We start from the raw sequence: 64510 nt of genomic DNA on the forward strand, positions 1-64510 counted from the left end.
GACCTCTCACACAGGTGAGAAGGGAGAACTGGTGGCATACGGTTGGTGTGTGGTCAGAAGATGAGAGAAGATAGTTGGGTGACTAAATGGGAACTGGGAACCTATCTACCTGTCTGCCACACACCTGCCTACCCATCACCCATCCGTTCACCATCTGCCCGTACAGACACCTCTCCATTTTTCCATCTATCCACCCACTCATCCATTTATCCCCCCACCTTCCCATCTCTCACTCATCCACTCATTTATGCTCTCACCTGTCTATGTAACCGCACGCCTACCAAGCATCCACCCACCCTCTCCCTCGCTGGTTCAAACATCATCTACTCACCCACCCATCTATCCAGCTGGGCCACCTGGCTTTTGTGTCAACTTGACACAACTTAGGGTCATTTGAGAAGAGGGAACCTCATTTGAGAAAATGTTGCATCAGGCCAGTGGGCAAGCCTGTAGGTAAGACTATGGTGTATTTTGTTTTTGTTGATGATAATGATGATGACTGGTATAGGAGGACCCAGATCATGGCAGGCTGAGCAAGCTATGAAGAGCAAGCCAGTAAGCAGCACCCCTCCATGGCCTCTGCATCAGCTCCTGCCTCCAGGTTTCTGCCCTAATTTCCTTTGATGACAGACTGTGATGTGGAACTGTAAACTGAAACAAATCCTTTCCCCCCCAAGTTGATTTTTGTCATGAAGTTTTATCATAGCAATGGAAACCCTAAGACACCATCCATCCATCCACCCATCCACCCACCCATCCATCCACCCACCCATTCACCCATCCATCCATCCATCCATCCATCCATCCATCCATCCATCCACTCATCCATCCACTCACCCGTCCATCCATCCACCCATCTACTCACCCATTTACCCACCCACCCATCTACCCACCCATCCATCCATCTACCCATCCACCCATCTACCCACCCATCCATCCATCCACCCATCTACCCATCTACCCACCCACCCACCCATACACCCACCCATCTACCCATCTACCCACCCACCCACCCATACACCCATACACATACACACCACACATACACACACACAGCACACACACACACACACACACACACACACACACACACACACACACACACCCATGAACTCACATATCTACCCTCCCAGACCTCCACCACTCTTCTATGCCTCTACTCTCCCAGTCTCTCTCTGGCTGTCTTTTACATGTCACTGTGTGCTATACCTGTGCTAGATACTGAGGCCTGAGGCCTGAGTTACGCATCTTATTTGATGTTCACTTGTGTTATGACAGACATTTCTGGAAGGAGGGAACTAAGTCTCCCCATGCAGACCAAGTGGATGCCATGAGAATACTCAGTCCCTTGAAGCTTCTGAGTCCTGTAGCGTGCGTATGTATTCACAAGCTAAACATTTTTAATTAAAAATATATGTACGTCTTGTTTGGGTTCTCAGCGTTCGCTTTGCTCCTGAAAGGGTTTCGGGCTTATAAGAGCATAGAGAGATGAATAGACGTGGTCCTGCTGCCAGGGAGATGACAGCCTCGTGGGGAAGACAGAAGAGCGAGCAAGTCCAACAGGGGGCTGTGGGAGGGGCAGAGGAACGTGGATGCCAGCCTGCTTGACGGTTCCTTAAATGATCTCAGTGACTGCCCTGGGCTACTGTCCGCAAGTAACGGCCACAGATGGTCACCCTCATCTATCCCCTGGGTTGAGAATCAAGATGCCTGCCTCTCAAATGCAGTGCGGATCTCCCCTTTGAGTTCAGGCCTTTGCGTGTTGCTATTTCCCCAAGTCGCTGTCATTGTGATCAAATGCCCAGGTCACAGAGTGACTGGAAAAGAAGCCAGTGGCTGGGGCATCCCAGCATGCAATGTGTGTCTTTACAGGTGAGCCCTGCTGGCCTCCTACGAATGCCCAGGAGACAGCAGGGAAGTCGCCTTCCACAGCCTCGGGCTGGAGTGGGGATGGGGTGGAGGGCAGCGGGGGCTGCCTGCATGCCGGTGCTGAAGAGGAGAACCTGGGCTGTTTGGAGAATACAGTCTTTTCAGAGCAGACCTTTGAAATCGAGCAAGAATAACTTTAAACAATAAGATGCTTCTCTCTCCCCCTCGGCTGTTGCCCAGGCAACGCCAGAGTGCTCAACAACTGTTTAGTTTTTTAAGAAACCAAATCTCCCTCCCTTTGGTCAGCTACCGCCAGGAAGATGAAGAGGCGGCGGAGGCACCCCTCACGGGCCATTGTGTGGGAACCCGGGTCAGCTGCCTGCAGCAGTGACATTTAAATCTGACGTTACATATTACAGATGAACCCCAAGCCGCACTCCTCTGAGGCTTTGTGCTCCCAAACTGGGGAGGCTCTAAGCCTGTGAGGGAGGCGCCCTGGCAGTTTGGGGGTCATTTCCAGAGGCTGACCTCCACTTGCTAAAGTGGTTGGGAACTGGTGTGGGTATGGGGCAGTCATCAGCCCCCAGTGCCTCTGCATGGCCTGGCCTAGGAGAGTCCTCATTAGGTCAGGGGCCACCTTGGGAGTGTTACACCCCCAGAAGCTCAGACTTTCCAGGACCGCTGCCAAATAGTGGGGGCAAGCCCTACTGATCTCCACGTCATACAAAGAAACCAGGGACAGCGAATTCTAAAAGAAAGCTAGATACCAGCCCTCCAGAAACTCCACGGCTGCCCTTCCATGGAGGTGTCACTGTGTGCCCATTTTCTAGCTGCAAACACTGACACAATTGACAGTGGCTGAGGCAGGACTCAGAGCTTGGGCTAGCCTAACTAGATGGTGGGACTCACAAGTGTCTCACCCACAGTGTCCTCAGGGAGGTTTTGTGACCAGTGGTAGATCTTTGTCCTACTAGGGGGACCAGCTCCCTACTTTGCCCCCATCAAAGGAAAACAGTAAGGTTGGTTTCGTCCCCGGTTCCGGGTTCCCAGGCAGGTCGAAGGACACGCACACATTTTGCACATCCGTGATGTGGAGACATACTGGGCAGATCATTGTGAGGAAGACAATAATTAGGGTGGCCACTGAAAGGCAAATGTGCTGGCTCAGGCCTGTAGTTCTAGTACTAAGGCTGAGACAGGAGGATTGCTATGAGTTCAGGACTAGCCTGGGTTATAGAATAAAACCTGGGCTCCGACAAACAAACAAACCGCCAAGACTAAAACAGGACTGGGAGATACTTTAGCTGCTAAAGAACTTTTAGTTTCAGCATCAGGACCTGAGTTCAATGACCTCATCTACATTGCTTTTATTCTTATTTTAAAAGAATTTTATTGTTTCACATCATATACCCAATACCACTTATGTCCTGTCCCCGCATATCTGCCCTTTGCTCTTGCAACCGACCCCCCAAATAAAACGCACGCACTCTGCAGGCACGCAGGCACGCACACACAAAAAAGCAAAGCATAGAAAAACATCTCATCATGGAATCTGTAGAGTGTCTATCACAGTGTGTCCCTCAGTGTATCCTCCGTCCACACATCTTCACTTGCAAATGTTCATTGCACTGAGTTATTGGTCTAGTTTAAGACCTCTGGCTTCGGTGACAGCATCAATAGTGGATCCTCTCCGGGAATCCTCTAGGTTATCCTGTTGTTGCCCTGTGTCATGGAGGTCCTGCAGCTTTGGCTCAGTAGGACTTACCCTCTCACAGGTCCCAGTCATTCGCAGATGACATACATTTTGGAGTGGGCCAACTCAGAGTCCTGGATCTGGGGCTGGGTAGTAGCCGAGCTGGCCAGTGTGCAGGCTCACCCTTACCCACACCACCAGAGCGAGCTCTCCAGTCCTGCTCCAGCTCGGATCCACCCAATGCTGCTGTTGGCAGGAGGCAGGCTCAGCTCTCCTGCTCTGGTGCCCTCAGGGCCAGCTCACCCACCCACACCTTCAGAGCCAACTGCACCATGCTGCCTAGTGAAGGCCTGGAGCCCACTCTCCCAGGTGCTGCAGCTATGAGGGGCTGGGCCGGCTCTCTTGCTCTCAGAGCCTCTGGGTTGGCTCACCCCTCTCAAGGTCAGGTCCACTGTGTTGCATAGGTGAGGTACAGGGCCTGCTCTAGAGTGTTGCAGCTCACCTGCTCTCACACACCCCTGGGTCAGCTCTTTCGACTGCTGCAGGTGGCAAGGGATGAGGAAGGGAGGGCATCACCCCTGAACCCACACCACCTCATGGCAGACAAGCAAAGAGTGGCAGCTCTTTCAAATCTTGCCCTTGGGGCCAGCTCACCAGTCCCCTCTTGACTAGGGCCAGCCCTACTGAGCTGCCCGGGCAAGATGCAGTGCCTGCTCTCCCAAGTGCTGCAGCCAGTGGGGGCAGGGCTAGCTTGCCTTTGCTTATGACCCAGTGAGCAACGTTCCTATAAAGGAGACAGCTTTTCCGCACTCACACCCCCAACCCCCATCCCTTGCCCCCAGGGCCAGCTTGACTGTGTTGCCTGGGTGAGGTACAGGCCCTGCTCTTCCAACCACTGCCACTGTTGAAAGGTGGTGCCAGCTCTCCAGAGCGCCCCATCCGGTGAGGAGTAGAACCAGTTCTGCACGGCCCCTGGACATCCATGTGGTCCCTGGGAAGCTGCCCTAGCCAGGGACATTCCCGTGTTGTTTAATGGTAATCTGAGCCTTGGATATCACACTAACCCCTGGTGCTGTGTAGCCATGGACCCAGAGGTGACCCCCAGCAGCAGCTCGGGCTTGGACCTCAGTATGGCCCTGGGTGGCAAGGCTGGCCATCCACAACAGGCTCCTCCTCTCCACCCTTCGAGTCTCCAGTTCCATCTCTCTTCATAATGCTCAAGCGCTCACTCCCCCCCCCCCACCTGGCCACCACAGACTCGCACACTGCGATGGCTCCCGCTGCAGGCCGGCCATGTGGTTGGTGGGCCCCTGAGTGACAACCTCCATCCGCACTGCATGGTGTGGAGGTAAGCAGATGCCTACACCCGCCTGTGCCCTGCACAGGGGAGGGGACACGGGGCAGGGGTGGTGGTGGCATGGTGGTCTGCAGGTCTCTGTCTGCATGGTGGTAGGTGGGGCTCTGTGTGTCTATGGCCTGTCTGTGCCATGGGGTGGAAGGCTGATCTGTGGGCATCTTTCCCTGCCCACACCTTGCAGCATGGAGAAAAGCAGGTCTCTGGCTGTCCTCTTCCTGGGCGGCGCTGTCTGGATTTGATTTGATTTTTATGTGTCCAAGGCATAAAACAGTCTTGACTACCCAGCCAGACATCAAGCTAGGGTGAACACCGCTCTGCCCCTGACTGATATAAGAACACCATCATCAAGAAGTCTCTTTGCCCCTTGTGGGGTGGTGGGGAGAGGGCGTCCTTTCTTTTCCTTTAAGAAAAGAATCATCGCTTCTCGGCCTTTTGGCTAAGATCAAGTGTAGAAAAGAATCAAGTGTAACTAACACATACTTGTAATCCAAGCTGGGCCATGTGGGTAAAGGGGATAGAGGGTGAGAAGAGAAGCAGAAGAGGCAGAGAGAGGCGGACCCTGGATCCTGGATCACTGGCCAGTCAGTCAGTCAGTCAGTCAGTTTAGCCTACTGAATGAGTTCCAGGCCAGTGGGGAGACTCTTCAGAAAACAAAACAAAAATCACCTGAGAAAATCACCAAGTTGTCTGTTGGCCTCCACACACAGGTGCACATAGCACACCCATGGGCATGTACCCTGCCCCCAAACCACACACACACACACACACACACACACACACACATACACACACACACACACACACATACACACCCCTCCCAAGCAAACAATGCAGCCATGAGAAATTTGTATGTTTGAAACAGAGTTCATACTTGATGACCCCAGAAAAGAAGTCTTACTATTTCCCCTTTCAGAAGAGGAGGGTCAGAAAAGTAGGGTTTCCTGGGTGGAAATCGGTAAACATGGACCCCCAAGGACAGGTCTTGGCACTCAGTTGGTTCAGAGTACGAAGTGGCTATCTTTTCTTGGGAGATGGGCTTTTCCCAGGGCTTCTGTCTCCTGGGAAACAAAACACACGAGAGAGGGTTAAATTTAGAAAGGCTAAGCAGGTTAGACTAGACCCTTATCCGCCCAGGCAGCAGACTCGGGATGGGAAATTGGCTTCAGCCACAACGAAAACACAGAAGAGGAAGTCTTGACACCTGTGAAATGAGAAAGGCAGAAACAGAGTCTTGATGGGAGTCTACTCATACGTGCATATGTGCATGTGCATGTGTGTGTGCATGAGGGCATGAATGTGTGTATGTGTACGTGTGTACATGCAGGTGCGTGAATTTGTGTGTGTGTGAATGTGTGTATGTGCGTGTGCATGAGTGTGACTGTGTGTGGATGTGTGTGTGAATGTGTGTATGTGTGTGTGCATGAGTGTGAATGTATATGTGTGTGTGCATGAGTGTGAATGTGTGTGGATGTGTGTGTGAATGTGTGTATGTGTGCATGTGAACGTGTGTATATGTGTGTGTGAATGTGTGTATGTGTGCATGTGAATGTGTGTATATGTGTGTGAATGTGTATGTGTGTGTGAATGTGTGTATATGTGTGTGAATGTGTGTGAATGTGTACGTGTGCATTTGTGTGTGTGAATGTATGTGTCTGTGAATGTGTGTGTGAATGTGTATGTGTAGTTTGTGTGTGTGTGAATGTGTGCACATGAGTGTGTGTGTATGTGTGAAGGTGTGAATTGTGTGTTTGTGTGTGCATGCACAAGTGTGTGTGTGTGTGTGTGTGTGTGTGTGTGTGTGTGTTGGCAGCAGCCAGGTTCAGGTTTGGACTGAGTGGGAGAGCTCCTGACCCTGGGCGGGCAGCCTTGCCCTGTCAGGGAATCCTGGGAGGTGACAGGGTACACGGCCGTGAGCTGCTAAAGTGCTGAGTAACATTTCCTAGCCACACATCACCCTTGTCCCTGGGCCCTTCCTCTTGCCCAGATGCTGTCCTCCAGCACCATCTCCCTGCACAAAGTCCCTGTCCCTTCACCCTGCCACCCAGCACGTCTCGATTAGTACTGCTAAATGGCAAGCCCAGAGGTACAGTGAGGGAAGGGCTGGGTAATGAACTCCCATTGGTTTCCTTCGCAAGATCACTGCCTTAATTTACGAGGCCTGAGTGAGTCTCATTTCCCCAGTGCACGTTGAGTAATTAACTATTAATAAAAGCATTACTGAGTTAACCACGGGGGCATGTTTAATTCATGGGGCAGCTGGGAACAGGATGGGTAAGGCTCAGTGGGGGATTCCTCTTAGGGCCAAAAGACAACAGCAGGGGGCCCTGCCCTGCTAGACCTCAGCCTCCTGTGGTAGGCTATTCCTGTTGCCCCCTAGGCAGAGGGGCCTAATTGGCAGGAGGGCATCGAAACTCCCTGGCATCCCTCCTTGGAGGTGGCAGTGCTGGGGAGATGGAGCCTTGGGGCTCTGGGAGGAAGGACTCCATTCAGTGACCAGAGTAAGTGACCTTGGGCAAGTGATCTTGGGCAAGCAGACAAATCTCTCTCAGCCCATTCTGTAATCTGGAAACTGAGACTTTAAGTAACTGGGAAGTGGTTACTTCCCAGTGCGGGCTAAAGCATTCAGGGGTGGCACGGATGGGCAAAGGGTGGCAAAGCTTTGGTGTGAGTGTTCCTCAGGACCTGTGCGAGCACACTGCTGAGGGAACAGTGAGGGAGACGAGACACTTGGTCCTCGAAGTGGACATCCCTGTCAGAATACCTTCTGGCGGCCATGCCGTTTTCAGAAGCAAGCCTGTTACTCCCCAGCCCTCTCCTGTGCACTGCCACCCAGCCACAGTGAACTGGATCTGAAAGTCCGAGCACCACCCCGACACCTACTCGACCTCTGTGCCTTTATGTCCGTTCTGCCCTTTGTGGGCCATGCTTTTTCCCTTCTGTCCCTGTAAGCTCCTATATTGTCCTGAGGAAGTTCACAAGGTCAGGCCTGTCTCAAAGTGGCTCTCCTGACCTACATGGTCCCAGACAACTGGTTGTGCCCTTTTGTGTCTCCCATCCTACCACTGTCTACTTATCTCCTTACCAACCACCACCTATCCATCTGCCAACCTATGCATCCATATATACATACACCTACATACATGTATATACACCTACATACATGTATATACACCTACATACCCACCTGCTCTCCCACCTATCTATGCACTCATCCCTCCCTTCATCCATCAATCCATCCATCCATCCATGCATCCATCCCTCCCTTCATCCATCCATCCCTCCCTCCTTTCACCCACCCATCCCTCCGTCCATCCATGTACTTATTCATTTCCTTATCTACCCATCTGCCTATGTATTGATGTGTCTGTCTGTCTGTCTGCCTGTGTATCTATCCATCTATGCATCAATCTATCTATCCATCCACTCACCCACCAATCCCCTTACCCATTTCCTCATCTGTCCATCCACCTACTCAATCATTTACCCACCCACCCATCTATTTCATCCATCCACCCCCTCACACTCTCATCTCGTCCACACACACCCCTCCACCCATCTATGCACCCAACCACGCAGCCATCTACCCATCATATTTCCCGCATGCCTTCATATACTTCTGAGCTCACTGACATTCTGGACAAGTCTGGCTATCCTTAGACCAGCAGCTCCTAACTTTTTAGGGGGTAAAAACTGTTCCTCAAAAGAATACCCATGTGCACATACACGCCAGGTGGTGATCTTCTCTGCAGGGCCCACGGAGATCCCTGATGGCTTTGGATCTTGGTTGGTGTCCTGAGAATGAAGACATCATGACACAGTGGGGGGTCTGTCTTGAAGAAAATTGTCTACTGAGAGTCATGCCTCATTCCAGTGGCATGCCCACTGCCAGTGACAAGAGTAGCACCAGGTAACAGCGGTGCCTCTCGTCCCTCCTGGTAACTCTGATGGGGACTAAGCATTAGGACTGCCTTGCCTTCTCTCTCGCCCAGGGCTACTTTCTAGTAGACTTCCATATCTCTCCATGGACTCCCCAGAGGGGCCTCTGGGTTCAGAGCTCTGCACACGTTCCTAGAGGGTGAGGCAGGTGTTTGATGACTTCCATGATGTCTATGGTTTTAACCAGGCAGGCGCCTGCTGATGCTCCAGAAGCATTTCCTGAGTGTACTCTGATAGACGTCCTGGTCCCCAGCAGGAGTGTTCTTCTCAGACACTAAGAGTTCTTCTCAGACACTAAGAGAAAGGGATGGCCCTGCCACCAGACGCCAGGGCCTGGGGGTTGCTGGCCTGTTTTAGGGAAGTGTATTAGGTTGCCAATGAGACTGTAAATAACCATGGGAACAGCAGTCAAGCTCATTGGTTGCTCTGATGCTGGGGGGGGGGGGCTGGCTGATGTCAGGGCTGTGTGGCTGGGGGGCAGGCAGAGGTCAGACTGGCAACTCATGGCTGGTGGGGGGTGGAGGATGGGAACCAGCCCATTTTACTGAGCAAATCATTGCAAAGTTACAACTAGCACTGCCCATTCACACTTAAAACAAACAAAACAATAAGATATTTTAATAGCACTTAGGGAGGAGTAGGTATGGGTAAAATACCACACTATGGCGCTCAGAGGACAATCCGTGGGAGATGCTGTTTCGTCCCACCATGTGGGGCCAGGGATCAAACTCAAGTTTCGGGTTTGGTGGCAAGCGCTTTTTTGCTGACAGAGCCCTCTCTCCACTACTGGAAATTCCCCTGTGAAATGAACACCGTTAAGAGGCTCCCCTAAGAGTCAGGCTCCTCTCCCTTGTCACCTGGGTACGTTGTGACATCCCCGATCTGCATCCCGACAGCTAATAACTGTGTCCAGCACTGAGGGGATTTCCAGACATCTCTGTCTCCACGGTTGCTCAGGAGATAGCATTATTCCATTTGTGGGTAAAGAAACCGACTTTGGGGTGGGGGGGGGGAGGACCAGCAACATGCCCACTGGGGCAGAGAAAAATGGATGGCTTCTAGATCCTCGGCCTGTGTGAGATTAGCTTCCACAGCCAACATGAAATAGGTCCACGCGTCCTAGCTGTATCGGGCCACCTGGCATTAAATAACTTACATGGAGGGTCAGGGGGTGGCCTCTCTGCCCTGTCCTCCCCACACCTGCTCTCATTCCCTGGGCTAGGACAAAGGACTCCGTCTTCAAGTGCAGCAGCCCGCCATGTGCCCAACACTCCCTGGTCCCCACCCCCACCCCCCTGGAAGGAAGATCCCGGATCCGCCACCCTCAGGTCTTTTGCCTGTGCCAATTCATGATAAACAAGATGCTTGCAGGTACCACAGGGCAAATTCTCCTGGCGCCAGGCAAATTCAGCCCACTGGAATCTTTACAGCAGAGGGAGAAACAAGTGGAGATGATCCCCTGAGCCCCAAAGGTAGAGAGGGAAGCAGAATTAAAGATGCAGGTGTACCAGGCTCTCGGCAAACCTCTGGCTTGTTCTTGTCCACACACCAACCACAAGCGTCCTAGTATATTGGGGTCATTAACCTTCCTCTCACTGTGGGCTCCAGGGAGAGGCGGTGGGCATGTAAGCACTTAAAACTCAGACCTAGGTCAACCCCCGCCCCCTTTCCGCTGCTGCAGCAGCTCTGGAGATGGGGACAGACTGTACAGCCTCAGAGAGACCAGTCACATCCTCGGCTTCCCTCAACCTGGGCAAACGCTGAGTTGCCATGGTGATGCTGCAGCCCCCAAGATGCAGTGGCTGCAGACAGCATGGGTGGTTGGAGGGCTCAGGGCTGAGGGTGGACAGTCTAGACCAGGAGGCCAGGCAACTGGGTGGACCGGGTGGGGGAGGAGGGAAGGGAGGCCTCCTCTAGGCCTGGCTGGTAATTGCTGCTAAGTGAGGGGCTGTCATTGAACCCAACATGTGAGTGGTGAGGGCCCACTCCGCACCCTGTAATTACTGCACCAGACAGCAGTGCCAGATTGTGTCCTGGAGAGGGGGGCGGTGCAGAACAGACAGGAAGCTCTCATCCACCTGAGCCAGTGGGCTGTGTGGCTCTCCCCCTCACAGGCAGCCTTCTCAGTCCCTCTCGGCCCGACTCTTCCCACATCACTGGGTTGGAACAAGAGCATTTTTGTAATCCTGACCTCTGAGCTTGCAGAACCCAAGACAGGCCGGGGCCAAATAAGGTGGCTCCCTGGAGTGTGGAGGTTGGCAGGGAAATTGGGACTCAAGGCTGGTCAGAGTTCCTTTGAGGATGGTTGCTCCTGGGCCTCAGTCTCCCTGCCACTCTCAGCTCACAGGGGATCCCTCTACAGCAGGGGTGGGCAAGAACTCACTTTTGGAAACCAGATTTTACTGGGATGTAGCCACGCCCCTTGTATCTGTGCCATGCAAGGCTTCTTGCCTGCTTCAAGTTGCAGCAGACACCATATGGTTCTCAATGGAAATATTTACCCTCGTCCTTTCCACAAGTCTGGAGTCCGGCTCATGTTCTGGGCATAACCAATGGAGCTCCAGTCGCTCCAGCTCTACACAGAGCCCCTCCTGGGTCTTTGCCCAGGGGTAGCAGCAGGCAGGGCTGGAACCAGTGTGGGCAAATGGCGCCACCTGCTGTGGGTGCCTGAAGCACTTTTGTGAGCGAGCCTCCTGGGTCAGCCACTCCCCTGCCAAGGCAGAGAACAGCTCTGAGAAGGGGCGACCATCACATGTCAGGCCACAAGAGGGCTCAGCCCTGTGTCCTGGCCCTAGAGAAGTGCACAAACTGGCCCATATTACAGAACCAAGTCCCCCCTGCCCAGTGATGGTAAATTCTTCCTAAGTCTTAGTCTCTTGGTTCTTGACAGTATTTTAAGACTACATAGCACTTAATCTGTAACATTTTCCAGAAAGCGTGAGATAGACATTATCCCCCCTTTTAAACCCCATCTTTTAAAAACATACACAACCTACAGCACAGAGAAGCTAAGTTATCCACCTAAGGTCACACAGCCAGTAAGAAGACAGAACCAGATTGCAAGTCTGGGCTGTGGAACTGGTAGTCTCCAGAAGATGGCACTGGGCAAACACGCATTTATTTCCTGCTGTGGGTCCATGGTGTGGACCTGGGTCACAAACAGGAGCATGAGCTACAGAAGGCAGGAGGCCAGGCCCCAGGCAGGGAACGGAGGAGAGGCCAGGCCCCAGGGCTCTCCTTGCTCTCGTGCCTTAGGCAACATTGTGCTGTGGAGAAGGAAATCATTATTTCAACTATAAATAAATCTACTCTCTGAGGAAGCTGCTGTCCAGGTGATGAGGCCCAGCCTCTCCATGACTCCTTCCCAGATGTCCCACAGTCTGAACCTGAGAAACTACCTCACCTCTGAGAGCCAGAGCAACAGTGGACAGGCCACTGGCTCCCTTCACTGACAGCTCAGACTCCAGGTGAGCCTGGCTTCGCTTTGTGGGACCAAGCTGCACAGGAGAGAACAGGAGCCTCAGAGCTCTTGCCGGTGGCTCTGCGGCCACCACTTGCAGCTGCTCTGAGGAACCAGCCGGGCCCCTGGAGCAGTGGCGACTGGAGAGTGGCCGACTGGAGAGCGGTCTGCTTATGCTGCTTCCGAGCTGGTCACTGCTGCCCCTGGGTCATGAAATACTCCTCTTCACCGTTGTCCTCCTCCTGCTGGCTGCTCTGGAGCAACAGCTCCAGGTCGGCGCTGGAGCCCAGGCCCTTCCGGGGCTTAGGGCCACCATCACCTTGGGGTAGACACACCATAGTTACTGACCCTATATCCTCTCAGGGGGCCAGAACCATCTGGCACATGTCCCCATCTACAGCAACAGCTGGTGAGCGGGGGCTGGATGGCAGGACAGTCAGTAATGCTAAGCCGTGGGGAGGAGGCCACAGTACCTCTGGAATGTAGGGCCTTGAGGGCCACGTGAAGGGAGATGCCAGAGAGGCAGAGGGCGAAGCCCAGCCAGTTCAGAAGGCTGATCTGGTCACCCAGCAGGTGAGCTGCCAATAGCAGGGTGCAGACTTCCTGTGGGTAGAGGCAGGACATGGGTCAGAGGCTGACTCTGTGGCCTGGAGGGTGGGGCTCTGTGTACACTGAGGCCAAAGCCAGACCAGCTGATATGACAGGCAGCCTCTGTGCCCAGGCCACTGGCCTGCAGGCCTGGTGTTACTGAAGTGCAGATGTGTAACTCTCAGCAAAAGCAGAATGCCAACCAACCCCCAAACCACCGCACAGGTGCCCCCCGCGGTAAGGGAGTCTGCTGTTGCTTGGCGTCCACAGATGGACAGCCCTCAGCGTGGCTTTGTTGAGATGGGCCTCTCCTCGTCATAGCTAGATGCTTAACACCCAAACGTTGGCTTTGGGGGTCAATGCCCTACCTGGCTAGATGGAAACTCCTTCATAGACCTGACCAGTGTCCAGCTCTCAATGCTGGGACTTTTCAAGGGTCAACATTCAGTGTCCCAGGTCACTGCCATTAACTCGAGCTGCCAGTCAGGTACAATGTGGGCACACTGGAGGCCTAGTGGTGTGAGGCTTGGCCTGCAGCCTCAGAGCTGTGCACTGGCGAGAAGTGACACTTGCTCAGCTCCACAGGGGGAAATAACAGCACATCACACTCTGCTGTCTGTCCTCCAACCTTCTCAGGGCGCGGAGACAGGAGCAGAGCTGCTAGAAGCCCTCACGGGGTTCCAGCCCGGGTAGGTCTGGGGTCACTCCCAGTGTGTACCTTAAAAATGCCAGCAATGGAGAGTGTGAGGCTCGAGGTTCTGGAGACCAAGAGGAACTCAGAGAAGCCCAAGCCAAAGGCCAGAATCCCTCCGAGGAGGAGGCTCCCCAGAACCCACAGGAGCAGGCCCGGGTCCTGGAAGCGGAAGATCTTCTCAGAGGTGGACAAATGGAGACCTGAAAGCAAAAGGGAGAACGGGCGGGAGGCCAGAGCCTATACAGCACAGCTGGCCCTGCTCAACAGCTACAGGGTTTCTTCAACATGGCATTGGGGGTGGTGTGTGTGTGGCTGAGTATCTGAGGTAGGAGAGAAGGACAGGGGCTTTAAAATAGCCCTCCATAGATTGCCTGAGATTCAGGGACCAAGGCAGGCAGTACAGAGCCCAGGGCAATACATGTCCATTATCAGAACAGGAGGAATTGTACCTGTGGGCTCCGGTGGAGGCTGACTATATAGGAATGCAAAATGTACAGTAGTGGGATCCCTCACCTTTAGATTGTGTGCATGGGAGTGTGTGTGTGTGTGTGTGTGTGTGTGTGTGTGTGTGTGTGTGTGTGTGTGTGTGTGTGGACTGTGGTGGCCTCCTTTGGCTGTGGATTCCCCTCTTGACAGAATGACAAGACAGCGACTAGACTGTCACTTCTTCAGCAAGCAGTATAATCTAATGAACTTATCTCAAAAAATAAAAACACACTCCCAAACCCTGAGCTGAGTGCAGTGGAACACACACTGTGATCACAGCACCCGGGGCGGGGGGCGGGGGGCAGATGACTGGTTCAAACATCAGCTACATAGAAAACTACAGCCCGGGCTACACAAGACCCATCCTAAACAGAACCAAAACACACATATGTAAGCTCATGATGAGGCCTCAGCCCCTTGCTCCACAGCACACTGCACACTGCACTGATTTTTGCTTCAATTTTCATAAGTGGTGGCTTCCTTCTTAAAGGGTTCCCCGGGCTCTTCCCACAGCAAGGCCCCAGGATGTGTTAAGAGTGGGTGAGGTCAGTATCCACTGGGCACAGTGGACCCAGGAGGGCACTGAAGGCAGACAAGAACTTTGGGGGATTAGGAGGGGGTGCAAAATTCCACAGCGGCGTGCCCCAGGCCAGTAGCCTGGTGATGTGAGCCATCTTGTTTGGTGCTGGGCTCAGAGCGCTGCAAAGGCAAATTGAAGGGAATTCGGGGAAGAGCAACACAAGTAATGAAGGCGCTTGGGGGATTAATTTACCAGAGAAGATTAAAGGAGCTAAGTCCATGCAGCTTTGCTAAGTGGCGGCGACCAGGGGCTTGCGGATGAGGTTTGCAGAGCGGGAACAGTGAGAGGGCCTGGGAGGGGGTGAGTGTGGTGTTTGCTACAAGGGGCATAATGAAGGAATGGGGAGAGATTTTAAAAAGGAAAAGCATGAGGCTCCGCACACAAGTTTCCTGGACAACGGGGCTGAGGAATAATTTTCTCACGGAGGCTGGAGACGCTTCGCTGCTTGAAACTTAAATGGATGTGGGATGGAATTTTCTGTAATGACCCTGAGGACAGTTGGGACTCTGAGAAGGAGGGTAAACAAGGGACAAGGACTAATCCCAAAGCACTGGAGGAGGAAAGGTGACAACATTCTGTCCACCTTGTACAGCCCCTGGCCTTGCCTCTCCTCTGAAAGCCACAGGAGATGGAACAGTTGTCCATGTGCCCAGGCTGTCCCCCAACCCCAGCTGTGGAAGGAGCCACTCTGTCCACCCTGGCTAAACATCCATGGTTAAGCCTCCTGCCCTGCTTGCCAGGGATCTGGATGACATCAATTCTCCGGCCCACCACTCATCCTCTACCACCCCCCTCTCCAACCCAGGCACCCCACCTGTGACAGACACGGACTCTGCTCCCTGGGCGGCATGTGCACAGTGTAGCAGTGGGCCTAGCCTCCTGCTGCCAGGTTGTGGGCACCTAGTGTGGCTCGCTTAAGAGCTATGGGATTGTGGGCAAGCTTTCAACGTTGTTTTCTCGGTTTCTTTCTCCCACTGAATAGGGATGACAACAGGTTATAAGGGGAAGACAAACCTATGCATTTAAAAGGTCGCAAGCAAGGGGCTGGGGATTTAGCTCAGTGGTAGAGCGCTTGCCTAGCAAGCACAAGGCCCTGGGTTCGGTCCTCAGCTCTGAAAAAATAAAATAAAATAAACAAACCCAGCTATGGCTGATAGAGGCGGGGGTTCAGGAGTTCAAGGTCACTCTTCTCTAGGTGGCTAGTCTGAAGCCAGCCTGGGCTATGTGAAAGGTCGCAAGCAGTTCAGGTGCCTCTGGGGCTGTCCTCAGCCTCTGCTCTGACTCCTTGTATTTCACACCTAATTCTCTGCAGCCTTGGCTCATGGGGTTCTACTCATTCTGTGTGTCTGTCTATTCCCAAACCACGGCTGCTGGGGAGGGGCTGAGTTCTGGGTCTGCGCAACCTCTATGGCTAGCACCGTGCTGAGCTCAGAGGGGTCATGTTGGATCTGCTGTTCTATGGTACCCAGGGGGAGAAGACCAAGTGTACCTTCGAATACGGCAAAGAGAGGGAAGAGCCCCAGAAACATGAGTGGCTGCAGGTGGAACATGGTGTCAATGGGATTCTGGAGACCTGCAGGACAGGACACGACAACTATTGTCAGGCCGGGCCTGTTAGCCTGGGTTTACCTGGCCCCCAACCCTCCCCGGGGGGCTCACCGAGATCAGCTTTCTGAAGAAGCATTTGTGTAAGGGTCCAGCGGATGCCGCCAATGAACGAAGCCCCCAGCACCAAGGCAAAGCCCTCCACGTTGAACTGCGTGGACTTATAGGTAAACATGAAGAGGCCGCCAGCAATGAGCAGGACCACCAGGACCAGCGCTGCACGCTAGAGGGGGGACAGTGCGGCTCACTGGGAGCTCCAGGCTCAAGCATGTGCCGTGTCTCCTTCTATGCCTCGTCCCCTCCAAAGCCTACTGACGGACTCAAGGCTGACATGCAGCAAGCATGTTCCTAACATCATACTTGTTCTGAAATACTCAAGTACTGGTGTCCCTTCCAGGCTCCAAGTGCCCCTTAACAAACAGGACCCGCTGAGTTGCCCCAGGGGAATCCCAGGGCCCGGGGCCCACGCTGACCCTGCCACGCTTACTTCTAAACCTTCAGCTGTCACCCATATCTAGGTCCCCTCCCCAAGAAAGACATTCCAGAGACATGGGGCCGGCAGTGTCCTGCCACAGAGTGACAATGTGGGGCTCACCAGCTCCTCCAGCTTGAAGATCAGAGAGAAGATCAGGATAAAGAGCACAGCAGAGGATTTGGTCATTGTGTACCTGGAGCAGAGCAGATACCCACAATGCATGGCGGCAGACCCACCTGAGGGCAACCAGGCCCCAAAGGAGCCAGCCAGTGGGTCTGTGTGGGTATGCCACCTTTCGTGGGAGGAAGTCTCTAAGAGGCCTGGCTGTCACTGAGGGATGAGCCGTGGGCCTGACACCAAGCCTACTCAGTTTGTTCTTTACCTGGCTGGGGTAGAGACTAGGTAAGGAGGACAGAAACTTGGACAAAGAGAAGTGAGGGGTTGCACTCTCTCTGAAGCAAGACATCAGAGCTCTGACACACAGTGCTCCACTGCCTGGTTCTCCTGACACACACACACACACACACACACACACACACACACACACACACACACACACACACACACATTGGTTCCCATCCCTCCCCCACCCTGCCAAGAACTCATGGCTGCTCTGTCCTCTGTCCTGTCCCTTGGCTTCCCCTTGCTGCCTGGCCAGCAGGTGCAGCCTATCTCTCTGCCCTGGGCTTATGACAGAGCAGAGGACAGGAGGCTTCCTGGAGTGCCACCAGGTGCCAGGGAGGAGCTGAGAGGGAGAATGAGGGCTGGTCGGAGAGAGCAGCAGTGGAGGAGTGGCCCGTTGCTGGCTGTGGAAGTAAGTTTGGCCTGAAGAGGGCGGAGGGTGTGGTCGGTCCTCACAGAGACACAGTGATGTAGAGGAAGCTCCAGTTGGACAGGCCCACGTCAAGTGCTGTTGCCAGTGCTGTGGGGACAGGGAGTTCAGCCAGGGCGGCCAGTTGGCAAGCATAATGCTGAAACTCCTGAGTGCCTGCTTGCCTTCTCTTCCACCAAGCAACTCAGGGTAACCCCTAGCCAAAGAGTCTATCCTGCTTAGGGCTGGAGTCCCTTCTGACTGGCTAGGCCTGCTAAGCCCCTTTCCGCCTACTCCCTGCTCCAGCAGACTTCTCTCCTTTCTGACCTCGCATACCCAGGGTCAGAGGTTCCCATCCACTTCAAGTCTTGCCCACTCAAGACTAGTCCTAGGAAATCTTTTAGCCCCACCCGGCATGGCCACATGGTGAAGCTCCCCCGTTCTGCACTTGGTAGAGCCCACTGAGGCCCATGTGAACCAGCACAGACAAGGACACTGCCTGCTTTGCTGAAACTCGGCTGCGGGAGAGGGGTGGGGAGGAGAGGAGGTAGGTAGCGTGTGGCCACAAGCCCTCCTCCTCACACTGGACCCACCTGTGGGGGCCACTCTTCTGAGGTAGTCAGTCCAGCTGAGCACCACCCGGGCCCTGTGACTGGAGCACTGGACCAGTGCCCTGGACAGGGCGGAGAAGAGGAAGATCACGGCCAGGTGCAGCATGGTCATGAAGAGGGGAAAGTGGAAGCTCTGTGGGGCCCAAAGCAGACAGCAGGAGTGGAGAGATGCTACACAGCCCCTCCGTCTCCTCCCTCTAGTGGCAGGGGCCAATCCAGTGCTCTGCGTGACCCCCATGGAATGAGGGCTTAGTGCCCACTGTGGAGATCACACAGAGAAGTGGCAGCCCAGGGACTCAATCCCTGCCCAGTTTCATCACCACCACCCCTGCTAGCCACCTGCTTAGCCCGCCTGGGACCAGTATCCAGGAAAAGCCACCATGACCCAATGCGACTGTCCCAAGTACAGTCACCTTTGGGCCAGTCCCACACTTGCTTACCTTTGTGAGCCATTTGTTGTAGAACGTGATGCCTATGGAGAAGCAGTAATATAGAAGAACCAGGCCCAGGGTCAGCGCTGCCTTCCACACAAAGGCGACGTCCAGGGCCCACCTCCCCATCCGTGGGCCAGCAGGAATAGGGGCCTCTCTTGAAGGTGGCTGGTAGGGAGAACCAGCAGGACTGGACCACCGTTTTCAAAGGGCGGCTCCCCTGGCTGGAAGAGTCCTCTCGGCCTCCATGATGTGGAATGGGCAGTGGGCCCTTGACTGAGTCCTCACCTAAGGGGCTGGTGGCTGGAGCCAAACTGTTCCATGGTTAGCTGGATGCAACAGTCACGGGTCCCCAGCTATACAGCTGGAGAGAAGAGAGGCGGGGTCAGGTACAGACCAGCTCTGGCCACCAAGAGACCAGAGGCCACGGGTCCTGCCCCAGTCTAGGTACTTGAGGCTCTAGTACACATTCAAACTGTCTTCCACACAGATGGCTGCGGTCTCGTCAGGCCTTGCTCCGGCCCTTCAGCAGCCCCCAGCTGCCTTCATGAAGGCCAAGCCCTGCCTGGAGTTGCAGACTAGACCTGGTCTAGTCTGTCATTGCCAGTCTGTTCCCAGCCAGAAGGGATGGCGGGAACACACACCCAGCCCACCCTTCTATCCCTCCTCAGTGTGGCCAACTTCAGTATAAATCCTGTCCCTCGGGAGCCTGTCTGTGACCCATTGCTCTCCTGCTTCCTTTTTTGGTAGCAACCAAGAAGGGAGTGATTTGAGTGGACAGACTTTTTTTTTCCCCTTTTAGTGCTGCAGACAGAACCCAGGGCCTCATGCTTGGGGCCACGCTCCCAGTGAGCCACACTCCTGTCCCCTCATGTAATGCTTGTAAGGTTACACTCCACGAGGGCCGCACACCCACCCGGCCTTCTCTATATTCCCTTTTAGTCAGATGACTATGACAGAGAGTGGGTATGGGATTTCAGGTCTTTAGGACCTCGAGTGGATCAGCTGTACCTTGCCCTGGTCTTCAACAGCTAGTCTCAACACCGCTGAGTGCCCAGGGCAAACCTGGCTCAGGAGCCCTGGCTCTTCGTGGGTGAGCCTGGTTCACGGTTCTAATGGGCTTCTTCAGGTGTCCTGCAGGTGTTTCCTCCCCACTGTGCTGAAATGCCAGTTCCTCTGGGAGCCCTCCTGAATCACGAGATCAGACTCCTCCCCAACCAGGCTGGACAGACAGACCGCTCTGCACTCTGGAACCTGTTATCTTATCTCCTCCTCGAGGGCAAACCGGGCTGGCTGTGGGCTTTGCCCAAAGGACTCCTGGACTCTGGCTATCTTTAGAGGAGCTTGGAACCCAGGGTGGTGACCTGGAGGAGGTGCCCAGCATTTAGTGAGCAGGGACTAGAAAGGCTAAAAAGGCTTCTGCATCTGGAGCACCTCTGATAGTCACAAGGCAGAGGGCTGGCCACTACTTTTGGCAAACCAGTTTTTCCGGGGCTCTGCCATACATTGAAACTGTTAAGAATACCATGTGGGGGCTGGAGAGATGGCTCAGCCGTTAAAGGCTAGGCTCACAACCAAAAATATAAGAATACCATGTGGGCTGCCCAAATGGAATGCTGCTTCACTGACGGCAACAGTGCTCACAGCTCTGGAGCTGCTGGCGTGGTGGCTGTGAGCTTCCCCTCATGGTGGGCTCACTCTCGTGGATTCTACAGCAAGAAGAATTCTCACTGCAACTCCAGCACCGCAGAAACGAACAGAGCGAAGTATGTCTTATTTCACCCTACAGTTTGGGCACTGACTTCCGGGTTAATAAACAGGCCATGATTAAAGCCATGATGGGTCCAACGAGGAGGCCTTGCCCCACGTGCGTAAGGCAGCCTTATATCTTGATATACTTTCTGTAGGCTCACATCTCCCCAGCATGCAGCCAGTTCTGGTCACCATGAACTCCAGAGGCAGATCCAACTGCTAACCAGACCTGTTCACCTGATCTCACCTCTGATCTCAGGCTCCCGTTGATACAGTTAAACAGTTGGGGACCCAGGGTTAAAGCTTCCTCAAACAGACCTCGAGGTTCCCATTCCCTCAATGCTTGGGGCTCTGTAGCCTGAGACTACTGAATCTTTCTGGGAGAGGCCAGTCTTCTACGCGGCAATCCGTTAACAAATCCGTTTCTACCCAGCAGATGCCACGAGTTTCATGTCCCCCACCCCAAGTTGTAACAACCCAGGCCGTGCCCAGAAATTACTTTGTAGTGCTGGTCTAGCATGTGGAGGGTCTGGGTTGAGTCTCCAACACTCCAGAACAGCCCACACCGTGCTCCCTGAGAACCACCGCCTCCCATTCCCAGGCAGTCGTGGGGCACACTACATGCCAGGGTATCCTGTTCCCCTTTCTCTCAACTTACTAACCTGACTACTTCTGACCACTTCCTCCTTGGTCAATGTACTGCCATTTGTCTACTGTTCAAGCCTCACCTTTCCTTCAGAGAGCTTCTCGAGCTCCCCACTTCTGTGGGACACCATGCAGAAAGTCACCTATCCCCATACGCAAAGACAGAGCTCAGCCAGAAAGGACCCCAGGAAGCAGACATTCACTCTGTGCGTCCTCACTAAGCAGTGATTTGCCTCACACTGGCTAGACAAAATGTAAAACCCCTAAGGGCCTCATCCTCCCTCGATGGTAAGGGAGAGCGGGTTTCTAATCACATCAACCCAAGCAAGGAATTCAGCGGGCGTCCCTTTCCCCAAGAAACCGTGCCTACCTCAGAGCAGGGTGGGCAACGATGCTGTAACACCTGGCTGCCCTCTAGCTCCTCAGCGGAATGTGGCTGTACAGCTTAGTGCTTCAAAGACCTGTGAGAAAACCCGTCTGTGTCACCGACAACGGAGACTGCGTTATCTGGCCTGCTCTGACTCAGTTTCTCTAGCTGTGCGGTTTTGGGGCAGGGGCGTCACTAGCAGCACTTGACACTGGCCCGTGGTAAGAATCATTCCGTCACAAAGCTTCCCAAAGTCAGCCCACCCCCTTACCTCCCTTACCTTACCAGGCTGTTCACTCAGGCAGTTACTCTTTCCCTGTCACCTGGTCAGAGCCCAGGTTTCTGTGGCTCCTCTCATGAAACTGACAGCTTCCTCCTCAGAGACCTAGTGGGTGTAGCTTACCACAGTCTCTGGAGTCTTCTGCTTTCTGTAAAGCTGTCTGACCAGACCCCTCTCTAACTCAGCCAGTAAGCACTGGTGCCCGAGGGCTGGGATCCGGCCTCTTTGCCGCCTTCATTCCCAGCCCACCAAGACCACCCCAAGCTCTCTGTGAAGGCAGAGGAACCCGGCCCACAGACAGCTCAACCTCAGGGTACCTCGAGAACCTATCTTAATATTCCTCAGGTCTCCATCTGACTCTCAAATCTCTTAGAAATAGCCACCCTAACAACTGTTTACTTAGGCCCAAGGCAGTGATCAATGAAGCCATTTCTGTCTCCCAGCGTTCCTCATCTCCTGCCCTGTCCAGTCCACCTCTGGTTATTCATGGACCTATCTACTTCTCTTCACTTCTCCCACCACCACAGACTATACGCTACAGTTTCCATTCACCTGCACTTGCCTGCCGTCCAGAAAGAGCCAGAGACTGGTCGGTGGTTAGTGAGGTCAACCTGACAGCATCTAGGATCACCTGGGAAATGGGCCTCAGAGCATACCAGAAAGGGGTTCTCTTGACCAGGTTAACTGATATGGGGAGACCCATGCTGTTGTGGGCAGGGACTCCTGGACTCCATAAAAGTAGGGAGAGGGACACTAGCAAACACTGATGGCTCTCAAGGTTCCCGGCTTCAGGACCATGGAAATGTGACCAGCTGCTTCAAGCACTTACTGCCCTGACTTCCTCACGATGGACAGCACAAGGAACTATGGGGGAAAATAAGCCCTTCCTTCCTTAAGTTGCATCAGGGAAAGAAACTAAGATTGCCGATTTCTATAGACTGGAGATCCCTGGGCTGGGTCCACAAGCCCTCCCAGGATCCTGCCTGTCAGCTGCAACCCCACATACGGCCGTGTGCCCAGCACATCAGCCGGTGTCCTCCTTGGCAACCTGATGCTCTCTGCGTCTGTCCCCTTCCCCAGGGCCCCCACTGCGCGTGGCACTTCCCACCGCGTGACGAATGTGTTTGCTCACGTGTCCCTGCCGCGCCTGCTCAGCAGTGTCCATCTGGATAACCCCATCCCCCAGACCCGGCCCCTCGTAAGAATTTAGCGAATGCCAGGCGAACGGGCACAGAGCCAGAGGAAGGCTGGGGAAACTGAGGCCGGGCCAGAATGCAGGGGACCGCCCACCGCACGCCCACTTACCTCCACCCAGGTTCTCGCCGGGAGATTCCTGCCGGAAACTCGAGATGGGCACTGTCCCGCTGGAAGCGAGACTTCCGCCGGAAGCCGGTGGGGGTGGGCGGAGCCAGAACAACTCCCTCAACTAAGGCGGCCACAGCAAGCTTTCTAACAGTGCCTCTGTAGTTTTCCCCTAAGCGAGCACCAGGAACGAATCACAGATACTAATAACTCTGTAGCGGGCCTTTTTCTTTTGGGACCTCAAGCAGCTAGGATAATGATTTGACAACCATTAAATTTTAGAGGTAAAAGATCTTGGCAAAGTAATAATGGACACTTTGTGAAATTACATGTGCCTATACTTTTGTGAGAATTATTCAATAAGCTGAGTACGGGAAGTTCATCCCAGAGGAAATGGAACCCGAAAGGAAGTGGATGAGAAGGATCTAGTCTTACTGGGAGCCCAGGAAGACAGGTGGCCTCAGAACAATTTAGCATACCTGGATTTGATTCATTTTAGGAACAGGGTACGTGAGCAAGATAATCTCTTAAGCCAAGCAAGCTAGGGCTGCAAACCCGAGCTGGCCCACTTCTGGGCTTCTGCTCATCCGGGCTCTACTAGGACTGGCTGCAAACAGAGATTCTTGCACATGACTTGGCTGGGCTCCTGGCTCCTAGCAGAAGGCTCAAGGCCAGAGTGTAAGCTGTGCTTTGTGCGCACTGCTGCTGCAGGCTGCTGCCAGCTGGCACCACGAAAGCTTTAGTTTATTCAATGCTTCCTAAGACCTACAGTGGTGCCCATTGCAGCCCAAGGTCCTGGCTTCATTCAGTGCTCAAGGCCTGTGTTGCATGCACTTTCTATGCCTTCTGAAAGCGCCTGTCCTCACCCCCCCCCCCCTTCTGACAGCGGCAAGAGGAAGTATCTATTTTCATCACTGCTCTCATTCAAACCTCCCCGCTACCGAGGCTGCTGGTAGGAGCAACAGCTTAAAGCACCAGCTGGAAGGCTGGGTACTGAGCGCAGGCAACACACGGGGTGCAGAACATGTCTTCTTTGAAAGGCACAAGTACTTGATCTGTTCCCTGGCTGTGTCCCTGGCAGGGAAAAAAGGGAGGATGGGTTCTTGGGGGTGTACAGTATGCCTTTCCACGTTGTACCCAGCAGGGCTGAGCAGGAAACGCTCTGTCCTGTACCACAGTCTGTGAGCATCCTCAGCCAGCAGGTGTGAGTAGTCTGTGCGTGACAGAGCAGGATCAACCAGGGGAGAGGGAGATGCTCTTGGAAGGTGGCTGGAGCTCTCCAGACGCTCCCAGGCACACTGAAGTGAAGACCGCCAGGTGGCTCCCTACCCTTGGGGCAGGGAACAAGTGTAGAGGAAGAGGTGTTGACAGGAACCAGTCTACATGAAAGAGTATTTATTGAAAACACTGTGACTGACAGGAAGCCCCTGGCTGCTCTCTGGTTACACTCAACTCACGACTGAGAGCACAGCAGCTTTGCTCTCAACTTTATTCCTCTTAAACATCCTATCCTAGGATAGGAAGATCTTATATAAATATATATACATGTCTGCATAAGTATGGCCTATAGTAAAGAAAATATATAGTACACTCTTCATTGGGCAGTACCCGCCACGCTAGGCTGCCAATGCTGAATACCACCATTTAACATGCGTCCAAGGAAGGAGGCTGTGCGCGTGCTTCAAGTGCTGCAGCACCAATGAAGGCCCATGGCACAGCTGTGGCCCCGGTACTTCTTGAAATCATGGCTAACGGCAGAAACCACAGTGCCAGGAAGGAGAGAGGGAAGGCAACGCCCCTCGTCTGCGGCAAGAGGGGCACAAATAGAAGGGCCTGTAACTAAGGGGGATGGGAGCATTCTTCCACAGCAAGGACAAGACAGAACTGAAGGGGTGAGCTAGAGGTCTCACCTCGCCTTTCCTTGCAGCATTCCTAGAGCCCGAGAGAGCAAGACTCAAGCTGGAGGCCTCTGCCTGGGCAGGATGAGACTGAGTGCTTGGGGGAAAGTTACTACCTGTCCTGATACCTGCATGGACAAGAGAGACGGGTATCTCTAGAGAGTAGAGGTGGTAAACCCAGAGGCAGCAGCATCTTGGCACAGGATAAGGCTGGAATGAGCCCTCAAAGACCTATGAAGCAAGAGCTCAAGGCTGTTCTTGCCTGAGTCACCTGAAGACAGTCACTCCAAGGCTCTCCCCATCCCCAAGCCTCTCGCCCCCACGGGCAGCCTTTCATGGACCAGCTCCAGCCCATGTGGGTTCTCCAGCCAACCAGAGAGGAGGCTTGAAAGGAAAGGGGATGGCTGTCGGTAGGTCCAGTACCAGATGCAGATGCAGACTCAGCGTGGGAGGCAAGAACATCTTGAGTTCACTCCTCCAACCCGACCCAGGCTCTGTGGTGCTGAGGAGGGCAGCATGCCCTGACTTCATGACTCCTAATGGTTGGGACAGAGAAGCTCCAGGTCCCACTGAGTTTGAGGAGTAGTTTGTACAAATGGAGGGCAAGGCACGGGCTGCCAGTGTCTCTCCTGGGCCCTAGTCCCTTCCCGCTCAGCCATAGTGATAGACGAAGTCGTAGCTGCTGGGCTCCTTGGGGACTGGAGGTGGTGCCTCAGGGATCTGAATGTTCTCCAAGTCCAGAAGCCGCAGCTTCATCTCCATGCTCAGCAGTGTGTCCAAGTCGCTCTTGGTTAGCTCGCTGGACATATCCTTCCCCAGAAGGGCGCTGAGGCCATCGATCCAGATGCAGTACTGTGGGCAAGTTGCAAATGTCACACACTGGCCCCCAGGGCTGCAGTGCGACTCACAGCAGTGCTGTTGGGGACCATTCAGAATACACAAAACTCATGGCAGACAAGAGCAATGGCAGCTAGAAGATGCACATCGCTATCAACTGATAGTTTATGGGAGATTCATGTGGGAATTTAAAAATAATCAGAAATGTGATCTAAGTGCAGCTAAGGAGAACAGGGAACGGGAACCAGGACTGGAACAGAAAACACACTCAATGAACACACTCAGTGAACACACACACACTCAATGAAAACACTCAGTGAACACCCACACTCAATGACACACTCACTCACTCAATGAACACACTCAGTAAACACACACAAACTCAATGAACACACTCAGTGAACACACACACAATGACATACTCACTCAATGAACACACTCGGTGAACACACACACTCAATGAAAACACTCAGTGAACACACACACTCAATAACACACTCACTCACTCACTCAATGAACACACTCAGTGAACACACACACACTCAATGAACACACCCAGTGAACACACACACACTCAATGACATACTCACTCACTCAATGAACACACTCGGTGAACACATACACACTCAATGACACACTCACTCACTCAATGAACACACTCGGCGAACACACACACACTCAATGAATACACACACACTCAATGAAAACACTCAGTGAACATACACACTCAATGAAAACTCACACTCAATGAACAATGAACACACACTCAATGAAAACAAACACTCATTCAATGAACACACTCCATGAACACACACACACTCAATGAAAACACACTCAATGAACAAATGAACACACACACTTAATGAAAACTCACTCAATGAATACTCAATGAACACACACACTCAATGAACACACTCACCCACCCACTCAATGAACATATCCTCAGTGAACACTCAATGAACACACACTCAATGAACGCACACACTCAATGAACACACACTCAATGAAATGAGTGGGAGGCACACAGGGGGTCAGGGGTTGCAATTTGGTCAAAGAAAAAAAAAACTCCACTGATGTTAAAGAATGTTCTTAAGGGAAGTACAAAAGAAACTGACATAGCCTGCGTGGTGGAACAGGCTTATAACACCCAAGCTCTTGGGAGACAAAGGTAGGAGGGTCGGGGGTTCAAGGCTAGCCTAAGCTACAGTAAGGTTGCTGTGATTAGCTCCAAGTTACAGGAGACCCTTTTCAGAAAAACAAAACTTAGGCCAGAGGCTCTGAGAATTCGAGGGCACAGCAGAAGTCGTGCTCGGCAGCCCTCTGCTGCTGCTATGCCTTGTCGGTGCCTAGTTCACCATGCTCTGGCGTCCCAACAAAGCCATACTGGTCCAAGTACAGCTCCTCTTGAAGCTTGACCCAAGTGCTCAACAACAGGCCCTCCATGAACAGAGTTAACTGAGTTGGCACTACCATCCTCCTGGGCTACAGATGAACTGGGAGTCCCGTGAGGAGGAGCAGATCCACCTGGCTCCATAGCCTAGACTAGGTCGGCTCCATGTAACTGGGATTCAGTCCACTTGGGAAAAGTGATTTCGAGATTACAAAGAAGAAAACCTTTCCCATGCTAGGCTAACCTTCTAATAATTGCCAGCTGTTCCTAAGGTGCAAACTTTTAATCCCAGTCCTCTGGAGATAGAGAAAGACAGACCTCTGGAGTTCAAGGCCAGCCTGGTCTACATATCACACACAGGCACGCACACACACATACACACAGAGTAAAGTGGTAAAGTCCAGCCCAGTGGAAGAAGGCCCACAGACTTGGCAATCCATTTTGGCCACCTGGCTTCTGGGGACACTGCCGTGCTGGCCACACCTCCTCTCCAACTGATGAGCCACAGTGAGGGCACTAGTACTCAAGGCAGTGTGGCACAATGCTTACCTCATACTTATTAGGAGCGATGAAATTCAGTGTCTCATCAGGATCATACAGGATGGAGAAGGCCAATTCCAACACCTCCTACAGAGAAAGAGTTGGAGTGACTTGGAGCAGTGACTGGTTATGATGTCACCAAGGTTCCTAGGCATGCACCCATGTATGGCTGGACCTGAGGCCAGTGTTAACTGACCTTAGCTCACCCACTCCCTGCCACAATCACCCTAGGAGGTGGTGGTAGTTTTATAAATTAGGAACTTTGATGGTGATGCCGGCCTGGATCCCAGCAATCGAGAGACTGAGGATTTGAGGTGAGTCTGGGCTACATAGAGAAGGAGACCCACCTTCCCCCAGAAAGCAAGAAACAAAAGCTATTGCAACAAAGTATTTTCAACACTCAGAATGTTGAATGCCAGGACCATATACCATTCTATGTTTTTATCTTAGATCCCAACATGACTGGATTCCTCTTTCTATGGTATTGCTCTCCATACAAAAAAGTTCTGAGTGGTAAAAACCAACCAAAAACAACTCCAGCAAAAGCAACCCACTGATGAGCTGAGACAGTCTGAGCATCAAAACAATAGCTTCAGTGCAGAGTCACATGTGGCTGGCTTACACGCACGCACCCAGAGTCACACCTCAGCTTAAAACCATGCTCTCACAGAGTCACACATGACCGGCTTAAACTCATGCGCTCACGGAACACTAAAAAACACAACAGAGACATAAAAAATTAGTCATGATCGTGTGATACTAGGAACCAGCTCACTGCTTTAGAAGGAGCTGCGTGCAAGGGGAGTCAAGCCTTTGGCCTCTCTTGTTCCATCAGCTGTACCACAGGAAGCCAACAGGAGACAGAGGCAGGCTTCCTCACTGAGAAGTGGCTCGGCTCATTAGTAAACTGAATACCCTAGTGTACCAGGCTTAGCCCTGAGCAGCCATTGTCTGCTGACACAGAGAGCACCACCCAGCCATTATGGGCCTCTGGATAGGCCCCAGTACCATGTGGATATGGCCAAGCCAGGGCAAAGTCAGATCTGAACCAAATCAAACCTCTAGGTCCCCGTGCCAATTTGCAGATCTGGGACAGAAGACAACACGGAGAGCCAGTCAGCAAAACTCAGTCTGGGAAATGACCACATAAGCAACATGGTCTATTAAACTAATAAAGTGAAGACAGGAAAAAGATGGAGGGGAAGTGCACGGACAAAGACTTGGAGATGCACACACTGTAGCAAGCAAACCACTGGAGCTGATTCAAAAGCAGGCACGACGTGTGCAGCCGTGTGCACACAGCATTTATAAGACAGTGGGTGGACATCTCCAAGGGAATGCAGTATTTCATGTTAAATAGTGGTCTTCCATCTTCTGCTAGGTGTGTTACTGTGACTCCATGGCTGTAGCCTCCAGAGATGTCAGGAGATACTCACGAAAGAGATGGTGTGCTATCTGGGGTCTCCCAAAGTGGCAAGGAGGAGCGGGTGGCAGAATCTGCCAGGGTTGCCGAGGCTGGTGAGCTGTGCACTGGGATCTACTTAGTCTTAGAGCGCTCGGCACTCTTAATGTTGGCTGTATAGTTTACAGTGGGCAGAGGGCCTGTGTGTGCCCAGAACCATGTCTGCAGCTGTCATGGGCAGGGGCTGGGGCGCAGCACAGCCACCTCTCACCTTGTTCTGTTTCAGGGCACTCTTCTCTTTCATGTGAGGACAGTCTTTCCCAGTGACAATGGCCTTAATATCTGCAACAGGGACTGAGAAACAAGGGAATTAGCATCCGGAAGCTGAGGCTGCAAGCTGGTCAGCACTCCTCAGTGCTGAAGGGCTGCCCAGGGCAGAGCACCGGGAGGGGGCATCTCTCAGGCCCGAGGGCCCTCCCAGCCCAGGGAGGTGTGCATGTGTCAGCCTGCCCTGCTCCTCTGTAAACCCTGGCTCTGTCAAAGCTCACGGGGCCACTGGGGTTCATCTCTTCAGGGAGCGGAGCCTTGGGCACTCGTGCACTTCTCCTTCCCATAGTGAAGGGGACAAAGTGGCCAAAGCAAGCAGCATCACACCTAACAACCAAGCTGCCACCTGCTCGGCGGTGCCCCGTCAGAACGTATGCATTTCTCAGTCCTCCGTGGATAGAAGGCGGCGTTAATCCCACTGTACCAGTATGAAAGCGGGTGAGGTTTACTTCACAACATCCAGCCTTAGCAGCTAACCGGGGCTAAGCCAGGGTTTTCATTGACTCTGTAGCTTCAGAGCCTCTACCCACTGCCTTCCAATGGAGTCTTGACCTGCCTCCATGACCTACACACAGCCACAACTAGGATCTAGTAACTCTCCCACCCCCGAGGTGGGCCGCAGAGAGGATCGTTAGCAGACAGGAGACAAAGGATGCACGCTTGACACTGGGCTCGAACGCCAGGACCAGCACCAGGGACACCTGTTGAGGGTAGGCGTCACGACACACCAACGGAGACATGCACCTACTTTTCTCCTGCAGGGATTCGAATGTCACCTCCCCTTGAGGGTTGTCATCCAAGTCACCATAATGCAAAACCTTGTGGTTCAGCGCCAAGCGGCAGTGCCAGAACCTTTCTGGAAAACAAAGATGGAGAGCAGGTGAAGCAGGGCAGTGCTGGGCAAAGGGTGTCATACGGAGCCGGGTACCTGGGCAAGCATCCCAGGCAGACTCCTGATGCTCCATCTGCCCCTCACCTTGCCGGCGACGGTTCCCGATCTTCCGGAAGCTGCTGCCCTCACATAGCCGATTCAGGCGCTGCTGCTTGATCAGTTCCAGGATCTCAGGCTGGATCTTCTCTCGGAGCTCCCTGTGGGTGGCACATTCACCCAAGTCAGCGTAAGACTGGGAGAGCAGTGCTCTCTGAGGAGAGCTGGCAAGGAGAGCTGGCGGGAGGGAGGCTGCCCCTTCACTCAGCTGACACTCACACGATTGGCGGGGACTGGAAGTCGTCCTGACTCATCCTCTCAGACTGGCGCAGCCGCAGGATTTCTGAGTAGCTCAGGCTACGAAGCTTACTCTTGAACTGATCCAAAGAGTTGGGTTTAGAGGGCAGAGCCCGGGTGATCTGCTCTCGGACAACTTGCATAACCTGGGAAAGGAAGGTAGTCACAGGCCACTCTGAACATGGACAAGCCAGGAAGAGACTAAGCCTCTCCCTCACCCAGTGCCTCGAGCAGAGTGGGCGACAGAGTCCTGACTTCCTAGTGGACACCACAGGTGGGGACCCAGGTCACATGACAGACGGTGACAGGGGTTTCCTTTCTCACACACATCAAGGACTGGGCTCTAATCTCAACTCTTAAATGCTTAATCCTTCACCGTCTCTTTCAGCAAGACTCAGGCCTCCAGTCCCCTCGTCTCTACAGAGAGGAAGGCATCTTCCTGTACACCGTGCCGTGGAGAACAGGAGATACAACATGGGAGGCAGGCACAGTGCCCAGAGGACAGCATGCTGCAATGTGACAGTTTCCCTAAGACAGTGAGAGAAGAAAGCAGGACACCTGCCTTCCCAGTGCACACGTGCCACGATCCTACTGAGGAAAGAAAATTCTCAGAAAGGACTAATGAGCATGCACGCGCACACAGATACACCACACATACACATACACACACACACACACACACACACACACACCACAAACAGTACATACACACACCACATACTCACACATACTCACACACACACCACATACACACACACACACACACACACACTCACACCACACACTCATTCACTCACTCACACAGGCTAAGAGAAAGAGGTAGACACAGGGAGAGTCTTATAGACAACTCCTCTATATACTTTTCAAGGTTTGTTGTTTTGTTTTCTTGAGACAGGGTCTTACTAAGCAAGCCAGGCTGACCTAGAATTCACGCCCACCAGCCTCAAGAGCATGCGCCACTATGTCAGCTCCCTTCCACAGTTTCTGCAATAAGACGGTCAGCCTGTGAGGGTCTAGCACAGTGCGCCGCCCTCACTGCCTTGCTGTCGCTGGCTGCTCACAAAACTATCTACCACAGCATAGCCAGGACACTCCAGCCCTTCTGCTCGACTATTTCCCTGACCCTGTGGAGGACAGCGGCAGGTGCTTTCCCAGGTGAGCTCAGGCCTTGGGCATTGTGGGGAAGATGCCCCTTCAAGGTTACCAAAGGGAGTCACAACAGCTGAGACTCGGGCTCGCAGTACTTCGACCTTGTGATAGGCTCAGCCGACCAGGCTGGTTTTCCAGCTCAGGGACTCCCAGGCGCTGGCCAGCTGTCAGAGGCTGCCTCGGGATCTCCTCCCAGCAGCCGGAGGGGCTCGGAGGCACTGACCTTGTTGAAGTCCTCAGCCGTCGCCCTCATCTCTTTCCAGGTCTTGTTCAGCAGCTGGATGCAGATCCCAAAGAGCTCCTCGAACGCTCGGTCGTGGGTGAAGAACATCGGGTGGTAGTCATTGCGTCCTTCGTTTGCTGTGGAGAAGAAACTGTAAGCACAAAGGCTCTGTCTGCCCTCAGCACCTGGGCACCCATCTGGCAGCTCTGACTCTCTGCACTCAGGTCTGAGGACAGAGAACAGAGCACGACTCTAGCCATCAAGGAGCAGAAGGGCTTTCCTCGAACCCTTAGCCCTCCAGCCTGTTACAAACTCAGTCAGCCCTTACACACAGCCCCAGGGAGTTTTGAAGACACCTCGGAACACTAGCCCACAAAACAGCAGCTATGATCACGGGGACAGTAGGTAGACTGAGAGCTCATAGAGAGAATGAGAACGAGTGTCCCCCGCCTGAGGCCCTCCATTGGTCCCTCCTGACATCTGGCTGTGCAGACTTACGGAGCTCCCCGACCTGCAGGATCTCGCAGAGCATCTTGGTGAGTTCAATAGCACTGCGTCCGAATGGACACTCGTGTTTGTCCTCCCGGCTACTGTTCTCCAGCACGATCTACAAGCAGACAGGAAGTGGGGGTTGAGGGGAGGCACACACAGTGGGCACCAGGAGCGAGGGGCTGCCCCGGCCTTTACCCGGATGTAGGTGTCCTGGTGGACTTTGGCCAGGTACAGCATGTTGTCCAGAGCCAGCATTCCAGGAGGAGTCTGGGTGAAGTCCAAGGCTGGGTTGATATGGTTCTGGAGGACCCAGGAGACCAGGTGTGAACTTGAGTCCCCGTGTGTAGAATGACCCGGGGGCATCTTTTGTGCTTCCTTCCCCTCAGCTCCACCCTAGCTTGTCTGGCTCCCGGAACACTGGACTAAGGCTGCTTCCTCAGGCAGCCCAGTACCATGGAGGTACACAGTACAGTTAACCCACCTCACTCCCAGCGGAGCCCTGTTTAAGCAGACAACGGTCAACTGCAGCTGTGTGAAGAGCAAGTTGCATCGGTGCACTGATTCACACAGCTGCGGTTGCCACCCCTCCTCTCCACCGCACGACAGAGGCGGGGGAAATGGAAGGTAGACGCCACACCTCGGCACCAGAGGTGGGGAGGCACACCATTAAGGTGAGAAGAGACCACCAGGGCTTTACCCACTGCAGGCACATGGTCCCCTTTCCGTCTGCCGAGGCTGGCTTCCTGGGCCTGTAGTTGATGGATCTGGTGGGCATGCCCAGGTGGTTTACGCCCACTGAGTGGCCACAGTCAAGGTAAGCCAAACACAAGGCCCTCACCTCTTTCTGTCTGCTACTCCAGGGCTATCACTATGAAGGGGGAGCTGCCAGGGCGGGGAGGGCACTTTGGTACTTACAGTGAACCCTAGCATTTTATAGTCCTTGGTATACATGGCCTTGCGCTTCTCGGTCCCACTCCCAGGGGCATTGCTGGGGTCAGACTCTGCGTCGAATGCAATCCTCCTCAGCTCAAATATGATGTCTCTTTGAGCCTGGGAGGGATAATGCAGTAGGCAGGTCAATCTGCTGCCAAGAGAAGCAGGGCATGCACTCCCAAGCCAGACTCTTGGGAGGGACCAGCAGGAGGATGCAAGGACAGAAGATGCATCTCCTCAGGAGATGCAGCCCACACTGGTTTTGACAGGGCCAAGAGAGCACTTCACACAGCATTTGCAGCACGCTGTGGGTGGAATGGCCACGGCCATGGAGAGACAGCACAGCTTACACCAGGAAGGGCCCCTAGCACCTACCTGGTCATTGGGATCCATCTTGGTCATCATTCTTTCTTCCAAAAGGTTAAAGGTCAAGACTTGAAGGACATAGAGCTGATGGGCCATCTCTGTTTTGATTGGTCGATTCCCTCTGATCACATGCTAGAGAAAGAAAGGCAGGAGCAGGCTCAGTGCACTGGCTTTCCTAAAGAGTCGTGTGTATGGTGGGGGGGGGGGGGAAGCTGGGGAAAGGAGGGGCAGGATGCAAGTATAAGCACCGGACAGGGATCTCATGGTGCCTGCACGCTCTTGAAGGGGCTGGAGTGGAAGGGGGCTGGGTTCAGCCAGAGTAGGTTCATGCAGGCCTTCCTCTCCACTCTTGGGCAGGGGAAGTGGGAAAGATAATGAAGGCTCAACTTCAGACACTGGGGGTGGGGGGGAGGGGCTGGAACACGGTCAAGGGGAGAAACAGGCCAGCAAAGCTAGACCTGCCCAGGCTTGCACCTCACAGGACTAAAGCCAAGGCACATGGGAAAGGACCACTGGTAGGCAGGCTCTAGACTAGGTCACTTTAATGACATGGAGTCACCTATAAGCCACTGCTTCCCTATCCACCCTCACACCACCTCCCTATCCCTTCCGTTCCTGTCACCCCATGTCAGCCCCTGCCCTTCCTTTCCTGTCACCCCATGTCAGCCCCTGCCCGTACTTCAGCCATTCCCTCTGTCCTCCCAATGTCAGCTCAGCAGTTCCTTTTGACCTAGTGACCCAGCCTCCCTAATCTTCTCACCTCCTGACACTCTATTTCTCCCTGGCCACCTTGGCTAATCACTTTGGTTATCTTACGTGGATTTCCAACCTGTCCTTAACCCCCCAACACCTTGCTTTTCCTCCTGACTCCCTGGACTTCTCAACCAACCCATCGTGAATCCCGTCACTCTGGGTTCTTGTCCAGCTTCTGCCATGTCCCTACCCATGTCTTTCAGGTCTTACTCAGCCCTGACTCTAGAACCCCGCTGTACAATATAGCAGCCACTAGTCACTTGTGAGCATTTGTGACTGTGGCCTGAGTCACAGCAGTCACCCTCTCAGGGTCTGATGGGTCTCCATGGCAGGGCCAGGAGTATAGTATGGGGTGCTGCAGCAGCTTGGGCCTTCTCTACAAAGCTCCCTAAATCGACCCGCCCACCCCTGCTCTGACTCCAGCCTTTTGGAACCTATGCAGTACAAAGTAAAGTGATGCTCCTAGGCTCACATGGCTGTGAACGCTAGGCAGGTCCACTACAGTATGTGGTGTCTACCACGACCAGTCACCAAAGCCTTAGAGTGAAAAGACATACGAGTCCCTGGTGCTTTATGAACCTATGTGCTGCACACTGAAATGTTTGTGTATCACGTGTTACACTTACTTACCAGTGGCAAGCTTCATCTCCCCTATTCCTTTGACACTGCTGACAGACATCTCCAAGCCCACGCCAGGCTTGGCTGTCCCCCCTACCCTAGATCTCCTCCTCAGCTTGGGCCCCAGGTTTTCAGGCCATCTCTGCTGTTCACAACAGTTGCCAAAGCCACACATAGGGATGACTCCCACTGCAATGAGTCACTCACTCAAGTCCCTCTCTGAACTTCCATAAGCAGAAGACGTGCAAAACCTGACCTGCCCAGCTGCCCTTAGAACAGAACTGGGATGGCGCCCGCCCTCTGCCCTCTGGTTCCTGCTGATGTACGCGTGCCCTTTCCACCATGTCTCTTGCTAGTTCAAGCTCAGGGATCCTCTCAACCACCATGCTCATGCCCTTCTCTTCTGCTCTCACAGCCCTGCTCTGCCACCTGCTGCTGGTCTCCATTAGTTCTCCTCTTCCACCTCGCCCCAAGCTCCTTCGCCATTACCCCCCACCCCCACCGTTCCCTGAATGTCTGCCTCTAGTCCATCCTTCCTCCTCACATCTCTCCACCATTCATAAGATGGCTATGAAGAGAGGGGGAACGGCAGGGTGCTCTTGGGTTTGCTCACGGTTCTCAGGTGAGAGGGAGCGAAGTGCTCTACCAGCAATGGCTGCAGCTCTCTGGCTTCATCAGACAGTGTGAGTAGGGACTGCCTGGCAAGTGTGCTAAGGCCAGAGGCTCAGCTGCCTACTCTGTGGGATCCATGAAGCGAAGTCTGGAACATAGAAGATTGTCCCCAGAAATGCCTCCCCAGGCCCATGTGCAGAGGGGGTGTTGTTCTGGAGTGGCCTCAGCAATGGGCACTCCCCATTCTACAACTGTTGGGAGGGAGCAGGGGCTGCAGTGACTTAGGGATCAAGTCATACAAGGTAAAGTCATCAGACTCTGCAAGGTTACTCAGAGCTTTCTTCTAGAGCTGTTACCACACGCACACACACAGAAACACAAATGTGCACACATACACACACACACACACACACACACACACACACACACACACACACACACCCCTTCTGCCCACACAAGCCATGCACCCTGTCAGGCATGGCTTACGTATTAGCTCCTTCAGTCTTCACATCCAGCTAAGCAAATCAAAGCCCAGGGAGGCAGGGTCAACCACTCAGGATCAAAGCAGACTGGAAAATGGCCAAAGCCCACTGTCAGCACTAAATCTTTCACGCTTGACTCTGATGTTTTGTCTATTGCCTTCACTGCTGTCTCTGGATTTTCCTTTGCTTTTTCAACTAATAAACTCTTTTCCTTTTAGCCCTGGTCTTGGCTCTTGTCCCCACCCCCACTCACTGACTTCCCAGAACCCACACCACCGCAATGGTAACAACAGTGAAGACCTCTTTCCAGACTCCTCTCCAGCCCCTCGGCAAGCACCCGGCTCCTGAAGCACAGTCCACAGGATCTAGGATCCCACTATACCTGTATTACCACCCTGAATCTCGCTGTGCTGGAGAGGGAGACCAAGGCCTACCCTGGGAGTCTTGCCTGGGTACCTAACATTTGCAGCTCCTTGAACGGCTTCCTGACCCGTCCCTGCAAAGCAGATCTCCCTGGTCCTGCCCTCCCTCTCCTGGCCTTGGCTGTGCTGAATCCCACCTTTCCCAGCAGAGCACAAGGCTTCAGGAGCAAGGGCACTAGCCTGTGCACGCTCCAGATCTCAGACCACTGTGAGTCAGAGCTGTTGCTGGCTCCCTTTGTGCTCGTTCAACGGTTGTGAATTGTCCTCCCTGAAGGGGCTACAATCTCTTGAGGACCATGGGGATGGCTTCCCAGAGGCAGCTTGGCTCAGAGGAGTCCAGAAAAAGCTCAGGTTTCAGAAGTGCCCAGCACCTGTTAGTAAGGTTCCCCCCCTGGTTAATGGCAATAGTCACAGCCCCCCTTGGGGTGGTGACAACCAGCAGCAGCAGGGACAAGCATTAACAAAAGGCATCACTGGGAACTCACGTTCAGGATTATGGACCGGAGGTGCTTCTGTGCAAAGGCGTTGGCCATGTCCTAGGGAGGAAACCAACACACATGAGGCAAGGCATCTGTGACTGCTGTCAGGAGCAGGGTCCTCACAGCCTGAATGTTTCCTTTCAAACAAAAAGTGAAGAAATCCACTGACCATCCAATGTGTTTTACTCTGAAACTTTCCCTGCTTTTTCATGAATGCGAATGAACTCAGTTCCCCTCCCTTTAGGCACAATACGAGTCATGTCTTCACGTGACTTGGATTGCTTGAGGACAAGACACATGTGTTACAAGGATGCTGGTGACAGACACTGCACGCAGAGCACACAGCAGGACGAGCACCACTCCAGGCAGATGGTCACAGCTGAAGAACCTGGGGCAGCAGGCTGGGCTGTGAGATAGGGGGTGTGGTCCAGCCCTGTGTGGGTGCCTGGTCACTCAGACCTGGTCACGTGTGTGGGCTTTTGGGTTAATATTTCACAGCAGGTTCACCTGTCCATCACACTTGGCTCGAACTTCGACAGGTGCATTATTAAGGATCCAGGAAATGATGTTTTCTAGTAGATGAGTGCTCCACAGAGATTTAAGGGAACATGTTTTAAAAAGGCACACGAAGGACTGCAGTGATTATCATTCAAGCCTTTTCCAAGCCTGCTGTGGGTCACTCTGCCATGACGCTGCCCCTCCGAGGGGCTGTTCAATTTCACCCAAACAAAATGTTGCCATATCAGGAAGCTTCTAATTTTCTGGCTTTTCTCAGTTCCAATGTCAGCAACCTGTCTTAGTGATGCTAGTTAGTTACAGTGAGTCCCCTCTCAGCCACTGCCTTCTGTCACCTTTATTGAGGGCAGTGAATTAGCGGGCTGGGGGGGGGGGTGCGAGGGTGGCGGCTGCTGTCCAGTGACTTCTCTCCTACATTTCTAAACCTCTATCCATGTTACACTGTCTAGCCAGGAGCATGCAGGTTTACTGAAGCCCTGAGCATATCTTGGCTAGGAGAGGGTGGTGCTTGGAAACTTCTTTGGTAGCCACAAGATACCAGAGCAGCTGACACTGGATAATTCTCAGGTAGAGGCTAAGACATGAAAGCCTCTGATGAGCTTCTTCTTGGTGCTGGGGTGGGGAGCTACACACTCCTTCGCGTCCTTAGAAGGTGGCCTCTCCAATGTCCCCTCTTACTAAGAATAAACACCCAAATTCTTTGTGATCCTAGAGATTCATGTGAGTGAGTGTGACCCTGTGGGTGTAAGACTCACTGGAACCAGAGTTAGGACAGCTGTGTCCCTCCATGTGGGTACTGGGAGCCTAGGTCCTCAGCAAGAGCCAGGTCATCTCTTCAGGCCCCAAACTCTCTTTTTTTTTTTTTTTTGTAAACTGTATAACCCTATGCAATTATCTCTTTAGGGACAGCCCAGAAAGGGCCTGGAAACCCTCACTCCAGCCCTGGCAGCCAGGAGGCTCCTCGTTACTGGGATTGTATTGGAGAAAGTCAGGCTGCCTGGCATCTGACTCCAAGCTCATCCCAGACTCCCTCCCTCAAAGGCATCGTGAAGGAGAGCCTAGCCACTGTTCCAGATCCGGCATCTACAGTCCTTCCATGACTCTCACCTACAGTGGCTTCCTGGCATCCCAACATGACAGACATATGCTATCTTTCCAGGGCCCTGGTTCCCTGGCAGCCAGTCCAGCCCATACGCATCCTGCCCAGCTCTGACCTCCCACCAGGGTGAGCCAGGCCCTCTCCAACAGCAGTGCTACTTACAGTGGCGGGCAGGTCTAGAGGGTTAAGGTGCTTGTCCTGACAGCAGAGAGCAAAAAGCACAGAGAGAAGCAGACAGGATGAGCTTTCAGCGTACGGTGAAATGGACAGGAAGGAGACGCTCACAGAGCCACACCATCCAGACAGGTAAGACAGACAAACCATGGATTTGGTGTGTGACCCCACATGGGCTTCCTTAGTGAGCCTGTAATATTGACAATCAGAAAGCCTTACTTGCATATACTATGTGTGATCTACCAGAGACCTAGTGTGGCAGGGTTGGAAGGAGGCTTAGAGGTTGTTGAACTTTGTCCTTGAACGTCACAGAAAGATGAACTCAGGCTGATATACTTGCCCGGCCAGAGGAAGGACAAGCACTCTGTCCAGGTCCTCCATTCAGGTCCCACACTGTTAAGGTAGGGGTCTCACGAGACCTAATGACCTCACGAGTGAGTGGTCAGGGCAGATGCTGTTCCTCCCAACATTAGGGGTGAGGAATTAAAGCTGGGACAGAAAGAACTGTCAGGATTGCATGTGCCACACAACTGGTACCAGAGGAAGGCAGCTGAGGATGCGGGCCAGAGACTGCACGGGGGAAGCCTGGTGCTAAGTCCCATTGCCTTCAGACCACAACAGTGGCAGGGGGGCTCCCCTCCCTCTTCTTAGTCCTCTAACTCAGGAATTAGCATACTGTCGGCACATGGGCATGTCGGCTGTGTAAACAGTTTGACTGGGGACAGCTGTGCTACTGTTTACCTCTTGTCGAAAGCTGCTTTTGCCTACAACAGCTGAGGCTGAAGAGTTGCCACAAGAAGTGAAAAACATTTACTTCCTGGCCCTTCAGAGAAAAAGCCTGCAGAACTCTGCTCTGATCCAGGAAGCATCGGACCTCCCACTTCCCAGTTCTTTCCTAGGGCTTCCTTAGGAAAAACAAGCTGCTGGGTTCTGGCCAGGGAGGTCATGAGGGAGCTCCAGGAGCCCGGCTACAGATGTCTGCTCTCTGCCCATAGTGCCTACTCTGCACTGCAGCCGTCCTCTTAGCCGACCCAGACGTAAGGTTGAAAGGCAGCCACAGACCTGTCTCTTGTCTTCCGGGGCCTTCAGGAACAGCGCGTTAATCAGAGCAATGGCGTAGGTCTGGATCTCCTGGTTGGAGCTGTGTCAACAGAGGTGGAGGCAGGGGGATTAGAGGACCAAAGAGCAAGACGCTGACTCAGCTCACACACAGGTTAAATCACACTGTGACCAAACGACAACCTGGCATTGAGTCAGAAAAGCGTCCCGAGCAGGCACACACCTGACTCCGTTATTCCACGGAAGGGATTTATCCAAGACAGTAATCAGAAAGCTATGTGTGATTTATTGACAGGCTGTTACACTGGAGTCCTATTAAAGAGACAAGGATGGTAAGTAATCCAAATGCTCTCGCTAGGAGCTGTTTAATATGGGAGACTCGTAAGGGCCCCCTAAAAACCATGCTTTGGGGTGAGGATTATTAACCTGGGACTCAGGGATGGGCATGGAGAATCTGTGAAGCCCAGGTAAGGTGCAGAAAGCATCTAGCTGACTATGTGGACGTTCTGAAGGAGAGGAGAGCTCAGGTGGCACTGGGTTCCCACAGGCATCTGGGAAGGGTTGGGAACATCTCTGTAGGAGAGCACGGTACAGGAAAATGCTCATGACTTATTTACTATTCAGCCAGGAAAAAAGGAATAAGCAAGGTGCACAAAAGAGTGAACAGCAAGATCTAAATGTTAGCAAAAACAGGCAAAGGACAAAGCTAAGGGACAGTCAAGTACATGTCCAACGGTGGCTCTGTCTGGACTGCAACAATGAGCAAATAATGTTCTATTCACCGTCTTCCGTATTTTCAATGTTTTCACTACAAATTTATTTTACTTTAAGTAAATAAAACAACCATAAACATTTCCTCAGAACTTGATAGAGCTGGCGCTTTGGGCTTCCATCGGCCATATTATGAGTGCCTCCTGCAGCTTCCTCCAGAGGACTAACAGCTTCCTGGTCAGGCAGGTTCCTCACTGAACAGATGTACACTGGTGGCAGTGTGGACTAAATATTCATGAGAGAAGCCTAAGAAATGTCACATTCTTCTACTGTTCTCAGGGAGGCAGCTGAGGTCACCTCCAATTCACAGATGAGGACAGAGAAGTCACCAGGACCCAAAAACTCCTCTCCAGAGTCTGTAATCTCCCTCCCACCCTGGCACTTCAAAAATGAAAGCTGGGAAGAATTCTTTAAAAGAGACAAGGTGAAGCCAGGTGTGGTGTGTACCTGCCATTCCAAACCCTGTGGGGTGGACAGCAGGAGACCCGCCCCTCCTCTCAGATCAGTGACAGGGTGAGACCAGTGCAAAAAGAAGTCGCATAATGTTTTTTAAAAATCAGATTAATGGGGACATAGGTTGGAAGCACTGGGGTGTGTTATCCAGTTTTATGTCAACTTGACAGAAGCTAAGCATCGGACAGGAAGGAGCCCCAACTGAGAAATGCCTCCATAAGATCGGGCTGGACAAATGCCTGGAGGCCATTTTCTTAATGAAAGATTGATGGGGGAGGGTCCCGCCCACTGTAGGTGGTGCCGTCTCTGGGCTGGGGGTCCTGGGTTCTATAGGAAAACAGGCTGAGCAAGCCATGAGGAGCAAGCCAGTAAGCAGCCCCCTCCATGGCCTCTGCTTCAGTGTCTGCCTCCAGGTCCCTATTTGATTGCTTGCCCGGACTTCCTTTAATGATGAGCGGTGATGTGTATGCATAGCCAGACAAACCCGCTTGGTCATGGTGTTTTCTCACAGCAATAGAAACAGTAGCTAGGACCGCAGCTGGCCCCAGGAGGGCGGTATTGCTGTGACAGACTTGACCGTGTGTTTTTGGGAGGACTGTGGGAAGACTTTGAAACTTTGGGCTAGAAAAGCCATTGAGTGTTCCAGGCTTGGGTAGCTGTTCTGTGGGAGCTTGGAGGATAAGAATGTTGAGAGGACGGAACCTTGGCTTGTGAAATCTCAGAGGGGAGCAAAGACTCTGCCAGTCGGTTTGTGTGAGGACTCTGATCTGGTCAGCTAGTGCTGAAGAAACAGCTGTGGCTAACAAGAAACCAGAGCCGCTCAAGTAAAGCCTTCATCTACTGGGACAATCGATGCTGGTCGGCTGGAGCTGAGAAACTAGCAGTGATTAAGAAAAGACCAGCATCGCTGAGGTGAAGAACTATCTCCTCACACTATAGGCAGCCAAGGCTGTCCCTCCCTCTGGCAGCTGAACTTGACAATGTAGGAGTCGCCCAGGTGGTGCTAGTTCTGAAGACATGAATGGGTCACGGGGAAGAGCTGAGGCCTGGCACCGTGAAAGGCCAGGAGAGGTGCAGCAGGAGTAGTAGCAGTGGAAGGCCCAGGGGGGAAGGGGTCACGCAGAGAGGCTGCGGCTTGGCACCATGAAGAGAGCACAGCGCAAGGGGAGCTACTGGTGAAAGTGCAGCCCAGGAGGCTCAGCAGCTCAGAGAAGCCAGGACTGTGGATGACCCCACCCACAGCAGCAGGAAGCCGCGGGAGCTTAGGAGACAAACTGTGTGTGCTGCAGAGGAAGGCGCCCAGAACTGAGCCAATCCCTCAGAGAGCCCCGGAGAGGAGGAAGCCCAGACACTGGCCACTGGGTTATTTACAGTTTGCTTCTGCTTTTGTTCAGGTTGTTACTGTACCCTGGCTCTTCCCTCTTGAAGTAAGAAAGTATTTTTACAGGAGTGCACAGCTGAGAGGCTTTAAACTTAAAAAGATTTGAGACTATTACATGGGTTCTGGACTTTTAAAGGGACTGGATATCTTTAAAGGGACAACTTTAAAGTGTTTGAATTTTGTAAGGCTGTGGGACTTTCAAGGTTGTAAAGTGTTTTCAATTGTGATGTCTTTATGAATGTGTCATCTTGGGGATAAACAAGAAAGGGAAGGTGGCTTCACAGTGATGTTTGTCTTTTAAGGTGACAAGGAGTCAGTTGTCCTGGCCAGTTCTATGTCTACTTGACACAAGCTAAACTCGGCTGAGAGAAGAGACCCTCAATTGAAAACAATGCTGACCTTCGTAAGGTGGGGCTGTAAGCAAGCCTGTGGGTATTTTCTTAATTAGGCATTGGTGTGTTGAGGGTGGGGAGGGGACCCAGTCCGCTTGTGGGTGTTGCCACTCCTGAGCAGGCGGTCCTGGGTGAAGCCGACTGCCTTACAACTGGGAGACTCTCTTGGAGATCTGCATCCTCAGGGCCCCACAGGGGAACTGGGCCCTCTCCATCAAGTCCAACAGGCAGGAAGGGGGTGAGAGTCAGTGTCAATCAAACCACCCTTATTTGCAGAAGTTCGGCCCTAACCAAAACAGAATGGCTCCCAGTGGTACTTGTGTGGCACCTGGCTTTATTACAGGCTAAAAAAAAAAATGTCCTGATAAGGCAAGCTTGCTTTAAAAAAAAAAAAAAAAAAAAAAGGCAAACTAAAACCCAGACTTTGGGTTAGGGGATAATCTGGGTTGGCCACCATACAAGTATTTAACTCTCCTTTGAGCAGCACAGGTATAGGAAGTGGGGATGCCTTCTGCATCTAGAGATGGGGAAAGTGAGACCAAAGGCTCAAGTAGGTATTTAAGGCCAAACCCCGGCACAACAGTGCCTGGATCCAAGCTGGCATCGCACACTCACGAAGTCTGTATTTCTTATTGTTGCCACCACACTGTTGGCTTAGTAAGTAATCACCCACTTAAATCAGGGAGGGGTCCAGAAATGGCTGAGTCCTTGTTCCCAGAGAGCTCAGAACTTCAGATGGGAGTGTGTGTGTGTGTACACACGTACGTACATATATACATGTGTGTATATACACTTACATACATACACACACATACATATATATGTACATGTACAAATAGGACTAAGAGGCCCACAGAAGGAGCTTCTAACCTTGCCTGGCAGCTGGGGTCTATTCTATGAGAGGAATTCCTACAGGAGGAGGAGAAGGGGGAGGGGAGGAAGAGGAAGAAGAGGAGGAAGAGGAGCTGGAGGAGGAGGAGGAGCTGCTGGAGGAATGTGCAGGGCCAGTCGGCCATGCGAGGGCGGGGCCCTTACTCACACCTGCAGGTGGGAGATGAGCTGTCCCACGGTGATCTCCTCCGCTATCTTCTGGTATAGGCTCTGGCTGTTCAGTACCATGCTCTCTAGGATGGCCAGGGACCGCTGGAGGACAGACACATCGGCCATGGGCTGGCTCACGTACCCTGCAATCTAGACCCAGAGAGAGGCACACATGGAGCCAAGGAAACCTCGGATGCCCCCTTCTCTGCATCCTGCCTGCATGTGAGCACAGGGCCCCGCTGGGTCTCATCCGGTTTATGGCTGCCCTGGTCAGCGGGCAGGGATTCCCTCAGCGGGACACCTCCACCTTAGGCGACAGTATCCACTCAATTGTGTTTCTTCAACATGTAAGAACTAATAAATTAATCCTTTTCAAGTCAGGGTTTGGCATGAGGTGGCTCTGATACCTGTGTCTTATTTTATCTCCACCTTCTCTTCCAACAGTTAGACCATCACACCCGGCGAACCCCTCAGAGCAACCCCTCTTCTCAATCCCTGTAGTAATTCCCTCCACACAGGTCCCTTCACTTTTGCCGGAATGTTTCCAGCAGTTTCTCAGTGAGAACTGCTGGTCAGCAGGCAGCAGGGTTCACTGGTCTCCACTCAGCTTGCTGAGCAGAGACTGCCTCCTGTGGTAGCTGAGAGAAGGGCCCGTCTACCCCCTCCATTTAATCTGATAACCAAGCAGGCTACTTGGCAATTTGTACAACGGAAGCACATTTGCAAATGAGACGCAGTTTTCTCTCAGAAGAGCTGAGGAGGCAAGCAGGTCACTCAGGGCTGATGAGTAGCTGGTCTGTGCCAGCCTTGCTGACAACCAGTTCTGCTCTGAGCCCTGTTCTTGGTGTCAGCCTCCAGAGAAGGCAAGTTGTGAATTGAGATCTTTTCCTGGGCAAATGACGAGGACCTCTCTTGAGACCAGGCTGTGGAAACTGAGCCACACCTCCCAAGCAGGTGGTCAGGAGGCAAACAAAGAAGCAGCTATGAGCTGCTAAGGAGGACGTTCAGAGGCTAAGGGAAGTGAATTCATTTTTAATCTGGTGACATTTCCAACGTCTGATGGGTTTATCAAATAAGAACGTACTGTAAATTGAGGAGCATCTGTTAAAGTGTAAACCTTTCAGGAGCCCCGGGAAGATCATTGCACAAGGATGAACACCCAGCCCCCGGGAATACAAAGTTGATTCCTGTCAGTGACTACAGGCTGGAGTGTCTACTCTCCCCTTATGCCCAGAGAACTGACAGGGAGAGGGAGGAGACAAACTGAACGTGGGAAGCCTCACCTGCTTAATAAAGGTGATTGAAACCAAGTCCCAGGAGACAATGCCATGGTCCATGAGCTCTAAGAAGGCAGTCAGGGTGAATGCCAGCATCTCACTGTAGCTGAGACATGTGCGACACACACAAAATACAGAGATTCAGATCCAAGGAGCGCAAGTGTGAAGGCAGCTACGAAAGGGACAGGTCCCAGTAAACCCCATGGGAAATCTGTGGAAGCAACAGTCAGTGCCTGAAGCACACCTAGCTCGGTGTGGAGCAGATGCGTCCCGGGTCCCTACGTCAGAAAGCTGGTGGGCTGCAGTCACCTAGGTCTGTCTGCTCCATTTTGCTTCATCCCTGGCGTACTCTGTCAGCTATCTCCCAAAACAAAGACCTGTGTCAAACGGATGCTTGCAGAGGGACCAAAGAGAGCTTATATCTCACATTAACCTTTAGGCCAGGAGGCCCCAGGGTGAGGAGGGAGTCAGTACAGGTGTGGTTATGCGTTCGGTTTTCCTTCTGAGCAGTTGCTGTGCTCATGTTATCTTCCCCAACTCTAGCTTCCTGCTCTGTAAAATCGAGTTAGTCTCACAGCATTAGTCTCACTGGGCTGTGGGGAGGGCAAGCTGACGAGGTCTGCAGTGCCCTTACAATAACGTGGTGTAGGGATCAAACATCTGCCTTTTGTCTCTCCTCACAGGTTTAATCATTCATGCAGGGGCACGGTGCTCTACGGCAAACAAGCCAGGCCCCGTTTGCCAGAGGTAATAACGCTGCTCACAGAACTCTGAGCTGTTTTATCCCCATTTCAGAGCGGAGGAGACTAAGGCTGGTCTGTTGCAGCCAAAACTCCCGATGGCAGCCAGAGGCTTCAGCTTTGGCGCAGCTGGAAGATCCAAGACTTTAAAACAAATACCTAGGATTAGCTGCTTGGCTTGGCTGACAGTTTCAGGAGCGGATCTATCGCCCGTGAGATTTCTGACTCCCTGCCTGCAGCTCAGGCTCCACAGGCTTAAGCGGAGACCTGGGCACCTGTCACTCACTGCTGATCACGTAGAAGGCTTGGCTTCCCACAACCACCTAAGCCTGCAGGGCAGTAGAGGTGCCGAGGCCTGGTGCCAAGTCCTGGGCTCCTCTTTGACAGTGTGGGGCACGGAGATGGCCAATGGGCATTCAGAAGGAGGCGTGCACATCCGCTGAGAGAGGATGGGACCAGGGAGGGCAGGTGGTCAGCATCACTGAAGGAGATCATGGAGAGTTCCCACCTCTTCCCTGACCCTCATCAGGCCGAGCACTTCTATAATTCACCAGGCCTGCTGGGCCCTCTACTTTCAGTAGTCACCTAGCACAGCCCTGGGTCACTCAACCCACGGGAGGACCCTGGACTCCAGGATGCAGGGGCCCAACAGGGACGACACCTCTCTGTACGTGAACTTGAGCTTGGCCTGCTGCTGTGAGCAGCAGGGGTAAACTGAACTCCTGGGTCCGACTTGACACCACGGGAGTGAGAATGGGAGCCCTACAGGCCACAGGATTCTCCAATTGCTTGGAAGACATCGGTGATACTCACTGGGACAGGAGCTTGGTCCCACTCTCCACGAGCCTTGTCAGCACAACGATGCCATCCATGTTGATGAACTCGGTGGCGAAAGTCACGTCAGCTGAGAGCTTAGCCAGCTCCTTCATGGCATCCAGCCGGGTCTCCATACTAGATGACTGGGTCCTTTCCATCAGCTGGCGTGCAGCCCGGGACTGTGAAGCCAGGGACAAAAGAGAGGCCATCTGCTCTTACAGCAGGTTACTACTGTGGGCTTGCAGCCGAGCCCCAGGCAGTTAGGGTTTCGCATGGCTTAGGAACTGCTAAATAAATGTTTATGGACCAGTGAGAGAACTTCCAGCATGCCGGGACTGATCCGTAGTTGTCTGTAACTTTTCTGTACTCCTTTAGCATATGGGTTTATTTTATTTTAAGAATTATATTTATTTTGTGTGTGTGCATACATGTGCATGCTATACCCTAAGTGTGATGATCAGAGCATTAATTAATCTGATAGAGTCAGGTCTCTCCTTTCCCCATGTAGGTCCAGGGGATAAAGTTCAGGTTATCAGGCTTGGGGACAAGTGTCTTACCTCCCCCACCCCAAGCTATCTTGTTCTACGGATTTTTCTTTTTAATTCCTACCAAGAAAATAAAGAAAGGGTATCTCCTAACTGCAAGTCCTCAGAAGCAGATCTGTCAGACGCCGAGGGTCCTGCCCTAGAATTTAATCTGATGACCCTGAAGGACCCTTTTAGTTCTAAAGTGTGATAACCCTGACAAACCTTTCAATGTTCTACATCACCCTTCCCCAAAAGAATCGTGCTGGGCAATCATGAAGGACAAAGGAGCTGGAGGCCGTGATTATGAATAGCTTCCTGGACACGATGGCTGCTGAGGACAGATGCCTCCCTGCACGGGCCTTCCCCAGCAGGGCACCTGACTCCTGCAGCCTAGCAAAGCCTGCAGCAGTGTCCACTGTCACTCCCGTGCTGAGCTTACTACCACACAGTCAGACTCCAGTTCACTGTTTCATCATGCCCTGCTCTGAATGGAATGTTCTCTCAGGAAAGAAGCAGGAGAAGCAGAGTGCCCCAGGCCTGCCTGTCTGCCTACTGTCAGGAAGTGACTGGAGGGCAGGGAGTGGGGTTGGCCTCTCTATTACAAAGAGGGGCCCATAACTGCATGGTCCTCTGGCAACACACAGGTCGCCCTAATCCCACAGTGGAGGAAGGGTGTGCCTAAGGAAAGGTCACCCATGAGACAATCTGTGAGCACTGGTCTGTATGGAGCTTAGAAACTTGCAGCCCAAATGTAAATCTCCCTCCAGAGCGGCCTTTCCAGTGGCTGTGCATGGCTATACTCAACCTTAGTCCTCAGTCTCCTTGTCTCCCTCTCGCTTGAACTGATGCAGTCAGGAAGAGTTAGCAAAACTCGAGGTAAGTGCTGGCTGGCACTCCTCTACACATCTCCTCTCCAGACAAGTGGGTCCTTCCCTCAACAAGAAAACATGGCCTTAATCTCCTACAACTGTGACAGAGACTGAGCCCTTTGTCGGCCTTGGGCCTGCCTCCCTGCCCTGATGCACTGAACCCTTACCCCTTTCCTGCACCTTCACCCTCTCTCCCATCTGAGCTCATCCATGCGACACATGAAAAACTGCAGGAGAAAGAAAGGGCCTCAGGCTGGAGAGTAGGACATAAGGACTCCAGGACCGTCCACTTCCTGCCCAATTTCACAAGTTTTGAAACTCATTAACATGCTTCGCCTGTTTTTCAAACATCTTTTGGATCCCACATCTCCCATGTTCCTGTCCTCTTCTTGCTACCTGAAACAGTAGCAGACGTAAGCTTCTCCACTGTGCCCTTAACTTTCACTCAAGACTGCTGGCTCTCACTTGCTGTGGGAAGCCGGGCTGTGGCACCGCAGTGGCCTGTACTCCTGCTCTCACTCCACCCTCTGCACTCACTGCACTGCGGGCCTCTCCTTCCTCTACCCTGCTCTGCCTGAGTGGCTTAGCACCTTTCCTCACCACTATCCCCACTCCACCCAACCCCTGTTGTCTTTAGATGTGGTCTCTTGAGCTTACATTAGCTTTGACCAGTCTCCAGCTGAGGACTTTAATTCATGATCCTCCTGCCTCTGCCTCCCAAATGCTGGGATCTCAGGCCTGCTCTACTGCCCAGCCTCCTGCTTCTCACTCCCTTTCAGGCTGCGGCTGCTTCCTTTGCTTACCTTTGAGGGGATTCCCAACTTTCCCTCTGCCCCCACCCCCAGCACTGACACATTCACCAAGTCTTTCTGGTGTCTGTCAACCCTGCCATCCCACTGCCTTTGCTGGACGTCACCCATACCAATCTGAGAGATCACTCTCCCACCAGTCTCTCTTACCTGCCTCTGAATGTGGCCTTGCTAACACTCCACAGGATGCACAGGGAATGTTCCTCAGGGATTCCCTTTTTTTTTCTTGTAAAGTCTGAGCCCATAGGCAGCCATGCCAGTGCCTTCAGAACTGGTTTCCCCTGCCACACCTCTCAGCTCTGGTTTCTACACTAGGAAACACATTTCTTCTTCTCTCAGTTATTCCCAGCCTCTAAGATCAGGGTGCCTATCTCTGGGAGAGCTTTCTGGAAACTGCTCTGCTGGAGGAGGTGGCCCCTCTCAGACTTCCTACACACCAGGAGGCTGTCTGCTGCCCTTGCTCATGAGCCGCCAGCCAGGCTGTGAGGAAGAGGGGTTTCTTCACAATCTCTAGTCTCAAACCCGTAGAGCAGAGTCCTTCCCACCATAAGAACTCGTGTGTGTCAGGAAGACTGGAATACCTACCGGGGAGATGGCCAGTTGTAAGATTGTCCCATTTTTAATGTCGCTTCGGGTCTGGATGGCAAAGAATAAAACAGAACAAGACAAAAAGACAATATTAAAATAGTACATGGAGGTGATTCAGTAAGGACTGGTGGCCATTTTCACAGCATAATTGACTCTCCTCATCTGCAGGTGATCAGCTAGCAATGAACCCATCGGCAGGCTTTGCAGGGTTTGCTTTGAACGTTACGGGCTGTTGTTCTTGTCTGGCCCCCTAAGCAGTGCTGGACAGCAGGTACAGACATGGCCCACCCACTGCATGAGGCACATTCTGCATCTAGAGGGGAATTTAATGTGCAGGGGATGTGCCTAGGTGACAGGCAGCTACTGTGCCATGTGTACCTCCTGAGACTTTGGTATCTGGGGACCACTCTCCATGGATACCGAGGGACACTGAGGTTCTTCTGCAGCTAGGCCTCCTCCTACTTGCTTTCTACAAAGAGATTCTAAGATTTTCCTCAAGAGCTCTGGGTCTTGAAGCAAAAGCCACCTCAGCCACCATGGAGCCAGCTGGTGCTCCACGCTGCCTAAAGGGCAGCTCTTTAAACAGGGAGTTGGAGCCACCCGCACAGTAAGAAGCTAGGCTGTGCCACCTCCTTGGCAGGTCACTTGCAAGCAAAGCGTGGCCTGCCCTTGGCCACCCTGTACTCGCCTGCTCGGTGACATAGAGCTGGGGCCCATCTGCATAGCGGAGCGTGTAGTACTCCGGGTTTGGCAGTGACCACCTGTGGGAAAGAAAACAGAACACCCCGCTAGCTTCTCCTCTGGGTTCGTCCGGAGCAGCAGTGAAACGCTGCAGTGACTACCCAGGGACCTGCCAGCCTGTTCCGAGTGCAGTGGAATCCAACCAAAGCTTTTGGCTGAGTCCCTGAGAGGGTCAGCAATAAAGGAAGTGCGGGCAGAGGGGCATGGGCCTCACATCCTACCCAGGCCTCCTGAGACAGACATGGTCACCAGGGCTCATGGTCACTCTGAGGCCCAGGAGCACATGAGGATCTCGGAAGCCACAGGGACCTTATCAGCTGTCCTTCCTTGGTAAGATAGTGACGCAGCCCCACTGGACACCATCTGTACAGTTTCCTCCGGGCCTGGGCAGCCATAGCTGTCACTGTGGAAATGAAGTCATTCCAACCTACCCATCGCACACTTCCTTGATGACAGATGCCAGGGGCCGTTTCTGAAAGAGAGGGGAGAGATCCTTCACCATGTGGTTCTGAGGAGGGGAACCTTGGCCACAGTGCCTAACTTCTTGGGGAGGACCGGGTTTCAGTCCTCCTGTTGCTACCCTCGCTTATGAGGCCAGGGGCCTTCAGGCCTAAACACATCCACCATTTTGAACCTCACCCTCTCCTGACAGCCCTGACTCTCACAGCAGGAGCATACCTGGTCAATTTCAAGGAGCTGGGCATTAGCACCTGGCCATTCAATGGCCACCTTGACAATGTCCGACGGAGGTGGCATTGTTCCCAGTGGCCCTACTTCAGGACTCAGCTGCCTGGAGAGAGAGCCATAAAGGAGAGGTCAGAGAATGCCTTCCTGTTCATTCTCGCTGTGCACTTTGGAGGTCCGAAGACAGCATCTGAAGTGACATGTGAACTACTCGGCATGCAGTTCTCAGGTTCCTGCCGCAGCCTCTCCTTGGGCTGCTGTCTCCTTAGATTCAATCAGCAAGAGAAACGGGACAAACCTCTCTATCATCTGCAGCTCAGGCAGCAGCGAGAGCCACGGGTGTGACAGTCAGTCAGTGTGAGGGTCAAGAGGACCAGGGGGAGAGGGGGAAGCAGAGCTCACTGAGTGTAAATCCTCATCTCGGGGCCCCGGGAGAGAGAAGAAGCACATGCTTTGGAGCAGAGAACACTAGACAGTCTTTTCTTGGTTGAGTGGTTAGCTGAAGGGGCCAAGCCACTTCTGCCCAGCAGTCACATTCAGAAGATCCCAGTGTCAGCAGGCCCAGCCATGCTCTCCCCTCCCCACCTGCCACTCCTGCCCCTTCAAAGGACACAATGTGGAGCCTCCTTCCTGTAGGATGATGTGGAGTTCCAAACACTGGGAAGAGAACTGAGACAGGAAATGCTATTTTGGTCCCCAGTGCCAAGGGCAAGGGTTGCCAGGGCTCAAGTGCAGGCCTAAGGATGCTCTCACACAAAGGCCCCTCTACAGGGCGGGGCTGTGAACGTGCATCTAAGCCCCTCCCCCACTGCTCTTCAGAATAAAGGGAAATAAATCAGCTGGGGCAAGGCTGGGAGATGGACTCATGTGACTGGTATCCTAGGCAACTCCAGTGGCTTAGTGGTATTCTGGGCAGTGCTGAGGCTCTCTCCAAGGTCTGAGGAAGGCAGTCACACTGCTGATTGATTATTTCAATGTATATTTACACTCCTTGCCTACAGGTTTGGGAGCAGGCGCTCTCTTAATGAAAAAGACCTTTTGCCTTCCCAAGGTTCAGCCACTCGCCTGCAGTTCATGCCTGGCTAATGGGGACCACCTGCCTCTGTCAGTGTGCGTGACACCACTGTTGCTAAGCTGTTAATCATGTGTGCTATCAATTTTCCAGCCCCAACAGATGCCAGTTCTCACAGCCTTGTGGATGCAAACCTCTCTAGGGTAAAGGGGTGAAGGGTGTCCTCTACACGCCCAGGCAGAGAGAAGGAAGCTTACTGGACCATTTCCTGAGGGATGGGCTGTACCAAGAGTCTGCTGTCAAAAACATCAGGCTGTGAAAATACACCCACTTCTGCTTCCCAGCAGCCCTCAGAAAGAGGTGGGACAGCACCTGATTTTCAGAAGTCAAAAGTGATGCTTGGTCAAGTCCTAGGTAACCTGGTGAGGAAATAGGAAAGATAGCTAGAGCTTAGAGCCAGCCAGCAATTCCCTGTACCCTGAGCAGGTCTGAATTCCTGTCTGGTAAGTACACGAGGCCTAGGGAAACAGCAGTGGGCGGCTGCCTCTGCAGCTCTTGGCAGAACCTTATCATACGGCTTTTACATACGTAGGCCCAAAACAAACCCGAACGGAAACAGGCCCCATGGCGGCCAGCTTCTGGAGAAGGCGGTATTCCGGTGACATCAGGCAGAGTGTGCTATACCACAGTGGTGCTCTGACCCTGACAGCAGGGTATCCCTATCTGCGGTGCGGCGTCACTGTCCCTGGACACAAGACTCCGGAGTGAAACCATGTCTAAGAACTGACGTAATCCACAAGAAGGTACATGGACCATAAGCATAGCTACACATATGTGCGTATGTACACGGATTATAAAATAGAAACACGTCTCCCTTAAGCCTCCACCCAAGACAGGGGACACGATCACCACTCCAGACAACGCACCAGCCTCCTCTTAATTCCTACTGACTTGACTGCCCCCGAGGAGCTGGGCCTGTCTTTGAGCGTCCTCTAAATGGAAGTGTACAGTACAGCTCTCCAGAGCATTTGTCAGTCTGGGTGGCTGGTTGGTTTGGGTTGGTTTGTTTTAACTTTTCAAAATAAGTAAGGGCTGGGGAGATAGCTCAGTGTGTAAAAGCATGCATGCATGCACATGTACATACATGCATGCACATGTACACACATGCATACTGTGTACAGCAGACACCTTGAAAAGTGCTCCAGGCTAGGACACTGTTCCCACTGAAGAAATCACGTAGATTGAGAGCCCACTGACTGTCACGGCTTCTACGAGTCCCATCTTTGCCCAAGTCTCTGACTTCTGTTCTTGAAATGTGAGTGCTACTTCTAAGGTGTTCTGGGTGCCCTTCGAATGCCAAGTTCATGATTCCACGGCAGAACATAGAAATGCCCAAATGAGGACGACATTTTTACAGCTCCTCAAAGGAGTCAACCCTTACTCTGTTACTAGGGAACACACCACACGTCCTAAACTCTTGACTGAGCGCTCCCTCTGAAGGTGAACAAGCTGAGTGTGGTCACTTTGTTTTGGTCCCAAATAACTTGTCCTAGGTCACTGCATCATTTATCAAAGCTGGTTATGACTCTACCCATGTCACATACGGCAGGAACATTTCCAGCCACCCTGGTCACCCAAGGAGAGCAACAGCCCTGCGGCCCGACTGTCTTCCCACAGTCAAGCAGCCTATTAGTGCTGAGTGACCGGCACAGCTAGAGGGAAGGAAGGGAACACTGGGGTTTAGTTGAACAGATCTAAGTCCATCTCTGAACTTGAAAACACTGACTAAAGAGGCTGTGAGACAAAAGACATGAGTCTCATAGCTCCAAGGAGAGAGCCAGGGCAAGCCAGAGCCGCTCACAAACCAAAGCCACGGGAAAAGCTAAGAGCCTCGCAGGGGAAGCTATGCAGCACAGTTGACACGAGGCCCAAAACCAGCAATGAGAAGAATCCTAAGAGATGAGCTCTTCCCGGATTCCATGTGACGTTTCCCGCTAGCCAGCATTTCTGCTCGCTGCAAAGGAACAGTCCAAGACCGACCGGGCCAAGCTTAAGAAACTACAGTCGAGGCCAGAATAGATGGTGGTGTCATGGCATGAGGTGACGGATGTGTCCCGGGCGCACTTAGATAACGCTAGCTAAATTCATGAGCAAAACCCTCTCAGGGAGGACTGGTTTGTTAACAGCAGGCCATTTACAGGGTGACTGGGGTCTGCAGACACAATGCTTGTGAACACAGGCTTTAACCATTGCTCCCGTGCCATTTTATAGCTGATGCCTCAGGAACCCTGAAAACGTCCTTCTATACAGGCAAGGATGTGAAAGTTCAGGGACACTCATCATCTGACTGGAAGGGAAGGAAGGAGGCATGTGGGGGGTGGGGGCGACAAGAGAGAAGTGAATTATATCAAAACTGATTCAGTCTCCCTCCACACTGTCCTTCCTATGATAAGGACATTAGCTAACAATTACATCATTTGAAGGCACCACTCAAAGCCTTCCTCCCACCCCTCTTCTGTCTCCTTCACTTACAACTGAGGTTCTCAGCTAGCTAGGGCTCTGAGCTTGCTAGGAGAGCTCCCTGTACCCCCCCCCAAGCTCTATTTTAGCCTTATTTTATTTTTATTTTAAGGCAGGGGTTTCAAAAAGTTGCCCAGGTCTAACTTGTAATCCTCCTGCCTCAGCCTCCTGAGTTGCTGGGGTGTCAGGCCTAGGCCATGCGGCCCACACAGCAAGCCTGTAGGTGTGTGCTCTCTAGACAAGAGAAGTCAGAGGCATCCTCAGTCACCTGCCTAGAATGTTAGAAACCCACATCAAAGAAGACAGCCTAGTACATGACCAGCACAGCTACTCGATGGAGCCTCTGGGTCTGCAGTATCCAAAGGCAAAACCAGAGATGCTCTGGGACCCATCTACCAGAAAATGGCCCTCCACGGTCTACAGAAGGTAGTCCACACTGTCACAGGTGGTGCTCAGGCCAGGTTAGGCAGACCCTTCCTGGCTGTTTGAGGCCGAGTTCCCTCATTTCTCCTGCAGCTTTAAAGTCCCTATTACCAGCTGTCAGAAGCTCCTACTCAAGCGTCAGAGCCCATTTGGACCTTGCCTCTGGTCGGTATCATTCTTCCACGAGCATACGCCATTCCCACATTCTGTCATATGTCTAGCATAGTTATGGAGTCACAACGCCTTCACTATATCCTCCTGCAGAAAAGGACCAGTACACTGAAACCCCGTGGCTCTGGCTTCTTCTACTCCCACAAACCAGAGCTGGCTTCCAACAGGCGGAAGGCAGGCACTGCTCCCACCAGGTCCGGAAGCCTTGCAACACAGTGTCCCCACACAATCCTGTTTTCAGGACTAACTTAAAGCAAGTCTTACTGGAGAATCTAGTTAGGGGGAAACGATCTCTTCTCCCTCCCCTGGAAACCAAGGAGGGAGGAGAGTGGAGCAGGACTTCCCAGACAGCGAGCGCTCGGGGATGAAGGATCCCCTTGTAGGGAAGCCCTCTAGCATGTGTCTGCCAACTCTCCATTTCCATCTTAGAAAGGAAGTGGGAAATTAGGTCGAAGCAATTCAATAACATTGCAAAATTCTCAGGGCTATAAATAGCCCCTAGTTCCACTCTTCACGGGACTGCGCTCAGTTCAATAGCAATCATCCAGCATGAGTGCACTGGAGTCCCATTCCCGGCCCACGGCCCCTTCCACCCCCAATGGTGGACTCTGACCCTCCTCCACCACCACCACCTCACCCCCTGCTTTCTTTATTCACTGCCTCTAGGACTGAGCAAGACCCCAGCACCCTGCAGCCGCCTTGAGGGCACCACAAATACAAAAATGGTCGGGCAGACAGAAGAGAGGCCCACACAGACAGTACTGATGCTGTCCCCCAATGACAGAGCCAGAGAAGCGGGCCAGTGGCACTGTATGCTCTCTGGTGGAACAGTGTCCAAGTAGCTTCTGGAAGGGGGGCTTCATCAGGAAAGGCCCTGTGGAGTTTTGTCCATCCCCCCCGGCAGGGAAGCTTCAGGCTGAACTTGCCAGCAGAACTGGAGCCCAGCTTAGGAAGGGAAAGGGAAAGGCAGTCCCTCCCAGGAGGTACAGGGGTTAGAGGATGCCAGAAGGCTCCCAGCTCCCCCTCCCCCAGCTCGTAGGATCCCTGTGTGCTTTCTCTTCTAATCTGCTTGCCACGCAGTGGGGGAGGCCTGGCGAGTTTGGTTTATGCATCCTGTGACAGAGTGCAGCCTTACTGAGGAGGTAACTGGAGGTCACACCCTCTTCTTAATCAAGATCAGAATCTTGGTCAAAGCAGGAGGCTTCCCCCTGTAATCTTTTCAGCTGAAGAATGACTCAGTTTCCCTCAGTTCACCCTCCCTGAACTAGCGTGAGGCCCTGAGGTGTAGAAGAGGTACAGGAGAGGAAAGCCACAGGATAGAAGGTGACAACAACAAACGCAGGAGCTGAAAGATCTCCTCTGTATTGACATTTGAGCGCAGGCCTCACATTCGTCCATCCCGCAGCCACCTGCTGGAACTCCTGTTCTTAGAGAACAGGGGGTTAATGGCCTTATCAGGGTATCTAAACCTGGGTCAGCTCCCCAGTGTCTACACTTATCCCTGTAGATTCCACATACTGCTCACGCTGACTCTGCACCTTTGCCGTCCCCCGGTTCCAACACCCTGTCCGAATGGCCAACTTGTATGTGCTCAGACAAGCCCACCCCTCTGGCTTCCTGGCCATCAATCATCAGGTGCCGTTAATACTCGCCGGCGTATGTGCTGCCTGCCAGGCCTTGACGAGCATCTGCAGCCTCCAGCTTTTACAGTCCTGTCTCTGAAGCCTCTCCTGGTAACTGGACACGTGGGTACCCCTTAGGAGTCAGTACGAATGGGGAAGTACCCCTGCAGCCCACATCCTCTGGATCAGGACTTGCCGTCACATGCCACCCAGGGTGGTTCACATGCACCATGGGGTCATGAGGAAGACTCTAGATCAGTGGGTATGAAAATACTTGTATGGTTGGGGTCACGGTAACATGAGGAATTGTATTAGGGGGTCACAGCATCAGCAAGGTTGAGGATCATTGCTCTAAACCAATGGCTCTCCACGGTGGCTAGCCAGTAGCTAGCCAGGTCACTGAAGCCTCCCCAGATGATTTTCCTGGAGGCTGAGATGGAGACCGTGGTCCAGGAAGGGAAAGAACCTGAGCACAGAGCTTCAGAATGGTATACCTACCCCTACCTGCAGGCCCCTAGTTTGCAGCACGATGCCCAGCAGAGACCTGTGTCTACAGAATTCCATCCAAAGTGCCCTCAGGCCTCACTGTGTAAGTCCGATGAACCATTAGTGGCTATACTCTCCACATCCCAGAACTTGCACATCCCCGACTATAATTATGCGATTGATTCACAAAGGGGGAACAGAATCCGACAGAAAATACACATGAGTTTTAAGGAACTGTCTCTTGGGCCTGGAAGGATGCCTCAGTGGTTGAGAGCAGTGGCTGCTCTTACACGGGACATGGGTTCAAGTCCCAACATACCCACATGGCAGCTAACAAGTCTGTAACTTCAGTTCTAGGGGATCTGACACCCTCTTCTGGCTTTCACGGGCATGCATAGCGTGTGCATACATACCTGCGGGCGAGCGAAACACCCATACACATAAAATAAAAATAAGTTAAAATCTTAGATCTTTCTCACCAACGGATCAGGATGGTTACACAAAGGGGAAGAGTATGAATAGGGTGGGGTGCAGTAGGCTAAGGGTGGCCTGTCCTGTCCCGAAAACTCCAGGCTATGGGCCCAGTTCATTCAATAGAGACCATAACAGCACAGCATTGTTCTCCAAGAATGAGGCCAAGCCTTTCCTCTCATTTCATAGAGAAGGGAACTAAGGTCCAGAGGAACTAGCAAGGCCAAGCCAGGACACCAATTAGGGACAACAAAAAGGCCCACCCTCCACTTCTGGATCAGTCCTCTCCTGCCACACAGACAGACTGGCCAGGCCTGCATTTGGACCCCAGTTCCGACAACCTCCTTAGTATAGTCAAGCCAGGGATTAGAACCGCTCCTCGTAAAAGCTAGGTAACCATGAGACAGGAAAACGCCTACAAAGCACTTCGTACAATACCTAGCACAAAGTAAGGTGGATTCTAACCGTATGGACTGAAGAAGCTGCAAACACTGGAACGCATAGCCCGGCACTGAGGAGCCCTACCTGCCACGGTGTGGAGAACAGGTGTGATGGAAACAGGGAGGAAACCCCCACAGAAAAAGTGGTGTTGTTGCTACTCTGCCCAGGAGACCCTGTGCTGGCTCCATAGCAGCCCAGCAAAATGGTGGTACATGATGGTCACTCAGCCAATAGGCCCTAGCCACTTCAATTCTGTGAGCACTCCCAGAGCAATGAGGAATTCAAGCGCCTTAAGCAGCCAGGCAGGGAAGTAAACAAACCAAGCAGTTTGCACACAGGGACCCAGCAAGCTAAGAAGCACTACCCAGCACAGAAGTTCAGGCTCGGCTTCAGGGGCAAGGGCGACGGATACTTCATGCAGCTAGGCCAAGACACCACTTGGCAACTTCCAACACACTAGGGATTCTTGGTCCTCTCTCACCAGGTGCCTTTCCGAGACCATCCTGGGCACCCTGAAGATGAAGGCTGTCACTTCACTGTCTAGTCACCTCAAGGGGCCTAGAACAGTACTGGCCTCTTGGAGAAAGCACAGTGAGCGACTAAGGAATTAACTCACCCCGATGGCAACTCCAGTCCCAGTATCCCCAGCATCTCTGAGCTCTTACAGACCACAGGTTTTCTGCTCTGCCCCTATGACCAGGCTACATTAATGCAGGTAAGCTAAGGGATCCCGGGGACTTGGTCAGCGGAGGACTTGCCTTGTGGGTTTTTCTTTTCCCACTCTACTGCCCAGGCTGGTTTTGAACTTCTGTGGTCAGGGAATCCTTCTGCCCTAGCCTCTATAGTGGTGTGGCTAAAGGTGCACACCCCCAAGCCATGGACAGGTTTTTCTTACCCATTTGCTTGTGAGCCATCTAGGAAGGTGTGATCTAAGCAGAGAGCATGCTAGAATATGCTAAATACTGGTACCACAGTTTTAAGAAGTCTAGTCTGTCCCCATACCCTGCTCCCCAAACTTTCTTGGCACCTCTTAGAAGCAGCACAGAACAGAAAAAGAATAACAAGATTCGAGAGCAACAGACAAGCTGGGCACGGTGAAACATGTCCTTAATCAGAGGCAGCCTGGTCTACAGAGAGTTCCAGAACAGCCAGGTCTACAGGAGAAACCCTTTCTCAAACTACCCCCTCCCCCAAAAGAACAATAGACAGAGGTCCTAGCCCTGTCTCCTTTGCTCACAAACCGTGGGCAGGTAAAATCTTTTAGGAACTTTGCTATCTTTAATCTGTAAGTGTAAATAATGATAGTCTCCTCAAAAGACCATAACTGGAATTAAACACCCTCGCACGTGCGCCCTACTGAGCCTGTCACAGCCAAGGTAGCCACCCTGGCCATGTGGTTACTGACCCACCACTTGACAAATGGCCGCTGTGGTGTCTCTGTGAAGCAAGAAGGGCTGTCCCAAGTGCGAAGCACACCAGAGTTCAAGGAGTTAGCACAAAAAAAAAAAAAAAAAAAAAAAAAAAAGTCAACAACTCCATCAACACGAGTTTTACATTGGTTCTTAGTTGCATTCTGAAATTTATTAACTAAAGCATTAATAAACTATTTCGCTTGCATATTTTACATTCCTGAGATGTGACTGTTAGGAAAGTTTAATTAACAAGTGTGACTTGCATTATTTCTTCTTTGCAGAGAGCCCAGGTTGGCTTAGTGCCTGACGCGCAGGAAGCATTCCAAAAGGTGGCTTCCATCCCCAACAGATGGGGCGTCAGGGGTTGCATCCCCTTCCTCTAGACAAAACCAAGCCCTTCGTTCATTCATTTAATAGACATTTATAGTGTCTGCCCTGCTGAGACACTGTGGGCGTATGGAGCAACATCAGGTAAGGGCTTCTTCCTTGTGGCCATTCCTACCTGCTGGGACAGGCAGACGTCAATCAACACTTTCAAACAGTTGCAAAGCTACTCGTATGTAGGAACACCAGAGTGTTCAGAGTGCCACACCAGGGTCAGAACTCGGGACCCCGGAAGCCTTCAGAAGGAAGACTGGGAGGATGAAAAAAGTTTACTATACTAGACCAAGGGGCGGACTCTGAGGGTGGCCAGAGCGAGGGATGGAGAAGGAACAGAACCAGGCCCGGGAGCAGCCTAAGCCCAGGGAGGGCGGCGAAGGATCAGATCTGCAGGGCCCGGGGAAAAGAGGAGGGTGGAGACCAGCACTGGAACACCCCGGGCATTGCAGCGCTGCGGGGGGAAAAAGCGGATGAGAGAGGCCTGGACCGAAGCCGGGCAGTGGAGAAGGAAAGAGGGCCGGTACCGACGGCAGGAGGATGACCGAATCGGCACCGTGCCCATGCTTGGAGGTCGAGCAAACGCTGCCCTCGGCCTCAATCCCATCCTCGGTCCCAGGTCTCCCACCCTCAACACTCAGTCCCTCTGCCTCGAGCCCCGCGCGCCCCTCACTCACCCGGCGCCTGCCGAGGCCCAGCTCCTCGCCCGCGTCCCGCCGCCGCTCTGGCCTCGTCCGCCCCGCCCTCCTAGAGCCCCGCCCCGCACGGGCCGGCCCGGGCTTCTATTGCTCCGCTTTGCCGTCAAGCCGAAAATTCTCACTTCCACTGGGTTGTTTGTCTGTCACTAAAGAGGAGGCGGGCCTAACAGAGGGCGCGGGCTGGAGCGACGCCGGCCGGCCCCTCCCCTCCGCGGAGGCCTCTTAAAGAGATAGACTACCTTTCTTCTGCAGTCTATTGGGTCTGAAGGAACGTGATTTCCCAGCAGACACTAGAGGCTGCTCCCCACCCAAACTTTTTTTTTCTTTTATTTCTGTACACAGCCTCAGGGTGAAGGAGGTTGGAGGGGCGGGGAGGGGGCGCGCTCTGGGTCCTTGGGACCCATTGTTGTAAGGAGCAAGCTGTCCTCCCGTGACGCTCACCTGATCGACTCAACGAAGGGAATAGCTGATTTAGGGAACTGAGTGGGAGGTGACAGTCGTGTCAGAGGCTATGAGCAGCCGCGGCTGCTCACTACGGAGATGGAGCTAATTATACCGGCACCCAGGGCTGACCGTGGGCGCTGAGCAGAGGCAGAAGGGTACAGCTCAGCTGTGCTGTTGGTAGGGATCCGTGGGAGGTGGCGTTCGTCACCGCACCTGCGGATCTAACAAGGCCGGGCACAGCGCCAAGGACTCACTCCTGCCATCTCCCTTAAAGCTCACAGCAGGCTGGTAGGGAGGGCTAGTACGCGATCCCTAGTTGCAGAAGAAAAGACTGGGGGTCTTACGGGACTAACTATACAGTCGGTGACTAACTATACAGCAAAACGCCATCTCCCTGTTTAATTCCAAATTTTGTTTTTTAATCATTTCTCTTAGCGGATCCTTAGGACAATGCCAGAAGACAGACATTTTGTTACCCATTCTATAAAGAATCGGACGCTCAGCAGAGAGACGAAATAATGGCCATCTTTCACTGTCTTTGAAGCAGTTTTACAGGCACAGTTACACTGACTCCTGCAAACGTCTTAGAATTGAAGAGGATTCTTATCAGCTGGTGAATAGGGTGGTGCCCAGGAAGCAAAGTTACCCTCACAGTCACAGTACTAATAAGGCCTCTTTAGGGGCCGACTGGCCACACTTCCAATAGGTTCACACACATGCTTCCAGCTGGTCTCTGTCTTTGTTTTAGTGCATATGGCCATGTTCCAACATAGCCTTATTCTGGAACATAAGGTAGCCACCCTTGCCTGTATCACCATTCTGGACCCAAGGCTCTTTTCTGCTCTGTAGGAGCCTCATCATGGCCAAAGGCAACTTGGGGAGGAAAGGCTTTACTCAGCCTACACCTCCACAGTCCATACATAACTGAGGGAAGGCAGCAATCAAGAAGCAGAGACCAAGAAGAAGTGCTTCTTGCTGGCTTGCTCAGCCCACTTTCTTAAACAATCCAGGATCTCCTCCTCAGGAGTAGCGCTGTCCACAGTGGGCTGGGCCCTCCCATGTCAATCACCAATTAAGAAAAGACTCCACAGACTTGCTTGTAGGCCTAATCTAACGGAAGCATTTTCTCAACCGAGGTTTGTGCTGAGTTGACAAAAGCTAACCAGCACAATGGGTGAGAGATTATTGACATAAGTGTGGGGACACCAACAGCCACACCACCAGAAAGTCTCACCTTGCTTTCCCATGGCTGCCCTGTTAAGGGTCCTCCCCTCTTCAGCCAACTTCCCACTCCATACTCTACAAGGCCGTGTGCAATCAGGACAAAGTCCCACACAACTGGCTGAGCAACCTACCACTCTTCATGATGGGCTTCAGTGAGCCTCCTGTGCTGAGATTAGCCTGTCTTCCCTGCCCCATAAAAGAATGCCAGGTCCTGTCCTCTAGCCTTTTCCTAGCACCACAGGAAGCTCTGCAGCTCCTCTTGGACAACATTCACTTGTTCCCTCCTCAGTTACTTCAGCACCTCTCTTTCCCGAAGCTCCCGGGGATATTTATTTACTCAGCCACCTTTAATACCATTTAGAATAGAACCTACTGGAAATTAGACTTCTGTGGGCAGTGACTTGATGGGATTTGCTAGCTGTCCACCAGTGACCCTTCTCCCTGCTTCTGTAGTAACAAGGCTGCCCCACCTCTCCCCCATGACTCACTTCCCAGCTTCATGTGTGACAAAGATCGAAAGCCAGCTGGGTAACCTCCTTCTCAGCAGTGGACACGAAGGCATGAAACCTCAGGCTGAGGTGCGAAATGGTGAGCTCTGGGGAGCTGGCACACCCTCCCTATTCTTCCTCCCTGTGGGCTGCACCCAGCCTTGACCCTGTAATAGCCATGGTGTGCAGGGTAGTGACAGAGCCGCCATTTGGAGAATGCTGTTGTCTCCGTGGGGGGCAGAAAGTCCTCCACTGGCACAGGACACTCACTCAGAGACAGTTGCCTTGTCCTCTGTCAGTGACCTTTGACGCTCTATTGGTCTCAGAGTCACTATGCAGCAGAGAATGACCGGATCCCCCAGCGCTGTCTGTGACTTTAAAGAGCTGACCCTGCGCTCACACCACCTTGAGGGAGAGCCTCCTTAGCATTTGTATATTTGTATCTCCTGTTCCTCAATCCTCTTCTTCCCGGTTCTGGTCATACACGGTGCACACTGTTCCCAGAAACATTCGCTCTGGACTTGCACTTCTTCTTCTTTTCGTCTTTGCCTGTGGGTTCTTAGGCGTGTGATATTTAAGGAGGTTCCCCCTCCAGGTTGCATGAGTCTAGGATCAGTTCTTTAAAAGCTCACTGCTGAACCTAGCAAGATGGCTCAAAGGCCAAAAGGTGCTTGCTTCTGCGCCTAATGAACTGAGTTTAATTCTGTGGACCCACGTGCTGGAAAGAGAGAACTGATTCCTGCAAATTGTCCTCTGACCTCCACACTCACGCCCTGACAGAAAATCAATCAGTCCATTAATGTAACAAGAACATTGTCTAAAAAGTCACGGACAGAGCTGGAGGTGTGGCTCAGTTGATGGAGTGGCTATCTTTAGTGGTAAAGAAGCTTCCTGGAAGGCTAGTGTCTAACTCACAGGGTGACAGGAAGCTGCAGAGACCAGAGACACTTTGTGTTGGTTCTGTCCCTTTCTCCCGTCCTTGAGAAGATCATTCTTTGAACAGAGTCCTGTCACCCAAGTTTGGGCAATGCTCCCTTCTTTTAGATAAGCTGCCCCTAATGGGCAACTCCACTCAGCACAAAAGGAAGAGTTTTCCAGCACACACCGCACCCCCCACCCCCCACCCCCGCCCTGCTCATGCTACTCCAGCTCAACCACTGGGCAGCTGTGGTCAGGTCCCCTGCCTGAGGCTGTGGTTGAGTCAGTGGAGTAACTCAGCCGAGAGCCAAAATACCATGAGCCCACAACACACTGAGGTAGTACAGACCTCTCTGCTGTTGTAAACCTGTCAGAAACCATCCAGGAAAGGCTAAAGCAATCAAGCGAGAGAGGCCCAGCCCCAGAGGCTTCATCCTGGGATTGCTTCTCGCTGCTACTGTGCCTTTCCTGCCACTATTGTTTAGCCTAATGATTCCTGGGCAGCAGCCCACCCTGTTGGGCAAATTTCCTCCAGATCAACGTGGAGATGAACTTTCATGAATTAATGGTCTTTAGATGAATGAATGACTTTATAGAATTCCCAACTTGATTCAAACCGTTTTAGGAAGAAAGTTCAAGGAGATGGTTTTAGTTGTTTTGCCAGAAAGGTGTAATAAAGTTAGAATCAAGAACAGAATGTGCTCCCTCCTCTTAGAATAGCAAGTAAAGGCTGCATAATAAGGAACACAGTGAGTCTTCATAAATTGCACTAACA

At 52.7% G+C, this 64510-nt stretch overlaps 2 protein-coding genes and 2 long non-coding RNA genes across 23 annotated transcripts in view; 2 read left to right on the forward strand and 2 right to left on the reverse strand.

The window, feature by feature from the left end:
* The window catches only part of LOC134486204 (uncharacterized), a 1821-nt gene extending 395 nt beyond the window's left edge, over window positions 1-1426 (forward strand). The window contains exons 1-2 of the long non-coding RNA XR_015684823.1: window positions 1-14; window positions 1279-1426. The exon at window positions 1-14 is cut by the window's left edge and continues 395 nt beyond it. This is a non-coding gene — a long non-coding RNA (uncharacterized LOC134486204). The remainder of the gene's footprint in view (window positions 15-1278) is intronic.
* An 8015-nt stretch (window positions 1427-9441) lies between these two features.
* Slc35c2 (solute carrier family 35 member C2) lies at window positions 9442-23021 on the reverse strand. Of its 17 annotated transcripts, none has more exons than NM_001434101.1 (12): window positions 22946-22998; window positions 21364-21454; window positions 18885-18960; window positions 18606-18637; window positions 18148-18298; window positions 17602-17665; window positions 16864-16936; window positions 16323-16491; window positions 16153-16236; window positions 13622-13797; window positions 12789-12918; window positions 9442-12634 (listed from the first exon to the last, which is right to left on the reverse strand). In NM_001434101.1, exons 5-12 carry the CDS (start codon window positions 18275-18277, stop codon window positions 12507-12509), a joined length of 954 nt encoding a protein of 317 aa, NP_001421030.1. In that variant the 5' UTR covers window positions 18278-18298; window positions 18606-18637; window positions 18885-18960; window positions 21364-21454; window positions 22946-22998; the 3' UTR covers window positions 9442-12506. The 17 variants fall into 17 exon arrangements, with proteins under 17 accessions (NP_001421030.1, NP_001421031.1, NP_001421025.1 ...); NM_001434102.1 differs by having other exon boundaries at window positions 22193-22998; XM_087652392.1 differs by having other exon boundaries at window positions 11955-12634; window positions 22203-23021.
* A 1301-nt stretch (window positions 23022-24322) lies between these two features.
* Elmo2 (engulfment and cell motility 2) lies at window positions 24323-60699 on the reverse strand. 3 transcript variants are annotated; one of them, NM_001134955.4, is made up of 22 exons: window positions 60641-60699; window positions 51022-51133; window positions 50775-50815; window positions 50291-50363; window positions 49600-49650; window positions 46807-46988; window positions 45260-45359; window positions 43975-44126; window positions 39942-40020; window positions 38868-38903; window positions 37097-37147; window positions 33734-33856; window positions 33341-33475; window positions 32621-32725; window positions 32432-32540; window positions 31934-32070; window positions 30544-30707; window positions 30313-30425; window positions 30085-30192; window positions 29281-29363; window positions 27617-27694; window positions 24323-25692 (listed from the first exon to the last, which is right to left on the reverse strand). In NM_001134955.4, the coding sequence occupies exons 2-22, from the start codon at window positions 51097-51099 to the stop codon at window positions 25492-25494; spliced, it is 2199 nt and encodes a 732-aa protein (NP_001128427.1). In that variant the 5' UTR covers window positions 51100-51133; window positions 60641-60699; the 3' UTR covers window positions 24323-25491. The 3 variants fall into 3 exon arrangements, 2 of the variants coding, with proteins under 2 accessions (NP_001128427.1, NP_001421312.1); NR_197778.1 differs by lacking the exon at window positions 38868-38903 and having other exon boundaries at window positions 31930-32070; NM_001434383.1 differs by lacking the exon at window positions 38868-38903.
* On the forward strand, window positions 41711-47447 carry LOC147995806 (uncharacterized). 2 transcript variants are annotated; one of them, XR_015684826.1, is made up of 3 exons: window positions 41773-42589; window positions 42846-42951; window positions 46049-47447. It is a non-coding gene; the product is annotated as an uncharacterized LOC147995806 (long non-coding RNA). The 2 variants fall into 2 exon arrangements; XR_015684825.1 differs by lacking the exon at window positions 46049-47447 and having other exon boundaries at window positions 41711-42589; window positions 42846-44356.
* Window positions 60700-64510: the final 3811 nt, after the last annotated feature.

The sequence above is a fragment of the Rattus norvegicus genome, chromosome 3 (genome assembly GCF_021556685.1).
Source record: "Rattus norvegicus strain SHRSP/BbbUtx chromosome 3, alternate assembly SHRSP_T2T, whole genome shotgun sequence".
NCBI lineage: Eukaryota > Metazoa > Chordata > Mammalia > Rodentia > Muridae > Rattus > Rattus norvegicus.

What these genes read in the sequence shown, in the direction of transcription:
- Elmo2 (NM_001134955.4), bottom strand. Translation starts at nt 51,099, where the DNA reads ATGCCACCTCCGTCGGACATTGTCAAGGTGGCCATTGAATGGCCAGGT. An exon ending in TCCGGTCCATAATCCTGAAC is followed by an intron (nt 33,857 to 37,096) that starts GTGAGTTCCCAG and finishes TTCTTTCTCTAG; the next exon opens with CATGTGATCAGAGGGAATCG. An exon ending in CGAATCCCTGCAGGAGAAAA is followed by an intron (nt 29,364 to 30,084) that starts GTAGGTGCATGT and finishes CTTGTTTCTCAG; the next exon opens with TCCCTGTTGCAGATATTAAG.
- Slc35c2 (NM_001107803.2), bottom strand. Translation starts at nt 18,725, where the DNA reads ATGGGGAGGTGGGCCCTGGACGTCGCCTTTGTGTGGAAGGCAGCGCTG. An exon ending in ACAACAAATGGCTCACAAAG is followed by an intron (nt 18,299 to 18,605) that starts GTAAGCAAGTGT and finishes TGGGCCCCACAG; the next exon opens with AGCTTCCACTTTCCCCTCTT. An exon ending in CAGAAGAGTGGCCCCCACAG is followed by an intron (nt 17,666 to 18,147) that starts GTGGGTCCAGTG and finishes CTGTCCCCACAG; the next exon opens with CACTGGCAACAGCACTTGAC.